We start from the raw sequence: 71,445 nt of genomic DNA on the forward strand, positions 1-71,445 counted from the left end.
ACCGGATTGCCAGTTCAGAATGGGTTCATGTTTCTGTAGCCAGGGTAGACCTAGCAAAAGGGAGTGAGAGAGTCCGGAGAGCACATGGAAGGAAATCCCCTCTGAGTGCAGCATTCCCACCTGCAGAGTTACGGGCTCTGTGACGATTAAGATGGTCACCGGAAGGAGTCTACCATCCACGGAAGCGACTGCCAATGGTTCAGCCCGAGGTTTGGTAGGAATCTGATACTTCTCTACAAGGGACTGGGATATGAGATTCCCAGCGGCTCCAGAATCCAGATGTGCTGTTTCAAAGAAGCGGTTCTCTCCACAGGAAATAGAGACAGATAAAGTCAAGAACAGAGAGGATTTACTTTTGCCTAGGACGACCTCTCCGAGCGGTCCTAGACACTGCAGTTTCCTGGCTTTACCGGGCAGGAACGAATCAGGTGCTCTTTACTGCCACAGTATTAACAGCTCGGCTCGGCGTGTCTCTTGGCGAGATTTGACCATCTTGGTCTGGTCGATCTGCATAGGTTCGGGCGAGCGTGCCGGGGAGTTGCAGGTTGGGAAGCGGGTCTCTGGAAAGCAGGAACAAGGCGAGGAAATCTTGTTTCCCGGGTAGTCTCCTTAGCACGTTCTAGGAAACGGATGTCAATCCAGGTTGCTAGTGACACCAGGTCATCCAGGGTGGTAGGAACGTCCCGGCTGGCTAACTCGTCCTTTATCCGACCGGAAAGGCCCTCCCAGAAGGTGGACACCAGGGCCTTGTCCCAGGCAAGCTCAGAAGCGAGGGTACTGAACCGTATGGCATACTGGGCCACAGTGAGACTCCCTTGGAGGAGAAGGAGCAATGAGGAGGCAGTAGAGGTCCTTCGTCCGGGTTCATCGAAGACCTTCCGGAAGGCAGTGAGGAAAGCCGGAAGATTAGACACCAGGGAATCCCCTCTTTCCCATAGAGGGTTAAGCCATGCCAGTGCTTCCCCGGTGAGGTGAGACATGATGAACGCCACCTTGGCCCGGTCAGAGGAAAACTGATGTGGCAGTAGTTCAAAGTGCAGCGTGCACTGGTTCAGAAAGCCCCGACATAGGACGGGGTTACCTCCAAAACGAGGAGGCGCAGAAAGCCGGGGTCCTAGGCTGGATGTCGTGGTATTGGTAGGCAGCGGTGCTGCCGGAGCGGGTGTTGCTCGACTTGGGGCTGACACAGGTGGAACAGATAGCGAGTCCAGCCGAGTGTTGATGGACCGCAGGTAGGTCAGGATGGTTTACTGTTGGGATCTCTGACGAGAAACCTCCTGGTACAGGTCAGCAAGCGAAGGGGCCTGGGGGCCACCGGGTTCCATAGCCCGTGCAAACTGTTACGGATCTGGGTGGTGGAACCTCTGTGCTGCGGTGCAAGGAGGGACCAGATGGGCATAACTAGGTATCAACTCGGACCGACCAAGGTCGTATGGCGGCTCAATCGACTCCGTGACCATGGAGGGACCGAGCAGAGGGACCAGGTGCTACTCTGGAGACCGACCTTGTATGAGAGCAGGTGACTCCCACGGGTCAGAAGGCAGGAACTGACCGGTACAGCAGATGAGCACGGCAGGCAGGCTGACGGGTGATCCGGGCAGACGGGCTGGCAGGCACGGCAGGTAACAGGCAGGAGCCTCCAGGTAGGCTGGCTGGTAGGCACGGCAGGTAACAGGCAGGTGCTTCTAGGTAAGCGAGCTGGCAGGCACGGCAGGTAACAGGCAGGAGCCTCCAGGTAAGGCTGGCTGGTAGGCATGGTAAGTATTAGGCAGGTGCTTCTAGGTAAGCGAGCTGGCAGGCACGGCAGGTATCAGGCAGGTGCTTCCAGGAAAGCAGGCGGACAGAGTCCCTAGACAGACAGGCGGACTGGACTGTAGACAGACTGTTGGGCTGGAGAGTAGACAAGCAGGCGGACTGGAGTTGTAGTCAGGCTGGCGGGCTGGACTAGTAGTCTGGCTGGCGGACTGGACTTGTAGTCAGGCTAGCAGCGGGACCTGAGGGCTGAAGCAGAGTATAACACACAAAGCTACAACCTTGCACGGGCACCTCCATATTGTAGGAGGTGCCTTTTATAGGGGAAGTCCTCCGGCCATTGGCCGGGGACTTTTTAGGACGGCGCGCGCGGCCCCTTTAAGAGGGAGGAAGAGCGCGCATGCGCGCCATAAGCACGGAACCAGGGAAGCTGTGTGCACCAGCAGCAGCAGCAGGGGGCCAGAAGACGCCGGAGCAGGACCACGGCGGTAGGGGGGACGGCCGGGCAAGAGGCAGAGAGGCCGATGCTACGCTAGTCTTTGCAAAAAAAATGCATCTTTTAGTGTGTGACAGCTGTCAATCATAAAAACCCGATATGAATCTGGCATCGCTGTAATTGCACCGGCCCGAAAAATAACATCGTTTAATCACTTATACCACATGAGGAACGGCGTAAAAAATAAACTTTAGGGTTAGGGTTGTGCTAGGGTTAGGGTTGTGCTAGGGTTGTGCTAGGGTTTGGGTTAATGTTGGACTAGGGTTAGGATTGGGCTAGGGTTGGGGTTAGGGTTGGGGTTAGGGTTGGGCTAGGGTTGGGGTTAGGGTTGGGATAGGGTTGGGCTAGGGTTAGGGTTGGGCTAGGGTTAGGGTTGGGCTAGGGTTAGGATTGGGCTAAGGTTAGGCTAAGGTTAGGTTTAGGCTAGGGTTAGGGTTGGGCTAAGGTTCGGGTTGGGGTTGGGATTTTTTCAGAAGTAAAGAAAAAAAAATGACGACGATATGGCGACTAGTGAGCTCAAGTACTCGCTACTTGAGTTTGCATCGGGTGCTTGGGTATACACCGAGTATAGTGGGTGCTCGAGTGAGATGCTTGATTCTCCTCCCCAAATGGTTTGCAGCTGTTATACAGCCAAAAAAAACCTTGCGGGGATTGCCTGCCATGCAGGAGCGATCTCCGCATATTTTTTTTTGGGTGTCTAATAAAAAAACATGCGGGGCAGGGACTCGAGCATGTCACTTGAGCACCCGCGATACTTGGTGCATACCCTAGTACCTGATGCAAACTCAAATAGCGAGCACTTGCACTCAAGACTAATGACAACTTATTCAATATGATGACCTAATGTTAGCAAATTCTGTGTCGTACCTCTGGGTTCAAAATGTTCACTATACCCCTTGATAAAAACCTGGAGGGGTGTAGCTTCCAAAAAGGAGTCACTGGGGGGAGGGTGGGGTGGTTTCCACTATTTAGGCACATCAGGGACTCCCCAAACGCAACCTGTTACCCTTGTGAAAATGCAAAATTGGGGGGCTGAAAAACATATTTGTTGAAAAAATGTGAAAATGTTATTTTCACGGTTCAATGCTATAAACTTCTGTGAAGCACCTGGGGGTTCAGAGTGCTCACCACAAATCTAGATAAGTTCCCTAAGGGGTCTAGTTTCCAAAATGGTGTCACTTGTGGGGGGTTTCCACTGTTTAGGCACATCAGGGGCTCCCCAAACATAACATGGCGTCCGCTAATTATTCAAGCAAATTTTACATTCAAAAAGTCAAATGGCGCTCCTTCCCTTCCGAACCCTGCCGTTCGCCCAAACAGTGGTTTTCCCCCACATATGGGGTATCAGCTTACTCAGGAGAAATTGCACAACAAATTGCATGGTGCAATTTCTCCTGTTACCCTTATGAAAATGCAAAATTGGGGGCTGAAAAACATTTTTGTTGAAAAAATGTGAAAATTTTATTTTTACGGCTCAATGTTATCAACTTCTGTGAAGCACCTGGGGGTTCAAGGTGCTCACCACACATTTAGATAAGTTCCCTAAGGGGTCTAGTTTCCTAAATGGGGTCACTTGTTGGGAGTTTGCACTGTTTAGGCACATCAGGGGCTCCCCAAACGCAACATGGTGTCCGCTAATTATTCAAGCAAATTTTACATTCAAAAAGTCAAATGGCGCTCTTTCCCTTCCAAACCCTGCCGTTCGCCCAAACAGTGGTTTTTCCTCACATATTGGTATCTGCGTGCTCAGGGGAAATTGCACAACTAATTTTTGTTTCCATTTTTTCCTGTTACCCCTGCTAAAATAAAAAACATTTGGGTCTAATTAACAATTTTGTGAAAAAAGTTAAATGTTCATTTTTTTCTTCCACATTCCAAAATTTCCTGTGAAGCATGTGAAGGGTTAATAAACTTCTTGAATGTGGTTTTGAGCACCTTGAGGGGTGAAGTTTTTAGAATGGTGTCACTTTTGGGTATTTCTGTCATAAAGGCCCCTCAAAGTCACGTAAAATGTGATGTGGGCTCTAAAAAAATGTTTTTGTAAATTTTGTTGTTAAAATGAGAAATCGCTGGTCAACTTTTAACCCTTATAGCTCCCTACTAAAAAAAAATGTTGTTCCAAAATTGTGCTGATGTAAAGTAGACATGTGGGAAATGTTATTTATTAACTATTTTGTGTGACATATCTCTTTGATTTAAGGGCATAAAAATTTAAATTTTGAAAATTGCAAAATTTTCAAAAATTTTGCCAAATTTCTGATTTTTTCACAAATAAACGAAAGGGATATCGAAGAAATTTTACCACTATCATGAAGTACAATATGTCATGAAAAAAGATTCTTAGAATCTGGGGAATCCATTGAAGCGTTCCAGAGTAATTACCTCATAAAGTGACAGTGGTCAGAATTGCAAAAATTGGCCTGGTCATTAACGCGCAAACCACCCTCTGGCGAAAAGGGGTTAACAAAGAAAAATCCAACTGCCACAGGCGACTTAGAAGGTCTAATGTGACCAGCAGCCAGGCTAGTCTGTATGTACTCCTCCAAGGCCTTTCTTTCAGGGATAGTCAGATTAAACAAGCGACTCTTGGGAAGAGTAGCTCCCGGAACAAACTAAATGGCGCAATCATAATCCCTATGAGGTAAAACTTGTGTCTCCTCCTCCTATAAAACCCTCCAAAAATCTTGAATAGGTACACGTAATTCCCCTTTTTCCACAGCCGCAATGCGACCATTACAACATTTATCATAGCACTTCGGACTCCAAGACTTTATCATATTTGTAGACCAGTCCAGCAAAGAATTGTGCAGTTTTAACCAAGGCAAAACCTAGAACGACCGGAGAGGGTAAATTATTTAATACAACCAAGTCCAAAATTTCTTGAAGAAGTCCATTGATAGTGAGAGGAAATGCAGCAACCTTGTGAGTAATACATTTCAAGGGAGTGTTATCAATAGCAATCACAGAAATAGGTGATGACAAAGGTTTGGATTTCAATTTAAGTTTTTCCAAAAACCCTTTATCAATCACATTAAGTGTTGAACCACAATGCACAATTACCTGAAATTCAATCAAATTTTCCTGCAAAGTAGTACTCCCTGAAAGAAATACTCCTGCATAGCGTAATCAAGCTATACGGGCGTACCTGACCTTTTTTTTTTCTTTACTTAAACGAAGCTCACAATACTGAATCAAATGGTCAGCTTTACCACAATAAAGACACAATCCCTCGGCGAACCTCCGGTCTCTTTCCTGAGAGGGGAGAGACTTTGCCCTAACCTCCATCGGTTCTCAGCCGTCTGAACAGATTTTCTGGGGGCTAGGACCTGGCATTATAGGAGTCTTTACCTCATTCTGCCTAAATCTCAGCCTCCTATCCACACAAACAGCTAATTGCATGGCATCCTGCAGAGTCTCAGGTGCGGGGAATGCAATGAGCAAATCCTTAACCCTTTCACTCAGACCAGCAAGAAATAGACATTTCAGAGCAGGATCATTCCATTTGACTTCTGAAGCCCATCTTCTAAAGTGTGTGCAATAATTTTCAACATCACCTGACCCCTGATTCAAACGCCTGAGTTCTACCTCAGCAGATGAGATTCGATCAGGATCGTCATATAATAGACCCATAGCAGAAAAAAATTATTCTACAGACCTTAAGCATGGATCATTAGGTTGGAGAGAAAAGGCCCACCCCTGTGGTTCATTGCGCAAAAGTGACATAATAAAACCAACACGCTGTGATTCATTCCCAGAGGACCTTGGTCTCAAACAAAAATATAACAAACAAGCATTTTTAAAGGAAAAAAAATCTTGCTGTTTACCATTAAAAACATCAGGCAGTTCTACCTTGGGTACCACTAAATGTGCTCCAGAACAGCTACTCACGTGTTGCTGGAGCTCGGCCACCTCCAGAGACAATCCCTGCAAGCGTTGAGCCAAAACTTGGACGGAAGCCATACTGATCCCCGAATTTCTTTCCTTTAGTTTCTTTGGGCTGAACTTACTGTTATGATCTGCAACAAGCACTAAGGAAAGAAAGGGGAAAGCTATCCCTACAGTAAGACTAAGCTGAATCCCTACGATGTAGCGGGCTGCCTGTTCTTTGTGAACAGACCCGCCTTAGTCCTCGGCTAGTCTGAACGAAGACCTATAGCATAAGGGGAGGGGTCCCTAAAAGAATTAAGGACTTGAACAAAAATGGGACACCTCCTAAACCGATAAGTTGTTGCAGAACACAAAAAGATAAACTGACCAAAGGTAATAGAGGTCCCAGAAGGACCAAGCGAACTGACAGAGAAAGGCACCGAAGCACCTCGCTAGCAAAACAGTCAAACAACACTGAAGCCCAGCACAGCCAAAAGGGCGGAGCTGGACTATAAAGGCAGATGGTCACGTGAACGCAAAACACAAGATGGAAAAAACAAACAGGAAGGATCTAACAAGTGATAAGCAAACATGCTCACCACTACTCGGTACTCGCCGAGCATCACTGTGCTCGACATGCTTGCGAGTATTTCCGGGTTGCTCGGGCTGGAGCTCGGGTCTCCTCCCTGCATGTTTGGCGCTATTTAGATGGTCAAACAACATGCAGGGATTGCTTGCCACACACTGTAATGCCGTAGCCATGTTGGTTGTGGCATTAAAGTGACTGACTGGCCGCATAGCATCATCGGGTCTATTTAAGGCCCGTTGACGCTATGCTTGTCACAGTTTACCCCGGAAACAGGCAGAGTAGGGAGAGCTGCTGCTTTCCCTACTCTGCCTACTCAGCAGTAGTTCTAATTGCCCCCCCCCCAAAAAAAAAAAAAAAGTAAATTATTGTCGAGGTCGCAGAAGAGCAGATCTCACAACTTTCCAGCCATTACGTAGTAATTTTTCTCCTGCTGAAGTCCTAGATTCCTCTTTCATTGCCCCATAAAGTGTGATGCCAACAAAAGTGCCCCCAAAAACAGTATGATACCCCCATGTGAATTCCTCCACATGCACAGTATAATGACGCTACTGTACCCACCTCAACTCCCAGGGTAAAGTATGCTGACCCCAAAACAGTTTGATCCCCCAACTTTGACCACCACACAGCCCTCCATCCAGTATAATGGGCCTATATACAGTATAATGGCGCCGCACAAACCTTCAGACTCCACAGAGTATAGTGCACTCGCCATGGTCCTCCACACAATATAATGCACTCCCCATGGTCCTCCACACAGTATAATGCACTCCCCATGGTCCTCCACACAGTATATTGCACTGCCCATGGTCCTGTATGCAGTAGAATGTAGCCCCCCATAGGGTAAAAATGCAGCCCCCACCATAGGATAAAATGCAGCCCCAGTCCTCCAGTATTATCAGTACTCACTGATCAAACAGTCCCTCACTACCTTCAAGTCCACACTCACTGTAGCAAAACACACATATTTCTCATCTCTCATATCCTCCCTGTCTCACAACCCCAAACAACTATTCAACACCTTCAAATCTCTCCCTCATCCCCCAGTGACTCCTCCCTCTCCTCTAATTTCAGCTGAAAACTTTGCCTCATTCTTCAAGCAGAAGATTAACACCATGAGAAAAAGCTTTTGCCTAATGTTCCCACAGCCAGAGCCAGGCTGGAGTACCTGGGACCCACCAGGAAAAAAAATCAATCTTGGGGCCCACCAGCACCATGCAGTTACCGTATATAAGAATAACATAAGTTCACAAACTCTTTCAAAATGAATCAACTTTATTAACCAATAAATAACCAATATAATGAATAAATAACACACTAAAGAAACACTCCTGGCAAAAGAGGAACACTGTTATCTTATTCACATCAGTGTGTGATAAAGTGCCATAACAGAACAATAGCAATAAATACTTTCAAGGTACATTCTCTTAAAATATGAGTGCCACAAATTGAACCGGCATCTATCTAGCAACCCAGCTGCCAGCATCATTGTAGCAGCACCAAACTTGGCCCACTAGGAAAACTTAAAGAATTCTGTAAGCATTTTGGAAGTTTGTATTGCACGTTTTCCTCTCCTCTATAATACAGTACCATTCAATTGTTAGTGAAAGGCCCAAAACAACAAATAAACACACACTAACAGTCATTCAGCAGCAAAATTACAAAAGTTTTTATTCAGAACAGAAGATGACATTGCATACGTATTAATAATGTATCATAGTCTAAGTTCCTTGAAATGTCATACTCAATGTTCAACAGAAGGAGTGACTCTAAAAGCTCCTGTGCAATCGAAGACCTCAGACGATTTTTTACTATTTTCAGCTTTGAGAACACTCTTTCACATGAAACCTGGGTGCAAGCAAGTGTAAGAAGTGTCTTGTAAACTGCAAAAATGTTTGTGTAAGCTAAGCAGCAGAATGTAAATTGCAGTCATATAAAAGTCTGTAGTAGCAGGAAAGACAGTTTTTTTGCGGGACGAGTTGTACTTTCAGATGCAATAATTTATTTTACCATATAGTGTACAGGGAAATGGGAACAAAAGTTCTAAGTGCAGTAAAATTGCAAAAAAAGTGCAATTACACGTTTTTTAGTCACCATGTTCACTATATGGTAAAACCAACGTGACAGTGTCATGCCTCGGGTCAGTATGTGTTCGTAGTTACCAAACATGTATACCTTTACTGGTATCTAAGTGGTGAAAACAAATTCACAAGTTTGAAAAAAAAAATCACACTTTTCGCGCAATGTTCTGCGCATCGTAGTGTTCTCATTTTTTTTGATCTGGGGCTGTGTGACAGCTTACTTTTTTGCGTCTTGAGCTGATGTGCATCTCTGCTGCTGTGTAGTTGTGGCGCCCCTGCGGGATCAGTCGCCACAGAGGTACTGCATCTCACCCAGAGGTGTGGTATCTCACTCTCAGGTAAGGATGGAGTACTGCCAGGGACCCTAACAGCTGCATCCAACACATTCCACTTCAGTGGGGGTAGGGCGAGATTGCTCCTAAGGGAGAGCACAGTCCCTGGTCCCTAGCTGAAAGGTGGAACTATGTAGTGGGTGTGGGTGGAGGACGTAGTTCAGGGGAGCACAGGAAAGGAAGTGATATAAAAGAGGGAACCATCTTGGGAAGTGAGTTCAGCCAGTCAGAGGAGGAAAGTAAGGGGAGCAGAGGCTCTGCAGGAGTTCTGCTCTGGAGGCGGGCCTAGTGAGAGGCCCAGGACTGAGAGAGGCGGGAGAGCAGGAGAAAGGCTCCAGGAACAGAAGGGATCCCAGGGGTGCGGGCAGTGCTGGAGGCCACCCGTACGCCCGAATCTGCCAGGCAGTGGAGGGATCGAGCCGCAGAGGGGACCGGCTCCTAAACTAGTGGAGAACTACAAGGCTCAGCTAGTAACCGGAGGCTGCTGTACTTGTAAGGTGCAGTGGCCATATCCGCAATTATACCACTGAGAAGGTGGCCACAGAGGGTCCAGGGGACTGCAGGTCGTCCGACAAGATCCGAGGCTACCTGATTGGGAAAATGATTGCGAGGCGCAGGGCAAGAGGGCGAAAGCCAGTGCAGGAAGGTGACTGAGGAAGGCACATAGAAAGGGGTCCTGTCAGGCACTCTTGAACCACCTGAGGGATTGCTGAACCCCTGCCTGGTGAACGCAGCACGACGTGGGAGGTTGTAGTCCGGAACCTGTAACCTGAGGAACATAATAACTGTGAGTAAACTCGGAAGACTGCACCCCACTGTCTCTGTGATTATTATCTGCGCCATCACCCCTGCACTACAGCACCCAGCACAACCTATAACATCTACACTGCCCTGGAGCTAAGCTCTACCTGTGGAGAGCCACACCAACTTTGCTGCACTAACATCAGCTCCAGAGGACCTGCTCCGCAGCGGCGGCTCCCTTTAGCCGCATACCACATGTGGCGTCACAAACTTTATATATAAACTTTAATCCCCTGTAAATAATATTCCCCTTTTTACTGACAGCCCTGGGTCACGGACCGGGTCGCCGCCACTGTGACATCTCCCCTAGCAACGACCGGCCCGGCACCGAGTACCCCACGGCCTAGCGGTGCGTCATAGTAGTCACAACACAGGGAGAGGCTAAACATCCAAGTATTTAATATGTTTTGCAAATAAAGAAAGTTCCCATTCTTAATATCCGAAAAAACAAATGACTGACAACAATCCACTATACCTAGAGAAATACCGCCACACCATGACCAAAACACATTCCACCACATAGTGATCAAATACTACCAAGTGCAAGGTATATATACTGCCACACCATGAGAAGACCACATATTACCACCACATACACCCTGTCCGAATAATACCACATACAAGGGACAAATACTGCCACGCCATGACCATGGCACATAATGGCACCAGTCCTGCCTCCAATAATATATACCTGACAGGAGCCCATACATTCTGCTGCCTCCAATAATATATACCTGACAGGAGCCCATACATTCTCCTGCCTCCAATAATATATACCTGACAGGAGCCCATACATTCTGCTGCCTCCAATAATATATACCTGACAGGAGCCCATACATTCTCCTGCCTCCAAAAATATTTACCTTGTAGTAGCCCATTGATTCAGCTGCCTCCAATAATATATACCTTACAGAAGCCCAACGATTCTGCTGGCTCCAAAAATATATACCTGACAGGAGCCAATACATTCTCCTGCCTCCAATAATATATACCTGACAGGAGCCCATAGATTCTGCTGGCTCCAATAATATATACCTGACAGGAGCCCATAGATTCTGCTGCCTCCAATAATATATACCTGACAGGAGCCCATAGATTCTGCTGCCTCCAATAATATATACCTGACAGGAGCCCATAGATTCTGCTGGCTCCAATAAAATATAACTGACAGGAGCCCATAGATTCTGCTGGCTCCAATAATATATACCTGACAGGAGCCCATAGATTCTGCTGCCTCCAATAATATATACCTGACAGGAGCCCACACATTCTCCTGCCTCCAATAATATATACCTGACTGGAGCCCATAGATTCTGCTGCCTCCAATAATATATACCTGACAGGAGCCCATAGATTCTGCTGCCTCCAATAATATACACTTGACAGGAGCCCATAGATTCTGCTGGCTCCAATAAAATATAACTGACAGGAGCCCATAGATTCTGCTGGCTCCAATAATATATACCTGACAGGAGCCCATAGATTCTGCTGCCTCCAGTAATATATACCGTATATTCCGGCGTATAAGACGACCTGGTGTATAAGACGACCCCCCTACTTTCCTGTTAAAATATAGAGTTTAGGATATATTCACCGTATAAGACTACCCCTTTTCCAACGCATACCAAACACCGGTAAAAATTAAAAAAAAACTGATTTGAATTTAACATGGTCCTTTTTTAATTTAAATTCTTATGACATGCAGGTATATAGCAGGAAAACTGTCACTTAAAATAGGGGGGACCCCACGTCATTTTTTGGGGGGGTCCCCCATTCTAATAGCTAGTAAAGGCTAGGTATTCAGCTGGGGGCTGATATTAGTAGCCTGGGAAGCTCCGTGGGTATTACCTCCTTCCCAGGCTTCAAACATCTGCCCCAGCCGTCTGCTTAACCTCCGCTAGAGACTATAATGATGGTGGATCCCACGCCAATTTTCTTTTTAAAAAATCCTTTATTTTAACACTAAATGACAATTGAGGGGTTAATAAAGATGCAGTCCCTAAATTATTATTAATTTTGTAATTAATTTTTCCCAAAAATGTTGACGTGGGCTTCGCCATATTTTTGTGTCCAGCCAGGTACAGCAGGCAGGAACGGGCTGCCCCCAACCACCAGCTGCCTATTTGTACCTGGCCGGACACAACAATATAGGGAAGCCCTTTTTTTTTTAATTATTTCATGAAATAATTTAAAAAAAAAAGACGTGGGGCTTTGCCCTATTTTTGTGTCCAGCCGGGTACAACTAGGCAGCTGGGGGCTGGAATCTGCAGCGCAGGGAGGCCCAAGCTTTCTGCCCCCCGCTGAAAATTGCAGTCCGCAGCCACCCCGGAAAATGGCGCGTTCATAGAAGCGCCATCTTCTGGCGCTGTACCCAACTCATCCAGGGCCCTGGTGCGGTGGCTCACTGGGTAATAAAGGGGTTAGGGCCAGCTTGGCATTATCAGCTGGCCCTAAGCCCGAAATTCATGGGGTCACGCCAATATTAGACATGACCGCCATGAATTTCTAGTAAAGTAATTAAAAAAAACACAAACACCCAGAATAAAGTCCTTTAATTGAAATAAAGACACAATTCTTTATTGTTCTAAATTAAACCATACTTACCATCACACCCATTCCAGCTGAAGCCAACGATCTCCTGCAATAAAAGTAAAATAATAAAGCAACCTCATCCTTACCTTTCCATGGTTCCCAGGACCGGTCCAGCTCTGCTACATTCACATGACAGGCTGCACCGCAGCAGAACGCTGCCGTTCAGCTTGCCATGCGGCAGACACTGAGAAGCGCAGGCATGCTTGTGCTCCTCAGTGTCTGACTGTGACGGCATCCAGATGAGCCGAGATCATGTCCTATGAACTCAGCTCACCTCATGCACGTCACTGACAGCGTGGGAAAATTCTCCTGCTCCCCGCATGCGCAGTAGAAGTTTCCCACGCTGTCAGTGACGGACGTCCAGGAGGTGAGCTGAGTTCATTGTCGGCTCATCTGGATGCCGTCACAGCGAGACACTGAGGAGCGCAAGCATGCCTGCGCTTCTCAGTGTCTGCGGGATGACAGGCTGGATGGCAGCGTTCTCCTGCGGTCCAGCCTGTCATCTCGATGTAGCAGAGCTGAAGCTGTCGTGGGAACCATGGAAAGGTAAGGATGAGGTTGCTTTATTATTTTACTTTTATTGCAGGAGATCGTTGGCTTCAGCTGGAATGGGCGTGATGGTAAGTATGGTTTAATTTAGAACAATAAAGAATTGTGTGTTTATTTCAATTAAAGGACTTTATTCTGGGTGTTTGTGTTTTTTTTAACTTTTACTATGGGGTTAGTAATGGGGGTGTCTTATAGACGCCTCTCCATTACTAACCTGGGCTTGATGTCAGCTGGCATTATAAGCTGACATCAACCCCAGCCCTATTACCCCCTGCCACCGCTACAGGGCAGTGGGAAGAGCGAGGCTAAGTGCCAGAATTGGCGCATCCTATGGATGCGCCATTTCTGGGGCGGCTGACGGCTGGTGTTTCTAGCCTGGGAGGGGGCCAATATTCATGGCTCCCTTCCTGGGCTATTAATATCAGCCTCCAGCTGTCTGCCTAGCCTTTGCTAGCTATTAAAATAGGGGGGACCCCACGTCATTTTTTTGGGATCCCCCATTTTAATAGCTAGTAAAGGCTAGGTATTCAGCTGGGGGCTGATATTAGTAGTCTGGGAAGCTCCGTGGGTATTACCCCCTTCCCAGGCTTCAAACATCTGCCCCAGCTGTCTGCTTAACCTCCGCTAGAGCCTAAAATTAAGGGGAACCCCACGCCAATTTTTTTAATAATAAATCCTTTATTTTAATACTAAATGACAAGTACAGTAACCAACACTGTCACTGTACTTCATATATATGTGACTGACATGTTTCTATCTATCTAATCTATGTGTGAAGCTCTATTCTTTTTGTTATAAATTGTCGGGTACAGATGCTGAATTGCCGGCCGGCTTTTTTAAAGAGATGGTGCACGAAAACACTAATATTTTTTTTAATAAATCCTTTACACTAAATGACAAGTACAGTAATCAACACTGTCACTGTACTTCATATATATGTGACTGACATGTTTCTATCTATCTAATCTATGTGTGATGCTCTATTCTTTCTATTCTAAATTGTCGAGTGCCGGCTTATGCCGCTGCTGAATTGCCGGCTTTTCATATATTGTCACAGAAGCGATGCGAACTTCCCTGCTCCGGACACAGCGCAGCGCTTCTGTGACAAGTGAAAGCTGTCGGCACAGAAGCCCTGCGCTGTGTCCGGAGCTGGGAATACGCAGCGATGTGTCAGTTTCAGCACAGAAGCGCTGACTGTCTGGACCTACCGCCGCCGTATTTTAACTCCCTCCACCTTATATTAACTCCGACATGGCAGGCATACGGCCACGGCAGCTTATTAACACCCCCAGAGTATCCCCGCATGTCAATTTCTGAAAGTTCAAAAGCATTACCGGCGTATAAGACGACCCCAGACTAGACAGAAGATTTTTCAGCCTTCAAAAGTCGTCTTATACGCCGGAATATACGGTACCTGACAGGGGCCCATACATTCTCCTTCCTCCAAAAATATTTACCTTGTAGTAGCCCATTGATTCAGCTGCCTCCAATAATATATACCTTACAGGAGCCCAATGATTCTGCTGGCTCCAAAAATATATACCTGACAGGATCCCATACATTCTCCTGCCTCCAATAATATATACCTGACAGGAGCCCATACATTCTCCTGCCTCCAATAATATATACCTGACAGGAGCCCATAGATTCTGCTGGCTCCAATAATATATACCTGACAGGAGCCCATAGATTCTGCTGCCTCCATTAATATATACCTGACAGGAGCCCATAGATTCTGCTGGCTCCAATAATATATCCCTTACAGGAGCCAATACATTCTGCTGCCTCCAATAATATATTCCTGGTAGGAGCCCATAGATTCTGCTGCCGCTGCCTCGGGCGACGCCGGTCTGACCTCCACAGTGCGCACAGGAAGCAGTCCCAGGGAGATGACGTCATCGCCCTGAGACTGACCTCCTGCGCACGGACCGGCAGTGTTGCACTGCGCATAGGAGGCAGAGGTTCACTGCGGCAGCAGGCAGAGCAGGGAGATCGCTCTCCCTGCTTTGCCGTTGCAGAGGGCCCATCACTAATCATATCGGCAGTGCTGCCGATATGATTAGCGAACCAGGGGGGCCATCTGTTCTCTTTACAAGGCCCAGGGGTTTAGGGTGTGGGGCTTGGGGGCGTGGCCATCGCGACCGGGGGCCCACCAGGTGTTTTCTTGATCCTCCGGTGGGCCAGTCCACCTCTGCCCTCAGCCTCTCCCCACATCTCCTCAATCATCCTCCTCCATAACCACGTTCTCTACCTTTACGGAAGATCAACTTTCCTATTTACTTTCCAAATCACACCTCACCACCTGTGAACTTGACCCAATCTCGTCCCACCTCATCCCAAACCTTACCACTATCTTCATCCCAACCTTAGCCTACCTTTTCAACTTGTCATCAACAACTGGCGTCTTTCCCTAATACTTCAAACATGCCTCGATCACACCCAAAATCAAAAAGCCCTCCCTTGACCTATCCTCTCTGACTAGCTATCGACCCATAACACTTGTCCCCTATGCCTCAAAACTACTGGAACAACACGTTCTTTCTGAACTGTCCTCCCACCTCTCCTCCTGCTCCCTCTTCGACCACCTACAATCTGGTTTCTGATCGCACAATTTTACTGAAACTGCACTGACTAAAGTCACCAATGTTGTGGTGACTCTTCTTTGTTATTAGGGAGAACGTTGGAGTAGACAGCAAAGGGTCTTCACATTGCCAGTGAGATTCAAATTAAAATACTTCATCGATGAAGGGAGAGAGACAAAATGCATGCAATATGCATTGTCAGCAGGTAGAGTCTTCTGTGTGGCAGCTAAGACTCACCACCTTTATTAGCTAGACAAAACGGAACTACAATTGTTGCATACAACAGAACAGGAAACCAAAATAGACAAGCAGTGATAACACACTTACCTTGGCCCAATGTAAGCCTTCTTGTCAGGGAATTCACAGGAAACCAATATCTTAGTCAGACATTCCATGATGCAAGTTTAAAGCAGAGGCTTCAGACATAGCAAAAATATAAATTGTTTTCCTAAATAAATAATGAAGCTAGATATAAAATATTAACCATAACACCAATGACCTACTAACAGCCAATTCAAGCTACACTACTTTGTCCTCCTCCTCCTGGACCTGTCATCTGCCTTTGACACAGTGGACCATTCCCTCTTACTCCAGACTCTCTCATCTCTCGGCATCACAGACTTGGCCCTATCCTGGATCTCCTCATACCTAACAGACAGGACATTCAGTGTCTCCCACTCACACGCCACTTCCTCATCTCACTCTTTATCTGTCGGTGTCCCCCAAGGTTCAGTTCTAGGACCTTTACTCTTCTCCATCTACACCTTAGGCCTGGGACAGTTTATAGAGTCTCACAACTTTCACCTCTATGCCGACGACACACACAAATCTACCTCTCTGGACACGATATCTCCTCCCTACTAACCAAAATCCAACAATGTCTGTCCGCTATTTCATCCTTATTCTCTGCTAGATTTCAAAAACTTAACATGGACAAAACAGAATTCATCATCTTACCCCATCTCAACCCCTCAACAAGCCTACAACCTGCAGTAACCCTCGCTCCACCATACCACTCCACTACCAGCCCTACCCTCACCTACTGTATCCTCACCCATCCCTTGTAGATTGTGAGCCCTCGTGGGCAGGGTCCTTGCTCCTCCTGTACCAGTCGCTGTCACGTTTTGTTCAAGATTATTGTAATTGTTTTTGCTATTTATTCCCATTTCTTCACATGTAATGCGCCATGGAATAAATGGCAATATAATAAATAATAATATTAATTTAAAATAAATAAAAAATAAATACATATATACCGCTCCTCATTCTCTGCTGCTTCCGTCTCTGCAGCACGTCTCTCTCATCACCTCAGCGGCTGCCAGCTCCACTCTCTGACACAGCGTGGTGCGTCATCATGCCGCTGTGTAAGACGTAGAGGAGGAATGATGGGAGAGGGAGTGTCACATGACTCAGAGAAAAATAGGTTTACAACACAGGACCCAGCCTGCCTCTTCATCCTTCATATATGCAGACATGTGCGCACACACACAGTACGCAGACATGCACACACACACACAGTACGCAGACATACACATACACACACAGTACGCAGATATGCAATCACACGGTAAGCATACATACACACACATGCACATGGTACACAGATATGTACACATACAATAAACATACATGTGCATACAGGCATACGTACATATTTGAACACATTCTTAAAAACACATAAAACAGACATAAATATTTATACACAGTCATACACACACACACACGTTAGAATTATTTTTATTATGGGGTTTGGGGAAGCCGGCAACTAACCTCACTCACCTGCCTCGGTCTGAGTCCTGTCCAGCAACTCCTCAGGCATGTCTCAGTGCAATGCTGCTGGCGTGTCACAGATATGACCCTGGACCATCAGGGGCGCCCACTCGCCATCTGGCCCAGACCGCTTCCACGGCATCTGTGTAGGACTACTGGCACTGCTTGATTGCCGGCAGTTCACCTGACATGGCCATGCGCAGTGCACTGTGCGGCTGTGTCTGGTAGTAATGATGTGGTGGGGTGATGCACAAGCACAATTATAGGCGCAGTGTCGCCCCTGCCGTGTCATTACTGGCAGACACAGCCGCACAGTGCACTGTGCATAGCCTTGTCAGGTGAAGTGCCGGTAATCAAGCAACGCCAGAGGTCCTGCACAGATTAAATGAGTCCTCTGCAGCAAATCATACAGTGGAGCAAGGATCGTGTACACAGATAGATCTATATACTGTCTGGTACACAGGTGTCAGCATACCCCAGTGTGGACCATCGCCTGCTATCTGCGGTGTGGGATCCTATGAGGAGGATGTGGTGGCTCTTAGAAGAGCCTTTGGTTGTTCTGACAGATGTGGAGGAGCGGCGCTCACTTGCTCTTGCGCGCCTTGCTACTCTCGGTCTTCTTGGGCAGCAGGATGGCCTGGATGTTGGGCAGGACGCCTCCCTGGGCAATGGTCACCCCACCCAGCAGCCTGTTGAGCTCCTCGTCATTGCGCACCACCAGCTGCAGGTGACGGGGGATGATGTCTTCTTGTTGTCCCGGTCAGCATTGCCGGCCAATTCCAGGATCTCAGCAGTCAGATACTCCAGCACAGAGGCCAGATAGACCAGAGCGCCGGCTCCGACTCTCTCGGCATAATTGCCCTTGCGGAGAAGCCTGTGCACACGGCCGACTGGGAACTGGAGTCCTGCCCGGGATGAGCGGGTCTTTGCCTTAGCAAGGACTTTGCCTCCTTGTTTGCCACGTCCAGACATCACTGTAAGTCTCCAAAAAGTCAAAATTAGAGGAAGAATTGAACGCTCCAATAATAATCCGCTGCTGCCCCGACCTCCTACCTTATCATTGGATGGATCGGAAGCCGCCAATGGAGAGTAGACTTGTGGAAACACCAATAAGACGCAGCGGGCTCAGCTTACAAAGGTCACATGACTTTCTTACCCAGTAGAAGAGGAGCAAACAGCATTGCTCATTTGCATGTGTGGCTATAAATACCGCTGCGCTGGAGGAGCAGGAACATTGTTCTCTCTTCTCCGAGTTGTGATCTCTGTATACTCACCATGCCTGATCCCTCCAAGTCTGTGCCAGCGCCCAAGAAAGGCTCCAAGAAAGCCGTCACTAAGACTCAGAAGAAGGACGGCAAGAAATGTAGGAAGAGCAGGAAGGAGAGCTACGCCATCTACGTGTACAAGGTGCGGAAGCAGGTCCACCCCGACACTGGCATCTCCTACAAGGCCATGGGCATCATGAACTCCTCTGTCAACGACATCTTCGAGCATATCGCATGGGGAATCCTCCCGCCTGGCTCACTACAACAAGCGCTCCACCATCACTTCCCGGGAGATCCAGACAGCCGTGCACCTGCTGCTGCCCGGAAAGCTGGCCAAGCACGCCGTGTCCGAGGACACCAAGGCCGTCACCAAATACACCAGCGCCAAGTGATCTGCTTCGTCTGCTGCTCCGCCATCACCACAAAGGCTTTTCTGAGAGCCACCACCCTGTCTACATCAGAGTTGTGGCTGCTTCTGTCTTCTCTCCCGTCTCCCCGAGGGGTCTGACCACATAGCCCGGGTCTCTGTCTAGTGACAGGGTAAATAGCAGGTGGCGCAAGTAGAAGTTAAGGCTAAGGGCTAACGAAGAAGATGACGAGAAAACTGGGGCTGCTTCTGGGTTCTCCTTCACAGCTCAGCACTTTCACCAATGCCCTTGTGATTTCAGATGGAAGTTAAGTGACTTATTTAAGCCCTTGCTCCTCAGATCTGACTCCTTTTCGTCTCATTTCTATTTTAGGAATTGATTCGGTTTAGTTTCTCTAAATAATGAAATTACTTCACTGTTTTATGAAAGGTGATGATTACATGAGATTGTGGTCGGTGGAGTTTATTAGTGATGAGCAGCATGCTCACCATTATTCGTTACGAGCTCGAGATGCTCGTTGCTGGCGAGTATTTTTTGAATGTTCTGGAGCTTGAATCGCTGCCCCGCATGTTTGGTGCATATTATACAGCCAATTACCATGCAGGGGTTGCGTGACAGTCAATGTCATGCCATAGCCAAGTTGGTTGTGGCATTACAGTGACTGGCTGGCCGCACAGCGTCATCAGGTTTATATCAGACCTGGCGCTGCCATGCTCGTCACAGTCACTACGGAATCAGACAGTGTAGGGAGAGCTGTTGCTGAGCTAGGGAGTAGTGATGAGTGAGCACTAAAATGCTCGAGTACTCGTTGCTCGGGTTGAGCAAATTGGAATACTCGGGTGCTTGACCCGAGCAATGAGCCCAATGTAATTCCATAGAAAACTCGAGCATTTTTCAGGCTGCTCCCCCCGGTGGTTTGCAGAGGGCCTAAAAATTGCCCAAATCGAACAGTGCTCAAATGACATGGGAACAGCATGGGGAAGACCCTTGGAAGCATTTCTGACTCCCAGGTCACTGCTGTCAACAACGTTTTCAGAGTATTACGCCACTTTTACGGATTCACAATAAAACATACAAAAGCAAAAGGAAAATGGATTTTCCTGGGAAATATATTAAGGAACATTCTTTCCAGGGTAATGACTTGTAAATAAGGCAAATTAAATAACCAAAACCAAAAATACTCCTCCACACCTTGGGCTATATTCAAACGTAGCATTTTTTATGCGTTTTTGCACTTTTGCATTGCTTTCAACAAAGACAAATGCATTCACTGGGAAATGTCATTTTAACATTTTACAACCTTATCTGGCCATGTGGTGTGTGACACATCATCAGACACATGCATACAGTGCTGAAAAGACATGGGAACAGCATGGGGAAGACCTTTGGAACCATTTCTGACTCCCAGGTCACTGCCTAAAAGTGTGCCCATCATAAGTGATAAGATGCCTCCCGCCATGCACCTGTCGTTGCAGACTTGCAACAATCACCGTCCATGTCCTTGTCCCAGTGCAGCGTTCAGTTTGTGTCACCCCAGGCCTGGATGCCACAAACTTGTAAGGCTATGTCTGAGAGCAGGAGGCAGGTTCTCTTGTCATGGACCATTTGCATGCAGCGCCTCCTGTCCCAGGCCAGTAGGGGGAGCAGGCTGCCCCTATAAAAACTGGTACTGAGGGCAGGGTTAGGGAGACCAGGACCCACTTCTGAAGCATCCAGAAGGGTTCCCCAGAAGAGAGGGACAGGTCAGCCGCAGCGGAGGAGTCCAGGAGGCAAAGGAGGAACAGAAAGCCAGGGACAGAGGCGATGAGAGCCGGTGCTGGCAGAGAGAGACTACACAACCGGACACTGGGGTCCGAGGCTGTCAGGGTTGCAAGCCCTGCAGCAGATAACCAACCCGCAAGGGATTTCAGGTCCCTTGGCCAAGAAGCCTGGAGGCTCCACCACACAGAGGCACCGGTACAGCACGGAGAAGCTACAGGTACCTAAGGCCCGAGTCGCAAGCCATACAGGCGTAGTACACGGCAAGCTCAGGGACGTGGGCTATCATACCACTAAAGGGGGAGATAGTCAGCAAGGGCAGAGAGAGAACGGTAGGCCTACCCACTCTCCCTGACCAGTGGAGCTCGCCCGAATGCCCTCAGACACCCAGGTCCATTCCTACACTGTACTCCTGGTGGGTCTGTGATTAGATCAGTAAAATACCCTGGACTGCATTATTGGACTCTGTGTGGTTACTGCTGCGCCTGCACCATCACCCCCAGGATCCTATTATACTGCCCTGAGGCTACACTCCTCCCGTGGGGAGTTGTACTATTCCCTGCTGCATCCCCAACACCAGCCTCAGCGGTCTGCCTTGCAGCGGCGGTCCTCCCTGACCTCAATCCACGGGTGGCGTAGTCGGACATTACCTAAAACATATAAAAGGACTGCCACTGGTCTGACCACCCTGAGCCACGGGACCGGGTCGCCACTACTACTCCCAGCATTGCCCTGAAGCCCGGTCCCGAGTGCCCCACGGCCCATTGGGAGAGTCAAGTTGTCCCTACCCCATTCCTTGGAATGCAAGCACAAGTATGCAGCCAGCCACCCACCCACCCACCTACAGGCTGCAATACTATACTGCCAAATTTTTGACAGCTGCTTGCACTTGAAATGTGGCCTTTTAGGCTCGTGGAGGCGGATGCTTTTCACAACCTCATGCCGGCGGCTGCTGGGTGTCCATGCTTGGTCCCCAGCCACCACTATTTCTCCCGGTATCGTCTCCGCCTTCCACAAGCACGGGTCCCACAACATTACCCGTGCCCTCCCCAGTGCACTTACTGGTAAGGACTGCCTACCGACAAACACGTGGACAGGTGAATGTGGTCAGGAACGGTACAGAGACAGTCCACATCTTTTTTTGTTGAGAATGGTATTTAGCTTGGTGAAAGTACTGGCATAGAGGGAATCCGTATCTACCCCGGCTGTCATTTCTCCGTCAACAGGTTCCGCCCATTGTCACACACGACCATGCCTGGCTGTATTTTCAGCGGTGAGAGCCACAGATCAGGCTGCTGTGTTACAGCTTTCAACAACTCTGCATCGCTGGGCGGTTTGTCAATTAAGCATTAAGCATGTTATCTTCAGCACAGCCTGTTGCCGCTTGGCCAAGGCAGTGCTGTCAGCTTGTGACTGATGTGGTCATTTCGGAGATGGAGGAAGAGGTGCAGGAGCTGAACATTGTGATTACATTGAGGTTAAATTGGTGATGCTGTTTTTTATACTAAAGAAAGATCCTATTGTTTTGTTTTTTTACGTTATTTTTTAAGACAAATGCATTCACCGAGAAATGTCATTTTAACATTTTACAACCTTATCTGGCAATGTGTTGTGTGACACATCATCAGAAACATACTGTTTTATTTATGATGGAGGGACTCCGAAAGTCATAAAGCCTATTTTTATAGGGAAATCAGACCACCCTTACTATTCTTAAAAGGCCAGCAGTTGGCCCTCGCTATTGTAAGAGAGCAGTCAGGTGGCTATGCGTTGTTGTTTCCATTATTACCAAGTGGGTCTCCTATACTGTTATTGCGTATCCAGTGACTGCAAGGGCTGCCAAAAATTTGGACGCAACCCAATACCCCTTTGAAGAGACATAGAGGAGGGTCTCAGTAAAAAAATGTTCCCATTATAAAGGAGCGGGTCTCCTATAGTGGTAATGCCCATGCTGTGACTGCAAGGGCTGCCAAAATTTGTGAAAAACCCCTCTAAGAATTTAAAGACACATAGAACAGGGCCACAGTAATGACACATTCCATTTAGAAAGGAGAGAGTCTGCTATACAGTTATAGGTTATTCAGTGAGTCCAATGGCTGACCAATTGTAGGATAAACCCCACTAAGAATTTAAAGACACATAGAGCAGGGCCACAGTAACAAGGTACAACATGTATCCATAAGAAAGGAGAGGGTGTGCTATACAGTTATAGGGTATGCAGTGAGTCCAACGGCTGACCAATTTTAAGAAAAAACCCACTAAGAATTTAAAGACACATAGAGCAGGGCCAAAGTAAAGACAAATTCTCATTAGAAAGAGAGAGTCTCCCATAGTGTTGGCCTATGCAGTGAATGCAAGGGCTGCCAAAAATTTGGAGGCACTTCAATGCCCCTTGGAAGAGACGTGGAGGGGGGCCTCATAAAAAAAATGTTCCCTTTAAAATGAAATGGGCCTCCTATACTTATAATGCCCATACACTAAGTGTATGAGCTGACAAACATTTACCCCTGGGGGGTACACATGAACATACTGTATACATTTTTTTTTTTTACGGGCATCATAAACACACTTTAAAAAAATTATGTGGGTGATGCATCACGGACCACGGTCACCCTGGTGATATGGTGGTGGAGGATGAGGATGAAGAGAAGGACAAGAGCAAATAGCCAAAATCAGGAAGCGTATACCAATGTGTGGGAAAAGGTGCATGGGAATACACCTCTCAAGAAAAGACACTGGATTTGAGTTTATGTTACGCTGCTATCATTCGTTGGTGTAGAGTAGTCTTGCCCAATCCATCCCTTGTTTATTTTTATAAGAGTCAACATGTCAGCATTTTCAGTTGACAGGCGAATGCACTTATCAGTTATAATTCCACCAGCGGCACTAAAAACCCACTCTGATAAAACGCTGGCGGCAAGGCAGGCCAGGACCTCCAAGGCATAGAGAGCCAGTTCATTCCACGTATCCAGCTTGGATACCCAATAATTATAATGCACAGCGGAATCATGGAGGACGTTGGTACGGTCGGCAAGGTACTCCCTCAGCATCTTGCCAAACTTTGCACTCCTTGTTAGAGTACTCTGCACCTCAGGGCCTGTGCGATGGGAGGGTCTGAGAAAACTCTCCGAGAATTTTGACAGTGTTCCCTGGCCTCTGCTGGATTGGAGTTGTGTCTCTCTCACCTGTACTCCTTCGTTGTCCAGCGAAATTTTTTTAATAGTTCCGCAACAAGTGCCTTCTGGTTCTGCCCCATTTTTGTAGTCCTGTCCGCCTCAGGAATAAGAGATATAAAGTTCTCCTTGTAGCGTGGGTCTAGAAGTGTCACCAACCAGTAATGACTGTCACCCAAAATTTTGAGAACGCGAGGGTCATGGGAAAGGCAGCATAACATAAACTCAGTCATGTGTGCCAGACTACTAACAGGCAAGACTTCCATGTCCTCACCAAGAGGATGACTGACCATGCTCTCCTCCTCCTCCTCCTCCTCCTCTCTGTCCTCTGGCCATCCACGCTGAACAGACGGTATTACAGCTGTGCAGGTAGTACCGTCAAGTGCATGAAACTAGCTCCTGTCCTTCCTACTCCTCCTCTTCCTCATTGTCACCCAATCCATGTTGGGATGAGATGAGGCTTGGCTGTGTGTAATCACCCTTTATGGTTCCTTGCTCCATCTCATCGTGCTCTGCCTGCAATGCATCCTCTTTGATTGTGAGCAGAGAGCGCTTCAGAAGACAGAGCAGCGGGATGGTGATGCCAATTATGGCGTCATCGCCGCTCACCATCTTGGTGGCGTCCTCAAAGTTTTGGAGAATTGTACATATGTCTGACATCCATGTCCACTCCTGAGGTCTTATGTGTGGAGTCTGTACTGAATAAAGACGGCCTTGTTGATGCTGGTACTCAACAACTGCACTCTTCTGCTCACAAATCCTTCCCAACATCTGCAGTGTAGAGTTACAACGCGTGGGGACATCACACACCAGTCTGTGAGCCGGAAGCTGCAAATCCTGCTGAAGCACGGCAAGGGCAGCGGAAGATGTAGCTGACTTTCTAAAATGGGAACACAGGCAGCATACTTTGACAAGGAGATCAGGTTGCTCAGGGTAGGATTTGAGAAACCGCTGAACCACGAGGTTAAGCACATGGGCCAGGCATGGTACGTGTGTGAGTTCGCCTCTCCTCAGATCCGCCACCAGGTTCTGCCAATCTTCACAAACGACCATGCCTGGGTGTAGGTGCAGCGATGTGAGCTGCAGAACTGCCTGCTCTTTCAGAGCTGTCCACAACTCTTCAGAATTGTGCGGTTTGTCACCTAAGCATATTAGCTTCAACACAGCCTGTTACCGCTTGGCCGAGGCAGTGCTGCAGTGCTTCCAGGTTGTGATTGTGACTGATGTGGTAATTTCGGAGATGGAGGCTGAGGTGCATTAGCTGTAGACTGTGGGGGCAACCCTGAATAATCTAGGACCCACGATCCTTGGCGTCGGGAGGACTTGTTCCGTCCCAAGGTCTGACTGGGTCCCGGCTTCCACTATGTAAACCCAGTGTGCTGTCAGCGAGATGTACCGTCCCTGCCCACATGCCCTTGTCCACGATTCCGTGGTTAGGTGGACTTTCCTGGTAACTGCGTTGTTGAGGGCACGGCTAATGTTTTGGGACACGTGCTTGTGTAATGCGGGGACGGCACACCAGGAGAAATAGTGGCGGATGGAGACCGAGTACCGAGGAACGGCCGCCACCATCAGGTTGAAGAATGCTTCCGTCTCAACCAGCCTAAAAGACAACATTTCTAGCTCAAGCAGTCGCGAAATGTGGGACATTACACAAGCACGTGTCCCAAAACATTAGCCGGGCCCTAAACAACGTAGTTACCGGGAAAGTCCACCTAACCACGGACACGTGGACAAGTGCTTGTGGGCAGGGACGGTACATCTCGCTGACGGCACACTGAGTTAACATAGTGGAAGTCGTGACCCAGTCGGACCTTCGAACAGAACACGTCCTTCCAACGCCAAGGATTGCGGGCCCTAAGTCAATCAGAGTTGCCCCCACAGTCTACAGCTCCTGCACCTCATCCTCCTCAGCCTCCTCCTCCTCTTCATCCTCCATCTTCGAAATGACCACATCAGACACAAGCTGGAAGCACTGCAGCACTGCCTCGGCCAAGCGGCAACAGGCTGTGCTGAAGCCAATATGCTTAGGTGATAAACCGCACAATGCTGAAGAGTTGCGGACAGCTCTGAAAAGCAGGCAGATCAGTGGCTCACACCGCTGAACCTACAGCCAGGCATGGTCGTGTATGAAATTGTCCGTAACCTAGTGACGGCTCACACACATATCCTGCCTGGCCCATGTGCTTAACCTCGTGGTTCAGCAGTTTCTCAAATCCTACCTGGAGCTGCCGGATCTGCTTGCTAAAGTATGCCACCTGTGTATCCATTTAAGAAAGTCACCTACAGCTTCCACCGCCCTTGCCGTGCTTCAGCAGTGTTTGCAACTTCTGGCTCACAGACTGGTGTGTGATGTGCCCACGCATTGTATCTCTACACTGCAGATGTTGGGAAGGATTTGTGAGCAGAAGAGGGCATTTTTTGAGTACCAGCATCATCAAGGCCGTCGGTATGAAGTTCAGACTCTCCACATAAGACCTCAGGAGTGGACACGGATGTCAGACATATGTACCGTCTTCCAAAACTTTTAGGACTCCACCAAGGTGGTGAGCGGCGATGACGCCATAATTATCGTCACCATCCCGCTTTCTGTCTTCTCTCACAATCAGAGAGGATGCATTGCAGGCGGAGCACGATGAGATGGATCAAGGAACCATATAGGGTTATTATACACAGCCCAGCCTCATCTCATCCCAACGTGGATTGGGTGACAATGAGGGAGAGGAGGAGGAGGAGGTAGAACTGGAGCTAGTTTTATGCACTATAGATGGTACTACCAACACAACTGTCATACCGTCTGTTCAGCGTGGATGGCCTGAGGACAGAGAGGAGGAGGAGGATAGCTTGGTCAGTTGTCGTCTTGGAGAGGACATGGAAGTCTTGCCTGTTATCAGTATGGCACACATGGCTGAGTTTATGTTACGCTGCCTTTCCCGTGACCCTCAGGTTCTCAAAATTTTGGGTGACAGTCATTACTGGTTGGTGACACTGCTAGACCCACGCTACAAGGAGAACTTTATATCTCTTATTCCTGACGCGGACAGGTCTACTAAAATGGGGCTGTACCAGAAGGCCCTTGTTGCGGAGCTATTTCAAAAATTCCCATCTGAAACCGCTGGCGGCAGAGGTCACAGTTTGTTGGACAACCAAGGAATACAGGCGAGAGAGACACAACTTCAATCCAGCAGAGGCCAGGGAACACTGTCAAAGTTCTGAGAGAATTTTCACAGCCCCTCTCATCGCACAGGCCCTGAGGCGTGGGGTACTCTCACGAGGAGTGCAAAGTTTGGCCAGATGCTGAGGGAGTACCTTGCCAACCGTACCAACGTCCTCCGTGATTCCTCTGTGCCTTATAATTATTGGGTATTCAAGCTGGATACGTGGAATGAACTGTCTCTCTATGCCTTGGAGGTCCTGGGCTACCTTGCCGCTAGCATTTTATCAGAGCGGGTTTTTAGTGCCGCTGGTGGAATTATAACTGATAAGTGCATCCGCCTGTTAACTTAAAATGCTGCTGCTTTGTCTCAGCGGGTTTTTAGTGCCGCCGGTGGAATTATAACCGAAACTGAAAATGTTGACATGCTGACTCTTATAGAAATGAACATGGGCTGGATTGGGCCCGACTTCTCAACAACACCAGATGATAGCAGCGTAACATAAACTCAAATCCAGTGTCTTTTTTGGGAATTGTATTCCCATGCACCTTTTCACACCCACACATGGGTATATGCTTCCTGATTTTGACTATTTGCTCTTGTCCTCCTCCTTCTCCTCATCCTCATCCTTCACCACCGTATCACCAGGGTGACCGTGGTCCGTTATGCAACTATTGCGCCCCTGAGGGTTCAGTCGCCACAGGGGTACTGCACCTCAGTAGAGGTGTGGCATCTCCTCTTCCAGGTAAGGATGGAGCACTTCTCAGGACCCTACTTCACCATTCAACACTACACCACTCCTGTCCTGAGGGGGGCTTTAAGGCACCAGGGTGCTGACCCAGCCGGGATAGAGGAGATGAGGGGTACCAAAGATAGGGGGAACCATGTAGTGGGTGAAGGTGGAGGACACACTTTTAGGATGCACTAATGGCATCATATATAATCTTCAGCCATCTTAAGTTCAAGGTCTTTGATTGTGATCTTCATCACTGAATGTGGCTTTCTGTTAGAACCTGCAGCTGATTGGAGATACACGGTCCTCATGCTCTGGCCTTGAGACGAGGAGCGGGCTAGAGTTAACCGCTGTCTCTACCCGGTCAATGTCCCTACTTAAGAAGGCCTGGAGGGGAGCGGAGGAGACAAGCTCCACAGGCAAAAGGATCCCAGGGGGATGTGGGCGGAGCGGCATACGCCACCTGCTACCTTCATTCTGGCCTAGTCAGAGGGACTCCTGCTGCAAGAGGGGTGACCGGCCCCCGATATCTGACTGTGTACTTCACGTCACTTTTGGAAATTCCTGGTTGCTTAGTGGATCCCGGAGGGGGACACAAGCGGGAGGAGTAGGAGAAAGTGAGGGAGAAGGAGAGGAACACACCAACGGGGTCTTGACAGGTGCTCTTGATCTATCTGGAAAGTGCTGGACCCCCTTCCTGGTGGCCGCAGCACGCCGCGAGGAGCAGAGGGAAGCTTTGCGGCTAAAGTTCATCTTAATGTGAGTAAAAACCCTGGATGACTTCACACCCCGCTTCAGCCTGTTATTTACTGCGCGTCACTACACCCACCATTCCTTCCTCACACTGCCCTGAGGCTCGCTCCGCCTGCGGGGAGCCGTCCCATCTTAGCTGTCTGTAACACCGGCCTCAGTGGACTGAAACAGCGCTGGTGTCCATCACCGGAAACCGTAGGTGGCGTAGTTTAAATACCACTCAACCCTGAAAGACCATTACATCTTTTATGTGACCGCCCTGGGCACGGAACGGGACTAGGCCACGACTGCATCCCCCCCAACATCTGACCCGGCTCCGAGTAATCCCACTTCCCAGGGTGAGGGCTGTGAGCGTCACAAAACACCCACATAATTTTTGTTAAAGGGTGTTTATGATGCCCGTAAATAGAAATTTATACAGTATGTTCATGTTTACCCCCCAGGGGTAAATGTTTGTCAGCCCATACACTTAGTTCATGGGCATTACAAGTATAAGAGACTAGCTCCTTTCTAATAGGAACATTTTTTTTTATGAGGCCCTTCTCCACGTCTCCTTCCAAGGGCATTGGAGTTCCTCCAAATTTTTGGAAACTCTTGCATTTACTGCATAGGCAAACACAATGGGAGACCCACTTCCTAATAATGGGAACATTGTTTTCAGGAGGCCCTCCTCTACATCTCTACCAAGGGGCATTGGAGTAGGTCCAAATTTTTGGCAGCCCTTGCTTTCACTGCATAGGCAAACAGTATGGGTGACCCACTTCCTAATAATGGGAATATTGTTTTCAGGAGGCCCTCCTCTAAGTCTCTTCAAAGGGGTATTGGGGTGCGTCCAAATTTTCAATGGGGTATTGGGGTGCGTCCACATTTTGGGCAGCCCTGCCACTCACTGCATATGCAATAACAGTTTAGGAGACCCACTCTTTAGAAATGGGAACAGCAAAGCATAGCCGGCTGATGGCTCTCTAAGAATAGTGAGGGCCGACTGCTGGCCCTTTAAGAATAGTAAAGGTCCACTGATGGCCCTATAAAAATAGGCTTTATGACTTTCAGAGTCCCCCTCCTTCATAAATGAAACAGGATGTGTCTGATCATGTCTCACACACCACATGGCCAGATAAGGTTGTAAAATGTTAAAATGACATTTCCCGATGAATGCATTTGTCATGGTTGAAAGCAATGCAAAAGTGCAAAAACGCATGAAAAACGCTACGTGTGATCATAGCCCAAGGTGTGGAGAAGTATTTTTGGTTTGGGTTATTTATTTTGCCTTGTATACAAGTCATTACCCTGGAAAGGATGTTCCTTAACATATTTCCCAGGAAAATCCATTTTGGTTTAGTTTTTGTATGTTTTATTGTGAGTCCGTAAAAGTTGCGTAATACCTCTGACAACGTTGTTGACAGCAGTGACCTGGGAGTCCGAAATGCTGTTCCCATACCATTTGAACACTGTTCCCATCGATGTGGGCAATTTTTAGGCCCTCTGTAGACTGCCGGGGGGAGCCGCCTGAAAAATGCTCGAGTTTCCCATAGACTTACATTGTGCTCGTTGCTCGGGTCGAGCACCCGAGTATTCCAATGTGCTCGACCCGAGCAGCAAGCAGCCGAGCATTTTAGTCCTACCCCATCAGTAGTGAGCTGTTATTAATAGGCTGGGAAGATCCATGGATAGTGACCCCATCCCGGCATAATAACACCAGACCCCAGCTGTCTGCTTTCCCTAAGCTGATTAAGAAAAATGAGGGGGACACCACGCCATTTTTTCTTTCTTTACTATGTAAATACATGTACAGTAAGCTACACACGTACTGCGCTAATTATATATCTCACTGACATCTTTCTATCTATTCTATGCATATATCTATTCTATCTATTCTATTCTGACGGGTCACACTGTGGATATACACTCATGGTCTGTGTGACGATTTTTTTCTCGCACCCATTGCTTTGCATTGCTGACTCTCGTCCGATATATGCGGCCACTCGCAGCAAGCAAGGATGAGCACATTATTGCAAGAAGGTGACCAGGATGGGGCATTACTACAAGAAGGTTGTACTATCCATTGCGGGCGCCCTCACATAGTTCCCCTGCACTCTTCATGAGGGACACTGACAAACTCACTACCCTGGTCATGGTAGCATCCTCACGCTCCTCTCCCCACTTCTCCTGAGCACACTACACTGCTCCCATGCTCTTAAAGGGGCAGTGTGCGAACCTGCAAAGATTCCCCCAGCCAACAGTTCAGAGGCATCTTGTATAAAAGGCACTCTCCCCAATAAGGAGGTGCCTGAGCAACCCCTACAGTTACTTTGTGTTTGTTGTGTTCAACTGTATGTTGACAGATATATACTGTACACATAGCTCCCAACCGTCCAGTTTTCGGCGGGACTGTCCCGCTTTGAGGGCTCAGTCCCGCATCCCGTCACGGCTCAGCTGTTCTCCCGGCTGTGGAGGGTGGTGTTTCGGTGGTGGAGCAGCGGGCACAGGTAGTAGACAGCAGCCACAACTACCACGTGTGCCCCCTGCTAAACATAATGAATATTCACTCTTCTCCATGCCCATGGGAGTGGAGAGGAGTGAATATTCATTCTCTTTAGTAGCGGTCACAGAGGATCGCGGAGTCGCAGCAGGAGCTGCGCTCGTGCTGAAAGTGCGCACTATTAAGGAGAGTGACTATTCACTCCTGTCCACGCCCATAGTCCCGTCGTGGAGAGGAGTGAATATCCCCGTAACTCACCTTGGCATCTAATAGAGCATGTCAGTGATGTCATGCGCTGCTCAGATACTGAGATCAGCTACTGACACACAGGACACAGCGCTGGAGCAGAGGGGAGGAAGGAAGGAGCGTAGAAGCGTTTATTTTTTTCATGTGTGCAGTGATGGGGGGCCATGCACACTAGGATTGTGGGGCCATACATACCAGGATAGGGGATTAGGGGGCCATGCACACCAGGATTGGGGATGAGGTGACCATGCATACCAGGAATGGGGATGAGGGTGCCATGTACACCAGAATTGGGGATGAGGGGGCCATGCATACCAGGATTGGGGATGAAGGGGGCATGCATACCAGGATTGAGGAAGAGGGGTCCACGCACACCAGGATTGGGGAGGAGGGGGTAATGCATACCAGGATTGGGGAGGAGGGGGCTATGCATACCAGGATGGGAAGGAGGGGACTATGCATACCAGGATTGGGGATAAGGGGGCCATGTATACCAGAATTGGGGAGGAGGGGGCCATGCATACAAGGATTGGGGAGGAGGGGGCCATGCATACCAGGATTGGGGAGGAGGGGGCCATGCATACAAGGATTGGGGAGGAGGGGGCCATGCAAACCAGGATTGGGAGGAGGGGGCCATGCATACCAGGATGGTTGTGATGGGGCCATGCATGCCATGAATGGGGATGAGTGGGCCATGCATACCAGGATGGGGATGAGTGGGCCAAGCATACCAGGATTGGGAGGAGGGGGCCATGCATACCAGGATTGGAGTGGAGGGGGCCATGTATACCAGGAATGGGGATCAGTGGGCCATCCATACCAGGAATGGGGATGAGGACCGTCTGCTGAATGCCCCTCATTACCAGCTCCCCTTTGACAACTCCTCCTGCCAGGGGAGAAAGAAATCGGTAAATGGGCGTGTATTGGTGTGTGGCCAAAATTTGCCTGCTCTTTATACTGTAACTGCTGCTCTATATACTGTATATACTGCTCTATATACTGTATATACTGCTCTATATACTGTACACACTGATCTATACACTGTATATACTGCTCTATATACTGTACACACTCTCTACATACTGTACACATTGCTCTATATACTGTCTGTACACACTGAACTATATACTGTAAAGACTGTTCTATATACTGTACATACTGCTCTATAGACTGTACAGACTTCTCTATATACTGTACACACTGCTCTATATACTGTATACACTGCTCTATACACTGTTCTATATACTGTACACACTGAACTATATACTGTACACACTGCTCTATATACTGTACACACTGCTCTATATATTGTACAGGCTGCTCTATATATTGTACACACTGAACTGCAGTATATACTGTACAGACTGCTCTATATACTGTACAGGCAGCTCTATATACTGTACAGACTGCTCTATATACTGTACACACTGCTCTATATACTGTACAGACTGCTCTATATACTGTACAGACTGCTGTTTATTCTGTACAGGCTGCTCTATATACTGTACACACTGATCTATATACTGTACACACTGCTCTATATACTGTACAGACTGTTCTATATACTGTACACATTGAACTATATACTGTACAGACTGCTCTATATATATTGTACACGTTGCTCTATTATCTGGGACATCTATAAGGCTGCTGATCTGGGCTGTACAGATGTTGTGTTGGGGGATGAGTCGCATTGTGAAGCTGGCGCCTTATCAGAGCTCTTCCCTCCATTACCAGCCGCAGCGTCACAGCTTCACACAGGGTCAGACACGATATTACACAGGTGATTACAATCAGCCCCCTATGTGGATCATCTACTGATGTGGATACGTGTTCACCCCCCAATACTCTGCACATTCGGGGTGTACTTATATTACAGGTCAGGGAGGTGGCAGTCAGCGGAGGCCATCGCCTGTGTTACCCTTCTGGGCTCTCAGCAGCTCCAGGTCGTCCCCACATCGTACAATCCGCTTCCTGTACGATGGATATTGTAGTAAAGATCCCTGTGATGGTGACAAGAGCCGGGAATAGGAGGAACGAGCTCCCGCAGCAGTTTTATCTCCCCGGATACACAGTGATGCGCAGATCGGGAGGACGGCGGCGATGATCCCGGGACCTCCTCTCGGCTCTTTGCCGGCATCTCTGCTGGTGACGGCTACAAACGGTCAGTGGAGATGATGGAGAAGAGGAAGCGACGGAGAAAGCGCGCTCTGCTGTCCGGTGTTAGACGGTAAAGGGCTTTTATCCCGGGCAGGGAAGCACAAGGGGAGAGCGGCGCTTCACTCGGGCTCAGCTGGGAGGAGGCGGGGCCTGTGTCAGTGTCAGCCAATAGATGCTCAGGACGATGCTGCTCAGCAGCCAATCAGTGCGCAGTAAGCCTGTACATATAACAGGCGCCTCCAGCTCCGGCCTCAGTGTTTTCCTATCAGGAGATATTTGTGTTCTAGTTCCGCAGCACACGATGGCAGAGACCGCACCAGCCGCCGCTCCCCCTCCCGCAGAACCGGCCGCCAAATCCAAGAAGCAGCCGAAGAAATCCGCCGCCGGGGACGCCAAGAAGAGCAAGAAACCCTCCGGTTCCAGCGTCGCCGATCTGATCGTGAAAGCCGTGTCAGCCTCTAAGGAGCGCAGTGGGGTGTCTCTGGCCGCCCTGAAGAAGGCTCTGTCTGCCGGAGGATACGATGTAGAGAAGAACAACAGCCGCCTGAAGCTGGCCGTCAAGGCTCTGGTCACCAAGGGCGCCCTCCTCCAGGTGAAGGGCAGCGGCGCCTCCGGGTCCTTCAAGCTGAACAAGAAGCAGCAGGAGACTAAGGACAAAGCGGCCAAGAAGAAGTCAGCAGCTGCGGCCAAGCCCAAGAAACCCGCTGCAGCCAAGAAAGCCGCCAAGTCTCCGAAGAAGCCCAAGAAGGCTCCGACCGCGGCCAAGAAGAGCCCGAAAAAGGCCAATAAGCCCCCAGCAGCTGCCAAGAAGGCGGCCAAGAGCCCCAAGAAGCCAAAGGCCGCTCCGAAGCCCAAGAAGGTGACGAAGAGTCCGGCTAAGAAAGCTGCTAAACCCAAAGCTGCTAAGAGTCTTGCTAAGAAGGCAGCTAAAGCCAAGAAGCCCGCGGCTAAGAAATAAGCCAAAGCTGCCCTGTTATTACACCACAAAGGCTCTTTTCAGAGCCACCACCTTGTCCCCTGCAGAGCTGTATGATCAGTGCCACCACTTTGTCCCCTGCAGAGCTGTATGATCAGTGCCACCACTTTGTCCCCTGCAGAGCTGTATGATCAGTGCCACCACCTTGTCCCCACCAGAGCTGTATAAGTGCCACCACCTTGTCCCCGGCAGACCTGTATGATCAGAGCCACCACCTTGTCCCCTGCAGAGCTGCATAATCAGTGCCATCATCTTGTCCCCGGCAGAACTGTATGATCAGTGCCACCACCTTGTCCCCGCCAGAGCTGTATAAGTGCCACCACCTTGTCCCCGGAAGAGCTGTATGATCAGAGCCACCTCCTTGTCCCCTGCAGAGCTGTATGATCAGTGCCACCACCTTGTCCCTGCCATAGCTGTATAAGTGCCACCACCTTGTCCCCGGCAGAGCTGTATGATCAGTGCCACCACCTTGTCCCCGCCAGAGCTGTATAAGTGCCACCACCTTGTCCCCGGAAGAGCTGTATGATCAGAGCCACCTCCTTGTCCCCTGCAGAGCTGTATGATCAGTGCCACCACCTTGTCCCTGCCATAGCTGTATAAGTGCCACCACCTTGTCCCCGGCAGAGCTGTATGATCAGAGCCACCTCCTTGTCCCCTGCAGAGCTGTATGATCAGTGCCACCACCTTGTCCCGTGCAGAGCTGTATAATCAGTGCCATCATCTTGTCCCCGGCAGAGCTGTATGATCAGTGCCACCACTTTGTCCCCTGCAGAGCTGTATGATCAGTGCCACCACTTTGTCCCCGGCAGAGCTGTATGATCAGTGCCACCACTTTGTCCCCGGCAGAGCTGTATGATCAGTGCCACCACTTTGTCCCCTGCAGAGCTGTATGATCAGAGCCACAACCTTGTCCCCTGCAGAGCTGTATGATCAGTGCCACCACCTTGTCCCCTGCAGAGCTGTATAATCAGTGCCATCATCTTGTCCCCGGCAGAGCTGTATGATCATTGCCACCACCTTGTCCCCGCCAGAGCTGTATAAGTGCCACCACCTTGTCCCCTGCAGAGCTGTATGATCAGTGCCACCACCTTGTCCCCTGCAGAGCTGTATAATCAGTGCCATCATCTTGTCCCCGGCAGAGCTGTATGATCAGTGCCACCACTTTGTCCCCTGCAGAGCTGTATGATCAGTGCCACCACCTTGTCCCCACCAGAGCTGTATAAGTGTCACCACCTTGTCCCCGGCAGACCTGTATGATCAGAGCCACCACCTTGTCCCCTGCAGAGCTGCATAATCAGTGCCATCATCTTGTCCCCGGCAGAACTGTATGATCAGTGCCACCACCTTGTCCCCGGAAGAGCTGTATGATCAGAGCCACCTCCTTGTCCCCTGCAGAGCTGTATGATCAGTGCCACCACCTTGTCCCTGCCATAGCTGTATAAGTGCCACCACCTTGTCCCCGGCAGAGCTGTATGATCAGAGCCACGTCCTTGTCCCCTGCAGAGCTGTATGATCAGTGCCACCACCTTGTCCCCGCCAGAGCTGTATAAGTGCCACCACCTTGTCCCCGGCAGAGCTGTATGATCAGAGCCACCTCCTTGTCCCCTGCAGAGCTGTATGATCAGTGCCACCACCTTGTCCCGTGCAGAGCTGTATAATCAGTGCCATCATCTTGTCCCCGGCAGAGCTGCATTATCAGTGCCACCACTTTGTCCCCTGCAGAGCTGTATGATCAGTGCCACCTCCTTGTCCCCTGCAGAGCTGTATGATCAGAGCCACAACCTTGTCCCCTGCAGAGCTGTATGACCAGTGCCATCACCTTGTCCCCTGCAGAGCTGTATAATCAGTGCCATCATCTTGTCCCCGGCAGAGCTGTATGATCATTGCCACCACCTTGTCCCCGCCAGAGCTGTATAAGTGCCACCACCTTGTCCCCGGCAGAGCTGTATGATCAGAGCCACCTTCTTGTCCCCTGCAGAGCTGTATGATCAGTGCCACCACCTTGTCCCGTGCAGAGCTGTATAATCAGTGCCATCATCTTGTCCCCGGCAGAGCTGTATGATCAGTGCCACCACTTTGTCCCCTGCAGAGCTGTATGATCAGTGCCACCACTTTGTCCCCGGCAGAGCTGTATGATCAGTGCCACCACTTTGTCCCCGGCAGAGCTGTATGATCAGTGCCACCACTTTATCCCCTGCAGAGCTGTATGATCAGAGCCACAACCTTGTCCCCTGCAGAGCTGTATGATCAGTGCCACCACCTTGTCCCCTACAGAGCTGTATAATCAGTGCCATCATCTTGTCCCCGGCAGAGCTGTATGATCATTGCCACCACCTTGTCCCCGCCAGAGCTGTATAAGTGCCACCACCTTGTCCCCTGCAGAGCTGTATGATCAGTGCCACCACCTTGTCCCCTGCAGAGCTGTATAATCAGTGCCATCATCTTGTCCCCGGCAGAGCTGTATGATCAGTGCCACCACTTTGTCCCCTGCAGAGCTGTATGATCAGTGCCACCACCTTGTCCCCACCAGAGCTGTATAAGTGCCACCACCTTGTCCCCGGCAGACCTGTATGATCAGAGCCACCACCTTGTCCCCTGCAGAGCTGCATAATCAGTGCCATCATCTTGTCCCCGGCAGAACTGTATGATCAGTGCCACCACCTTGTCCCCGCCAGAGCTGTATAAGTGCCACCACCTTGTCCCCGGAAGAGCTGTATGATCAGAGCCACCTCCTTGTCCCCTGCAGAGCTGTATGATCAGTGCCACCACCTTGTCCCTGCCATAGCTGTATAAGTGCCACCACCTTGTCCCCGGAAGAGCTGTATGATCAGAGCCACCACCTTGTCCCCGCCAGAGCTGTATAAGTGCCACCACCTTGTCCCCGGAAGAGCTGTATGATCAGAGCCACCTCCTTGTCCCCTGCAGAGCTGTATGATCAGTGCCACCACCTTGTCCCTGCCATAGCTGTATAAGTGCCACCACCTTGTCCCCGGCAGAACTGTATGATCAGAGCCACCTCCTTGTCCCCTGCAGAGCTGTATGATCAGTGCCACCACCTTGTCCCCGCCAGAGCTGTATAAGTGCCACCACCTTGTCCCCGGCAGAGCTGTATGATCAGAGCCACCTCCTTGTCCCCTGCAGAGCTGTATGATCAGTGCCACCACCTTGTCCCGTGCAGAGCTGTATAATCAGTGCCATCATCTTGTCCCCGGCAGAGCTGCATTATCAGTGCCACCACTTTGTCCCCTGCAGAGCTGTATGATCAGTGCCACCTCCTTGTCCCCTGCAGAGCTGTATGATCAGAGCCACAACCTTGTCCCCTGCAGAGCTGTATGATCAGTGCCATCACCTTGTCCCCTGCAGAGCTGTATAATCAGTGCCATCATCTTGTCCCCGGCAGAGCTGTATGATCATTGCCACCACCTTGTCCCCGCCAGAGCTGTATAAGTGCCACCACCTTGTCCCCTGCAGAGCTGTATGATCAGTGCCACCACCTTGTCCCCTGCAGAGCTGTATAATCAGTGCCATCATCTTGTCCCCGGCAGAGCTGCATTATCAGTGCCACCACTTTGTCCCTTGCAGAGCTGTATGATCAGTGCCACCACCTTGTCCCCACCAGAGCTGTATAAGTGCCAACACCTTGTCCCCGGCAGAGCTGTATGATCAGAGCCACCACCGTGTCCCCTGCAGAGCTGTATGATCAGTGCCACCACCTTTTCCCCGCCAGAGCTGTATAAGTGCCACCACCTTGTCCCCGGCAGAGCTGTATGATCAGAGCCACCACCTTGTCCCCGGCAGAGCTGTATGATCAGTGCCACCACCTTGTCCCCGGCAGAGCTGTATGATCAGTGCCACCACCTTGTCCCCTGCAGAGCTATATGATCAGTGCCACCACCTTGTCCCCGGCAGAGCTGTATGATCAGTGCCATCATCTTGTCCCCGGCAGAGCTGTATGATCAGTGCCCGTATATCCTGCCGTCTCTAGATTATAGTGTGTTCATGGAGCGGCTCCAGAGTTATAATGAATAAGCTTTTCCCCACATCTCCGCATAGAGCTTCGCTGTGTCCCGATCACACCAGTGCAGGTGACCGATCAGTGTAATCAATGGAGGGAAGGGGCCGATGTCCTACAGAAATCTAATTCTTACATCATTCTAATCAATCACCACTTGTAACCTGCGTCTTTATTAGTGAAAGGTTTAGTGTGCGGTTATTACTTCGATGTGAGAATTGGAGAATAGAGATGAGCGGTGTTCGACTAGAACTGTTCGCCAATCTCAAATTCAAGCTGTTTTGGGCGGTGTTCGAGTTGTTCGACGAACCCGAACGATTTGCAAAAAATTCGGCTGTTCGAGGTTATGTTCGATAACTGTTCGTGCACCAAAAGCGTGTCCTGCATGTCTGGCGCTATTTAGAGCACCAATCATGCAGGGATTGTCTGCCACTCACTGTAATGCCACAGCCATGGTGGTTGTGGCATTACAGTGATTGCCCAAATCGATGGGAACAGTGCCAACAGTGAAACATGAAAAGCCGGCAATACAGCAGCGGCATACACCGGTACCCGACAATTTAGAACCGAAAGAATAGAGCTTCACACATAGATTAGATAGATAGAAACATGTCAGCCACATATATATGAAGTACAGTGACACCCGTAGCCGGACCCTTTTTGGTGGATGCTGGTGGTTGTAGTCTCAGTGGCGACGACCCGGTTCCGTGGCTCAGGGCGGTCAAACCAGTGGCGGAACTATTTATGTGGTTTTGATGTTTAAATGTCCGACTACGCCACCCGTGGATTGCGGTCAGAGTGAACCGCCGCTCCAGGGCAGACCGCTGAGGCTGGTGTTGTGGGTGCAGCAGAGCGTAGCATAACTCCCCACGGGAGGAGTATAGCCTCAGGGCAGTGTATGCGGAGGATGGGGGTGATGGTGCAGGGCAGCAGCAGTAACGAAACGGAGTCAGTGATGCAGTCCAGGGCCTTTACTCACAGTTCTTATTATCCAGACCACGTCTGCAGTTAACGGCTGCCCACGTCGTACTGTGCTCACCAGGTGAGGGGCTCAGACAACTCCCAGATAACTTTGGAGCGCTTCACAGGACACCCTTTGTGTGTCCTTTGTCTGGCCTTTCTTACCAACCCTTCTGTCCGGCTGCCTCGGGCCTCCTCTTGGTAAACTTGGCGCCAGTTTCCCTGACCCTATGTGGTGCCTTCCTAGCGGGTGTAGCGAGGGGCTGCGCCACATAAAATGTCACAGCCTCCTGTTTCTAGCTGAGGGTCGTTTCCTGCCTCCACTAGTTTCGGGGACCGGTCTCCCCCTTTGGCCTGACCCCTCCACGCAGGTGGATTCGGGCGTGCGGTGGCGACTCGCCCGTCCGCGCCCCTGGTATCCCTTCGTTCCTCGTTCCTGGAGCCTTCTCCGCTCCTCTTCCTTCCTTCTCCCTCTTCCAGGCCTGGGCCTCTGTTACTAGGCCCGCCTCCGGAGCAGAGCTCATGCAGAGCCCCTGCTCCCTGCCACTTCTGCTCAGACTTCTCTGCACTGAACTAAGATGGTGCCCACCTTTTAGACTCCCTTCTCAATGCACCCAGGAACTGCTTCCTCCCTGCTCCTGCACTACAGGGTTCCCCTTCCTCAGTGTTCCCTCCCCCACCTCCAGCCAGGGACAGGGACTGTCGTGCCCATCTCAGGGGCATATTGGTCGCCCTGTCCAACGGCAATGTGGTGTAAGGCATGCAGGTGTCGGGTCCTGATCCACACTCCATCCTTACCTGAGAGTGAGATATCACACCTCTGGGTGAGGTGCAATACCTCTGTAGCAACCGAGCCCTCAGGGTAATACAGTTCCATTTGTCTTCAGCCTAGGTGACGTATTGCGATACAGGGCCGTGATTTTGGCTATAAAAGGTTCCCCTAGACCCCTACCCCAAGCTTTTTAAGAGAATCATATATGGCGTGCCAGGAGACTCTATGGAATGCTTTCTCAGCATCCAACGAGAGTATCTAATTACAAATTTTTAACTGCATCTAGCCCAGTCAATACTTTGTGCCTAGTAGCAGTGTCTGCTAGTCAGCGGATTATCCCGGCTGTTAAGCAAGCTACACCACCTGTAGTTTTGACACTTAATTTTTTCAAAGGAAATGCTTCGGGACCACGGGATACTCAGTGAAGAGCATCAGGAGGCACCCCAAGGCATAGGGGCTGGGACTGGCAGTAGGATGCCTTGCGGTGGACAGCCGAGCTCGATCCTTATAAAAGCTTTTTAACTGCAGCAGCTTTAGTGGACGCTACTGGAGCTGGAATTACGCGGCTGCTGGCATAAGATAAGATATACTTTATTTATCCCGGAGGAAATTGCGGTATCACAGCAGCAGAACACAGATCTCGAACATGACACATATGATAACATAACATTTGGAATGCTTTAGACATTGCTTTTCAGACATTTGTTAAACAACCCCATAGGTGTTGGAACAAACGATCTCCTGTATTTTTCCTTTTTACACCTTAGTTGTATTAGGCGATTGCTGAATGTGCTCTTCTGTTTCGCAAACAGTTCATAAAGCGGGTGTGTGTTGTTGCCCATTATAGCTCTGCACTTCTTCTTAATCCTATCCTCTACCACCTCTTCAAAAGTCCCAAGCTGTAGGCCCACTGTCGCGCTAGCCTTCTTTATAAGTTTGTTGAGCTTGTTGGCGTCAGCAACACGCACACTGTTACCCCAGCAAATTATTGCCGCAAAGGTGGCACTAGCCACAATGGATTGGTAGAACACCTCAAGCATTTTGCCACACACATTAAAAGACCTTAACTTCCTTAGGAAGTACAATCTACTCATCCCCTTCTTGTAGACCTTCTCCATGTGGCACTTCCAGTCTAGCTTGCTATCCAGGTAAACCCCCAAATATTTGAAACTGTCCACCATCTCCACATCCTGACCGTCAATGGTAACAGGTAGGCATACCTTCTTGCACCTTCCATAGCTCATCACCAACTCCCTGGTTTTCTTAACATTTAGTTCTAGATGGTTAGCCTGGCACCATACTACAAAGTCCGCAACCACCCTTCTATATTCCTCTTCATCCTGGTCCTTCCCAATACCGCCAACTATCACAGAGTCATCCGAGTACTTCTGGAGGTGACAACGGTCTGATTTATACTGAAAGTCAGCTGTGTACATTGTAAAGAGGAATGGCGACAGCACTGTTCCCTGCGGGGCTCCGACACTGCTCAGTACACTATTTGATGTAGCCGTCCCCCACCTAACAAACTGTGGCCTATCCGACAGGTAGTCAAATATCCAATTCACAAGTCCCTCATCCACCGCCATTTTAATCAACTTTCCACGCAGTAAGAGTGGCTGTAATGTGTTGAATGCACTAGAGAAATCAAAGAACAAAGCACGCACTGTGGTTCCATCATTGTCCAAAAAGGAATGTACTGTTTGTAGCAGAGACGCTACAGCATCGTCCACCCCCAGCCCCTGCCGGTACGCAAACTGAAGAGCATCAGTATGCGCCATCACCCTCGGACACAAGTGAGCAAGTACTATTCTCTCCAAGGACTTCATCGCATGCGATGTTAAGGCCACCGGTCTATAGTACCCCGGGGAAGCCGGGAAGGTAGTCTTGGGAACCGGCACCAGGCAGGAAGTCTTCCATAGCACTGGTACTCTCTTTGATTGTAAGCTCTGGTTAAAAAGATGCTGGAAGACAGTACACAACTCATTTGCACACACTCTGAGGACACGTGGACTGAGACCGTCAGGCCCTGCTGCTTTGCCAATGGCCAGCTTACTAAACTGGTCCCTCACGTCATTTTTGGAGACCGAGAAATGATCTATTTCACCCCCTGTTAATTTAGCTAGTTGTTCCCCGGCCTCCTCCCCCTTCCCTGCTGCTACCGCACCTTTATTGCTGAATCTATTGAAGAACTCATTCATTTCATTAGCCATTCTAAGTCCACCACCCCCCTGCTCCGACCTTGCCTTAAACCCAGTCACTAGTTTCATTCCAGCCCACACCTCTCTGGAGCTTTTTTGTGCAAATTGATTTTCTAATTTAACTCTGAATGCCTCACGGGCAATCTTAATTTTCCCCTTTAGGTCTCGCTGTATAATTTTCAATGCGTCCTTGTCCTTCCTTTTAAAAGCCAGTTTTTTCATGCTTAGTAAATGTTTCAACTCTTTTGTAATCCATGGTTTATTGTTTGCATAACACCGAATCTCTTGAACAGGTACTACAATGTCCATACAGAAGTTGATGTAATCAGTAACTCTGCCAGTAATCTCATTAACATCACAATTCTCTTTCATGGTACACAACACCTCCCAGTCTGTACAATCAAAGCAGTCTTGTAACGCCTCCTCTGCTGCTGGACACCACTTCCTTATCTTTTTAATTGTCACTGGTTGTTTGCGGACGTCTGGTTGGTAAGCAGGAGACAATAGTATGAGGTTGTGGTCAGATTTCCCCAGGGGGGGTAATGCAGCCGATGAATAAGCATTCTTAACATTAGCAAAGAGGAGATCCAGTGTGTTGTTGTCCCGTGTAGGACATTTGACATATTGATAGAACTTTGGTATTGCAGATGAGATCTTTACTCGATTGAAATCCCCAGAAATTACAGTTAGAGAGTTTGGGTGTTTAGTCTGAAGCCGGACCATCAGCCCTGACAACACATCCCCAGCAGCCTCTGGGTTCGCACATGGTGGTATATACATCACAACTACAATAACAAGAGTGAATTCTCTAGGCAGATAGTAAGGCCTGAGGCCCACTGCTAACAGTTCAATATTTGGACAGCAATGTTTCTCCTTAACAGCTACATGCCCCTGATTGCACCATCTGTTGTTAATGTAGAGTATCACTCCTCCACCTTTTTTCTTGCCGCATCTAACTCTCTCTCTATCAGCCGAACCATTTGAAAGCCTGGTACCGAGACACATGAATCTGGGACCTCCTCATGCAGCCAGGTTTCTGTAAAGCACATGAGACTGCATTCCCTAAACTCCTTCTGGGTCTTACTCAGAGCCAGCAGTTCATCCGACTTATTTCCCAGCGATCGTACGTTACCCATGATAATGGATGGGACCACTGGTTTAAACCTTCTCCTCCAGGACTTGATCTTCTTGCCTGCTCTGCAGCCTCTGAAAGGTCTCCTTATTTCCCGTGGAACATTCAGTATTGCCACTGCTGGAGAAGACTTTATCCTGCGCAGTTCCAGAAGACGATCCCTAGAATACACTGCTCGTTTAGCAACAGACCTAGGGTCCACCATCCCGTCATTGTTTCCACCCGTCACACCAGTCCTCTCCATGGCAAATCGTATGCAGTGACCTCCACCTCTCACATATGGCTGTATCCTTGTCACAGGCTGTGGGTAGCAGCATGCATCCTTCAGTAGCATTAGCTGAGATGGTCTGTATTGCGTGCCCCAGAGTGTCTGTACCTGCAGGAGACTTGTAAGTGGTGGAAGAAGATCCAGGTGCATATCTCGTGCTGTGTGCCCAGCAGCAGTTGATAGTGTGGGAAGTGTTGTATCTTCCATCCCCAATAGACGAGTATACAGGAACATTGCAATCCAGAGAAGGTAATAAAATAAAATAACTGTAACAAAACTGTAACTAAAATAAAGTAGAAGCTTCTGCTGCTGCAATGGGCTGCCAGTAGTCCGGCGCCGTATTGTCTCCACAATCTAGCAGAGAGGCAGACAGGCATGTCCACCCCCTCCGGAGTCAGAAAGTGAAGTGAAGAACAGTGAGACTTGCCCTCCAATAGATCCTTGTAAATGGATTTAAAGTGTATTCATTCAAATTAGAGAGACAATTTAAATTAAAAAGCTTAGAGCTGCCTCCACCACAGGGGGGCTCGCTCGACCCACCAGCGGACAGGCACCAGTATTGGGAGAGGGGGGCTGGCTGTCAGGGTTCACCGCGGCTCTGGCACAAACCCGGCGACAAGGAGGTGGCACGGGCAGGAGCGGACTGAGCGTGTCGGCTTCTCACTTTTTGGATTTTAGAAGGGCATGACATGCCTATATCTGTGTCTCCCCCTCCTTTTACTCCTCCACCTCTTTTCTTTTCGCATGACTATATGTACTTGTCACTTTTTCATGTGTTAGTTGTGTCTTCAGAGCAGTTTGTCAGCTTTTGGACACCTTTGGAGGTGTTTTCTATGTGATTCTATGTAATTTTGTTTGCCTGCCATTGGTTTTAACGGTGTTCGAAGGTGTTCGACGAACAGTTCGACGAACAGTTCGGCGAACACACGGGTGTTCGACGAACCGAACCGAACTCGAACACTACGGGGGTGGCTCAACACTAGAAGGAATTGAGGGTAAACTGATTAAATTTGCTGATGACACAAAGCTAGGAGGGATAGCTAATACTTGAGAAGAGAGAGAGAGGATTCAAAAAGACCTAAATAAACTGGAGCATTGGGCAGTAACTAACAGTATGGTTTTTAACAGGGAAAAATGCAAAGTACTACATCTGGGCAATAAAAAAGAAAAAAGCATATACAAAATGGGAGGAATAGAGCTAAGCAACAGTACATTTGAAAAAGACTTGGGTATACTAATAGATCATAGACTAAACATGAGTCAACAGTGTGATGCAGCAGCAAAAAAGTCAAATACAATTCTGGGATGTATTAACAGAAGCATACAGTCTAGATCACGTGAAGTCGTTATCGGACTTTACTTTTCTTTGGTCAGACCTCATCTGGAATACTGCGTCCAGTTTTGGGCACCACATTTTAAAAAAGACATCGACAAACTGGAGAAAGTTCAGAGAAGAGCGACCAGAAAGATGACCGGTCTGTAAACCATGTCCTATGAGGAATGGTTACAGGATTTGGGAATGTTTAGCTTGCAAAAAAGAAGACGGAGAGGAGACTTAATAACTGTCTACAAATATCTCAAGGGCTGTCACATTGTAGAAGGATCATCTTTATTCTCATTTGCACAAGGAAAGACTAGAAGCAATGGGATGAAACTGATTGGGAGGAGACACAGATTAGATATTCGAAAAAACTTTTTGACAGTGAGGGTGATCAATGAGTGGAACAGGCTGCCACGAGAGGTGGTGAGTTCCCCTTCAATGGACGTCTTCAAACAGAGGCTGGACAGATATCTGTCTGAGATGATTTAGCGAATCCTGCTTTGAGCAGGGGGATGGACCAGATGACCCAGGAGGTCCCCTCCAACTCTACTATTCTATGAATATATACCTGACAGGAGCCCATAGATTCTTCTGGCTCCAATAATATACACCTGACAGGAGCCCATAGATTCTGCTGGCTCCAATAATAAATACCTGACAGAAGCCCAAACATTCTGCAGGCTCCAATAATATATACCTGACAGGAGCCCATACATTCTCCTGTCTACAATAATATATACCTGACAGGAGCCCATAGATTCTCCTTCCTCCAATAATATATACTTGGTAGAAGCCCATACATTCTGCTGGCTCTAATAATATATACCTGACAGGAGCCCATAGATTCTGCTGCCTCCAATAATATATACCTGACAGGAGCCCATACATTCTGCTGCCTCCAATAATATATACCTGATAGGAGTCCATACATTCTCCTGCCTCCAATAATATATACCTGACAGGAGCCCATAGATTCTGCTGGCACCAATAATATATACCTGACAGGAGCCCATAGATTCTGCTGCCTCCAATAATATATACCTGACAGGAGCCCATACATTCTGCTGCCTCCAATAATATATACCTGACAGGAGACCACACATTCTCCTGCCTCCAATAATATATACCTGACAGGAGCCCATACATTCTGCTGCTTCCAATAATATATACCTGGCAGGAGCCCATACATTCTCCTGCCTTCAATAATATATACCTGAAAGGAGTCCATAGATTCTGCTGCCTCCAATAATATATACCTGACAAGAGCCCATACATTCTGCTGCCTCCAATAATATATACCTGGTAGGAGCCCATGCATTCTCCTGCCTCCAATAATATATACCTGACAGGAGCCCGAAGATTCTCCAGCCTCCAATAATATATACCTGAAAGGAGTCCATACATTCTACTGCCTCCAATAATATATACCTGACAGGAGCCCATACATTCTAGTGCCTCCAATAATATATACCTAATATATACCTGACAGGAGCCCATAGATTCTGATGCCTCCAATAATATATACCTGACAGGAGCTCATATACTCTGCTACCTCAAAAAATAAATACCTGACAGGAGCCTATAGATTCTGCTTCCTCCAATAATATATACCTGACAGGAGCCCAAACATTCTGCTGTCTCCAATAATATATACCTGACAGGAGCCCAAAGATTCTGCTGCCTCCAATAATATATAACTGACAGGAGCCCATACATTCTCCTGCCTCCAATATTATATACCTGGTAGGAGCCAATACATACTCCTGCCTCCAATAATATATACCTGACAATATACCGACAGGAGCCCATAGATTCTCCTGCCTCCAATAATATATACCTGGTAGGAGCCCATACATCTGCTGGCTACAATCATATCAACCTGATAGGAACCCATAGATTCTTCTGCCTCCAATAATATATACCTGACAGGAGCCCATACATTCTGCTGCATCTAATAATATATACCTGACAGGAGCCCATAGATTCTGCTGGCTCCAATAATATATACTTGACAGGAGCCCATCGATTCTGCTGCCTCCAATAATATATACCTGACAGGAGCCCATACACTCTGCTGCCTCCAATAATATATACCTGACAGGAGCCCATAAATTCTCCTGCCTCCAATAATTTATACCTGACAGGAGTCCATACATTCTCTTGCCTCCAATAATATATACCTGACAGGAGCCCATACATTCTCCTGCCTCCAATAATATATACCTGACAGGTGTCCATACATTCTGCTGCCTCCAATAATATATACCTGACAGGAGCCCATAAATTCTCCTGCCTCCAATAATTTATACCTGACAGGAGTCCATACATTCTCTTGCCTCCAATAATATATACCTGACAGGAGCTCATACATTCTCCTGCCTCCAATAATATATACCTGACAGGAGTCCATACATTCTGCTGCCTCCAATAATATATACCTGACAGGAGCCCATACATTCTGCTGCATCCAATAATATATACCTGACAGGAGCCCATAGATTCTGCTGGCTCCAATAATATATACTTGACAGGAGCCCATCGATTCTGCTGCCTCCAATAATATATACCTGACAGGAGCCCATAGATTCTGCTGGCTCCAATAATATATACTTGACAGGAGCCCATCGATTCTGCTGCCTCCAATAATATATACCTGACAGGAGCCCATAAATTCTCCTGCCTCCAATAATTTATACCTGACAGGAGTCCATACATTCTCTTGCCTCCAATAATATATACCTGACAGGAGCTCATACATTCTCCTGCCTCCAATAATATATACCTGACAGGAGTCCATACATTCTGCTGCCTCCAATAATATATACCTGACAGGAGCCCATACATTCTGCTGCCTGCAATAATATATACCTGACGGGAGACCATACATTCTGCTGCCTCCAATAATATATACCTGACAGGAGCCCATAGATTCTGCTGCCTCCAATAATATATACCTGACAGGACCCATACATTCTGCTGCCTCCAATAATATATACCTGACAGGACCCATACATTCTGCTGCCTCCAATAATATATATCTGACAGGATCCCATACATTCTACTGCCTCCAATAATATATACCTGACAAGTCTCATACATTCTTCTGCCTCCAATAATATATACGTGAGAGGATCCCATACATTCTGCTGCCTCCAATAATATATACCTGACAGGATCCCATACATTCTCTTGCCTCCAATAATATATACCTGAGAGAATCCAATACATTCTGCTGCCTCCAATAATATATATCTGACAGGATCCCATACATTCTACTGCCTCCAATAATATATACCTGACAGGAGCCCATAGAGTCTGCTGCCTCCAATAATATATACCTGACAGGAGCCCATAGATTCTGCTGCCTCCAATAATATATACCTGACAGGAGCCCATAGATTCTGCTGCCTCCAATAATATATACCTGACAGGAGCCCATACATTCTGCTGCCTCCAATAATATATACCTGACAGGAGCCCATACATTCTACTGCCTCCAATAATATATACCTGACAGGACCCATACATTTTGCTGCCTCCAATAATATTTACCTGACAGAAGCCCATAGATTCTTCTGCCTTCAATAATATATACCTGACAGGAGCCCATACATTCCCCTGCCTCCAATAATATATACCTGACAGGAGCCCATAGATTCTGCTGCCTCCAATAATATATGCCTGACAGGAGCCCATAGATTCTGCTGCCTCCAATAATATATACTTGATAGGAGCCCATAGATTCTGCTGGCTCCAATAATATATACCTGACAGGAGCCCATAAATTCTGCTGCCTCCAATAATATATACCTGACAGAAGCCCATAGATTCTACTGCCTTCAATAATATATACCTGACAGGAGCCCATACATTCCCCTGCCTCCAATAATATATACCTGACAGGAGCCCATAGATTCTGATGTCTCCAATAATATATACCTGGTAGGAGCCCATACATTCTCCTGCCTCCAATAATATATTCCTGGTAGGAGCCCATAGATTCTGCTGCCGCTGCTTCGGGCAACGCCGCGTCCGACCTCCACAGTGCGCACAGGAAGCAGTCCTAGGGAGATAACGTCATCGCCCTGAGACTGACCTCCTGCGCACGGACCGGCAGTGTTGCACTGCGCATAGGAGGCAGAGGGTCACTGCCGTAGCAGGCAGAGGAGGGAGATCGCTCTCCCTGCTTTGACCTTGCAGAGGGCCCATCACTAATCATATCGGCAGTGCTGCCGATATGATTAGCAAACCAGGGGGGCAGGGTGTGGGGCTTGGGGGCGTCGCCATCGGGACTCGGGGCCCACCCGGGGTTTTCCCGATCCTCCGGTGGGCCAGTCCACCCTGCCTACAGCCTCTCCCCACATCTACTCAATCATCCTCCTCCATAACCACGTTCTCTACCATTACGGAAGATCAACTTTCCTATTTACTTTCCAAATCACACCTCACCACCTGTGAACTTGACCCAATCTCGTCCCACCTCATCCCAAACCTTACCACTATCTTCATCCCAACCTTAGCCCACCTTTTCAACTTGTCATCAACAACTGGCGTCTTTCCCTCATACTTCAAACATGCCTCGATCACACCCAACCTCAAAAAGCCCTCCCTTGACCTATCCTCTCTGACTAGCTATCGACCCATATCACTTGTCCCCTATGCCTCAAAACTACTGGAACAACACGTTCATTCTGAACTGTCCTCCCACCTCTCCTCCTGCTCCCTCTTCGACCACCTACAATCTGGTTTCCAATCGCACAATTTTACTGAAACTGCACTGACTAAGGTCACCAATGTTGTGGTGACCCTTCTTTGTTATTAGGGAGAACTTTGGAATAGACAGCAAAGGGTCTTCACATTGCCAGTGAGATTCAAATTAAAATACTTCATCGATGAAGGGAGAGAGACAAAATCCATGCGATATGCATTGTCAGCAGGTAGAGTCTTCTGTGTGGCAGCTAAGACTCACCACCTTTATTAGCTAGACAAAACGGAACTACAATTGTTACATACAACTGAACAGGAAACCAAAATAGACAATCAGTGATAACACACTTACCTTGGCCCAACGTAAACCTTCTTGTCAGGGAATTCACAGGAAACCAGTATCTTAGTCAGAGATTCCATGATGCAAGTTTTAAGCAGAGGCTTCAGACTTAGCAAAAATATAAATTGTTTTCCTAAATAAATAATGAAGCTAGATATAAAATATTAACCATAACACCAATGGCCTACTAACAGACAATCCAAGCTACACTACTCTGTCCTCCTCCTCCTGGACCTGTCATCTGCCTTTGACACAGTGGACCATTCCCTCTTACTCCAGACTCTCTCATCTCTCGGCATCACAGACTTGGCCCTATCCTGGATCTCCTCATACCTAACAGACCGGACATTCAGTGTCTCCCACTCACACGCCACTTCCTCATCTCACCCTTTATCTGTCGGTGTCCCTCAAGGTTCAGTTCTAGGACCCTTACTCTTCTCCATCTACACCTTAGGCCTGGGACAGCTCATATAGTCTCACGGCTTTCAGTATCACCTCTATGCCGACGACACAGAAATCTACCTCTCTGGACCCGATATCTCCTCCATACTAACCAAAATCCCACAATGTCTGTCCGCTATTTCATCCTTATTCTCTGCTAGATTTCTAAAACTTAACATGGACAAAACAGAATTCATCATCTTTCCCCATCTCAACCCCCACCAACTGAACTATCTATCAATGTCAATGGCTGTTCACTCTCCCCAGTCCCTCAAGCTCACTGCCTTGGGGTAACCCTGGACTCTAATCTCTCCTTCAAACCACATATCCAAGTCAGTTACACTTCCTGCCGACTCCAACTTAAAAATATCTCTCAGATCCGCACATTCCTCAACCATGAATCTGCGAACACACTAGTGCATGCCCTCATCTCCTGCCTCGACTACTGCAACCTCCTGCTCTGTGGCCTCCCTTCCAACACTCTCGCACCCCTCCAATCTATCCTAAGCTCTGCTCCCCGACTAATCTACCTGTCCCCCTGCTATTCCACAGGCTCTCCTCTCTGTCAATCTCTTTACTGGCTCTCCATTGCTCAGAGACTCCAGTTCAAAACCCTAACCATGGCATACAAAGCCATCCACAGTCTGTCTCCTCCATATATCTCTGACCTAGTCTCCCGGTACATACCTGCACGCAACCTCCGATCCTCACAACATCTCCTTCTCTACTCCTCTCTTATCTCCTCCTGTCTCAATCGCATACAAGATTTCTCCTGTGCATCCAACCTACTCTGGAACTGTCTACCCCAACATATCAGACTCTCGCCTACCATGGAAACCTTCAAAAGGAACCTGAACCCACCTCTTCCGACAAGCCTACAACCTGCAGTAACCCTCGCTCCACCATACCACTCCACTACCAGCCCTACCCTCAACTACTGTATCCTCGCCAATCCCTTTTAGATTGTGAGCCCTCGTGGGCAGGGTCCTTGCTCCTCCTGTACCAGTCGCTGTCACGTTTTGTTCAAGATTATTGTAATTGTTTTTGCTATTTATTCCCCTTTTTTCACATGTAATGCGCCATGGAATAAATGGCGCTATAATAAATAATAATATTAATTTTAAAATAAATAAAAAAATAAATACATACTTACCGCTCCTCATTCTCCGCTGCTTCCGTCTCTGCAGCACGTCTCTCTCATCACTTCAGCCGCTGCCAGCTCCACTCTCTGACACAGCGTGGTGCGTCATCATGCCGCTGCGTCAGACTAGGGAGGAGGAATGATCGGAGAGGGAGTGTCACATGACGCAGAGAAAAATAGTTTTACAGCACAGGACCCAGCCTGCCTCTTCATCCTTCATATATGCAGACATGCCTGCACACACACAGTACGCAGATATGCACACACACACACAGTACGCAGACATGCACACACACACACTCACAGTACGCAGACATGCACATACACACACAGTACGCAGTTATGCAAGCACACGGTAAGCATACATACACACACGTGCACATGGTACACAGATATGTACACATATAATAAGCAGACACGTGCATACAGGCATACGTACATATTTGAACACATTCTTTAAAACACATAAAACAGACATAAATATGTATACACAGTCATACACACACACACGTTAAAATTATTTTTATCATGGGGTTTGGGGAAGCCGGCAACAAACCTCACTCACCTGCCTCGGTCTGTGTCCTGTCCAGCAACTCCTCAGGCATGAGTCAGTGCAGTGCTGCTGGCGTGTCACAGATATGACCCTGGACCATCAGAGGTCCAACTCGCCATCAGGCCCGGACCGCTTCCACGGCATCTGTGTAGGACTACTGGCGCTGCTTGATTGCCGTCACTTCCTCTGACATGGCCATGCACAGTGCACTGTGCGGCTGTGTCGGGTAGTAATGCTGTGGTGGGGCGATACACAAGCACAATTATAGGCGCAGTGTCGCCCCTGCCTTGTCATTACTAGCAGACACAGCCGCACAGTGCACTGCGCATAGCCTTGTCAGGTGAAGTGCCGGTAATCAAGCAGCGCCAGAGGTCCTGCACAGATTAAATGAGTCCTCTGCAGCAAATCATACAGTGGAGCAAGGATCGTGTACACAGATAGATCTATATACCGTCTGGTACACAGGTGTCAGCAGACCCTAGTGTGGACCATCGCCTGCTATCTGCGGTGCGGGCTCTTATGAGGAGGATGTGGTGGCTCTTAGAAGAGCCTTTAGTTGTTATGACAGATGTAGACGAGCGGCGCTCACTTGCTCGCCTTGCTGCTCTCGGTCTTCTTGGGCAGCAGCACGGCCTGGATCTTTGGAAGGACACCTCCCTGGGCAATGGTCACCCCACCCAGCAGCCTGTTGAGCTCCTCGTTATTGCACACCGCCAGCTGCAGGTGACAGGGGATGATGCGGGTCTTCTTGTTGTCCCGGGCATCATTGCCGGCCAATTCCAGGATCTCAGCAGTCAGATACTCCAGCACAGCTGCCAGATAGACCGTGTAACGGGTCTGGGAGGTGGAACCTCTGAGCTACTATACAAAGGTGCAGTCCTTGTAAGGAAGCGGGTGGCTCCCAGGGAAGGCGGGCAGGTAGTCACGGCAAGTGACAGGAACAGTCTCTGGGTAGAAGGGCAGGAGGTCACGGCAAGTGACGGGAACAGTTTCTTGACAGACGGGTGGTCACGGTAAGTGACAGCAGCGTAAGAGTCTCTAGACAGGCAGATGGTCACGGCAAGTGACAGCAAGGTAAGAGTCTCTAGACAGGCAGGTGGTCACGGCAAGTGACGGCAGAGCCTCCAGGTAGGCTAGCAGGAGCTTAGCAGGTGAGCGCTCCCAGGTGAGTGGGTAAGAGTCTCTCGGCTGGCTGGCAGGTGGTCACGGCAAGTGACGGCAGCACCTCCAGGTAGGCTAGCTGGCGGGTAGCAGGTGAGCGCTCCCAGGTGAGCGGGTAAGAGTCTCTCGGCTGGCTGTCAGGTGGTCTCAGGCAGGTATCAGGCAGGTGCTTCCTGATCCACCGGCGGACTGGTCCATAGACAGACTGGCGGATGCAGGTAGACAGACTGTTGGACCGCAGAAATGCTAGCAGGTAGACAGAGCTGGAAAGCAGACTGGCAATGGGACCTGAAGGCTGAAGCAGAGATGAAAGGCTTTGCAACAACTTTGCTCGGGCACCTCCATTTTGGAGGAGGTGCCTTATATATGGGAGCTCCACCGGCAATTGGCCGGGGATTCCTTAGGACGGCGCGCACGGCCCCTGTAAGAGAGAGGGAGCGCGCGCGCGCGCGCGCCCTAAGCACAGTGCCCGGGAAGCGACGAGCGCTGGCAGCAGCGCGGGAAGAGGACGCCGAGGACTGAGCAGGGAGGTGAGAGGAACGGCGTCTCTGCCTAGCAGGAGGCAGGGACGCCGACGATACAGACCGGAGCGCCGGCTCCGACTCTCTCGGCATAATGGCCCTTGCGGAGAAGCCTGTGCACACGGCCGACTGGGAACTGGAGTCCTGCCCGGGATGAGCGGGTCTTTGCCTTAGCACAGATTTTGCCTCCTTGTTTGCCGCGTCCAGACAACGCTGTAATAGTCTCCAAAAAGTCAAAATTAGAGGAAGAATTGAACTCTCCAATAATGCCGTTTCTGTCTCCTCAGTCGCTTTTTATCCGCTGCTGCCCCGACCTCCTGCCTTATCATTGGATGGATCTGAAGCCGCCAAAGGAGAGCAGACTTGTAGAAACACCAATAAGACGTAGCGGGCTCAGCTTACGAAGGTCACATGACTTTCTTACCCAGTAGAAGAGGAGCAAACAGCATTGCTCATTTGCATGTGTGGCTATAAATACCGCTGCGCTGGAGGAGCAGGAACATTGTTCTCTCTTCTCCGAGTTGTGATCTCTGTATACTCACCATGCCTGATCCCGCCAAGTCTGCGCCAGCGCCCAAGAAGGGCTCCAAGAAAGCCGTCACTAAGACTCAGAAGAAGGACGGCAAGAAACTTAGGAAGAGCAGGAAGGAGAGCTACGCCATCTACGTGTACAAGGTGCTGAAGCAGGTCCACCCTGACACCGGCATCTCCTCCAAGGCCATGGGCATCATGAACTACTCTGTCAACGACATCTTCGGGCTCATCGCATGGGGAATCCTCCCGCCTGGCTCACTACAACAAGCGCTTCACCATCACGTCCCGAGAGATCCAGACCGCCGTGCACCTGCTGCTGCCCGGAAAGCTGGCCAAGCACGCCGTGTACGAGGGCACCAAGGCCGTCACCAAATACATCAGCGCCAAGTGATCTGCTTCGTCTGCTGCTCCGCCATCACCCCAAAGGCTCTTCTGAGAGCCACCACCGCGTCTACATCAGAGCTGTGGCTGCTTCTGTGTTCTCTCCCGTCTCCCCGAGTTGTCTGGCCACATAGCCCGGGTCTCTGTCTAGTGACAGGGTAAATAGCAGGTGGCCCAAGTAGAAATGAAGGCTAAGGGCTAACGAAGAAGATGGCGAAAAAACTGGGGCTGCTTTTGGGTTCTCCTTCACAGCTCAGCACTTTCACCAATGCCCTTGTGATTTCAGATGGAAGTTCAGTAACTTATTTAAGCCCTTGCTCCTCAGATCTGACTCCTTTTGGTCTCATTCCTATTTTAGGAATTGATTCGGTTTAGTTTCTCTAAATAATGAAATTACTTCACTATTTTATGAAAGGTGATTACATGAGATTGTGGTCGGTGGAGTTTATTAGTGATGAGCAGCATGCTCACCACTATTCGTTACGAGCTCGAGATGCTCGTTGCTGGCGAGTATTTTTTGAATGTTCGGGAGCTTGAATCGCCGCCCCGCATGTTTGGCGCATATTATACAGCCAATTACCATGCAGGGGTTGCGTGACAGTCAATGTCATGTCATAGCCAATTTGGTTGTGGCATTACAGTGACTGGCTGGTCGCACAGCGTCATCAGGTCTATATCAGAGGTCTATATCAGACCTGGCGCCTCCATGCTTGTCACAGTCACTCCGGAATCAGACAGTGTAGGGAGAACTGCTGCTGAGCTAGGGAGTAGTGATGAGCGAGCACTAAAATGCTCGAGTGCTCGTTGTTCAGGTCGAGCAAATTGGAATACTCGGGTGCTTTACCCGAGCAATGAGCCCAATGTAATTCTATGGAAAACTCAAACATTTTTCACGTGGCTCCCCCCGGTGGTTTGCAGAGGGCCTAAAAATTGGCCAAATCGAACAGTGCTCAAATGACATGGGAACAGCATGGGGAAGACCCCTGGAAGCATTTCTGACTCCCAGGTCACTGCTGTCAACAACGTTGTCAGAGTATTACTCCACTTTTACGGATTCACAATAGAACATACAAAAACAAAATTAAAATGCATTTTCCTGGGAAATATATTAAGGAACATCCTTTCCAGGGTAATGACTTGTATATAAGGCAAAATAAATAACCAAAACCAAAAATACTCCTCCACACCTTGGGCTATATTCAAAAGTAACATTTTTTATGCGTTTTTGCACTTTTGCATTGCTTTCAACAAAGACAAATGCATTCACTGGGAAATGTCATTTTAACATTTTACAATCTTATCTGGCCATGTGGTGTGTGACACATCATCAGACACATGCATACAGTGCTGAAAAGACATGGGAACAGCATGGGGAAGACCTCTGGAACCATTTCTGACTCCCAGGTCACTGCCTAAAAGTGTGCCCATCATTAGTGATAAGATGCCTCCCGCCATGCGCCTGTCGTTGCAGACTTGCAACAATCACCGTCCATGTCCTTGTCCCAGTGCAGCGTTCAGTTGTCCCTACCCCATTCCTTGGAATGCAAGCACAAGTATGCAGCCAGCCACCCACCCACCTACAGGCTGCAATACTATACTGCCAAATTTTTGACAGCTGCTTGCACTTGAAATGTGGCCTTTTAGGGTCGTGGAGGCGGATGCTTTTCATAACCTCATGCCGGCGTCAGCTGGGTGCTCATGCTTGGTCCCCAGCCACCACTATTTCTCCCGGTATCGTCTCCGCCTTCCACAAGCACGGGTCCCACAACATTACCCGTGCCCTCCCCAGTGCACTTACTGGTAAAGACTGCCTACCCACAAACACGTGGACAGGTGAATGTGGCCAGGGACGGTACGGAGCCAGTCCACAGCTTTTTTTGCTGAGAGTTGTATTTAGCTCGGTGAAAGTACTGGCATAGAGGGAAACCGTATCTACCCCGGCTGTCATTTCTCCGCCACCAGGTTCCGCCCATTGTCACACACGACCATGCCTGGTTGTATTTTCAGCGGTGAGAGCCACAGATCAGGCTGCTGTGTTACAGCTTTCAACAACTCTGCAGCGCTGGGCGGTTTGTCAATTAAGCATTAAGCATGTTATCTTCAGCACAGCCTGTTGCCACTTGGCCAGGGCAGTGCTGCAGTGCTGTCAGCTTGTGACTGATGTAGTCATTTCGGAGATGGAGGAGGAGGTGCAGGAGCTGAGCAATGTGATTACATTGAGGTTAAATTAGTGACGCTGTTATTTATACTAAAGAAAGATCCTATTGTTTGGTTTTTTTACGTTATTTTTTAAGATAAATGCATTCACTGGGAAATGTCATTTTAACATTTTACAACATTATCTGGCAATGTGGTGTGTGACACATCATCAGAAACCTATTGTTTTATTTATGAAGGAGGGACTCTGAAAGTCATAAAGCCTATTTTTATCGGGACATCAGACGGCCCTTACTATTCTTAAAAGGCCAGCAGTTGGCCCTCGCTATTGTTAGAGAGCCATCAGGCGGCTATGCGTTCTTGTTCCCATTATTAACAAGTGGGTCTCCTATACTGTTATTGCGTATCCAGTGACTGCAAGGGCTGCCAAAAATTTGGACGCAATCCAATACCCCTTTGAAGAGACATAGAGGAGGGTCTCAGTAAAAAAATGTTTCCATTATAAAGGAGCGGGTCTCCTATAGTGGTAATGCCCATGCTGTGACTGCAAGAGCTGCCAAAATTTGTGAAAAACCCCTCTAAGAATTTAAAGACACGTAGAACAGGGCCACAGTAATGACACATTCCATTTAGAAAGGAGAGAGTCTGCTATACAGTTATAGGTTATCTAGTGAGTCCAATGGCTGACCAATTTTAGGAAAAACCCCACTAAGAATTTAAAGACACATAGAGCAGGGCCACAGTAACAAGGTACGACATGTACCCATTAGGAAGGAGAGGGTCTGCTATACAGTTATAGGGTATGCAGTGAGTCCAACGGCTGACCAATTTTAGGAAAAAACCCACTAAGAATTTAAAGACACATAGAGCAGGGCCACAGTAACGACAAATTCCCATTAGAAAGGAGAAAGTCTCCCATAGTGTTGGCCTATGCAGTGAATGCAAGGGCTGCCAAAAATTTGGAGGCACTTCAATACCCCTTGGAAGAGACATGGAGGATGGCCTCATAAAAAAATGTTCCCATTAAAAGGAGTGGGCCTCCTTTTATAATTTTTTGTATAATTTTTTTTTTATAGGCATCATAAACACCCTTTAAAAAAATTATGTGGGTGATGCATCATGGACCACGGTCACCCTGGTGATATGGTGGTGGAGGATGAGGATGAGGAGAAGGACAAGAGCAAATAGCCAAAATCAGGAAGCGTATACCAATGTGTGGGTGTGAAAAGGTGCATGGGAATACACCTCCCAAGAAAAGACACTGTATTTGAGTTTATGTTACACTGCTATCATTCGGTGGTGTAGAGAAGTCTTGCCCAATCCATCCCTTGTTTATTTTTATAAGAGTCAACATGTCAGCATTTTCAGTTGACAGGCAGAAGCGCTTATCAGTTATAATTCCACCAGCGGCACTAAAAACCTGCTCTGATAAAACGCTGGCGGCAAGGCAGGCCAGGACCTCCAAGGCATAGAGAGCCAGTTCATTCCACGTATCCTGCTTGGATACCCAATAATTATAAGGCACAGCGGAATCACAGAGGACGTTGGTACGGTCGGCAAGGTACTCCCTCAGCATCTTCCCAAACTTTGCACTCCTTGTGAGAGTACCCCGCACCTCAGGGCCTGTGCGATGGGAGGGTCTGAGAAAACGCTCCGAGAACTTTGACAGTGTTCCTGGCCTCAGCTGGATTGGAGTTGTGTCTCTCTCGCCTGTACTCCTTGGTTATCCAACGAAGTGTGCCCTCTGCTGCCAGCGTTTTCAGATGGGAATTTTTTTAATAGTTCCGCAACAAGGGCCTTCTGGTACTGCCCCATTTTTGTAGACCTGTCCGCCTCAGGAATAAGAAATATAAAGTTCTCCTTGTAGCGTGGGTCTAGAAGTATCACCAACCAGTAATGACTGTCACCCAAAATTTTGAGAACGCGAGGGTCATGGGAAAGGCAGCGTAACATAAACTCAGTCATGCGTGCCAGACTACTAACAGGCAAGACTTCCATGTCCTCACCAAGAGGATGACTGACCATGCTCTCCTCCTCCTCCTCTCTGTCCTCTGGCCATCCACGCTGAACAGACTGTATGACAGCTGAGCAGGTAGTACCGTCTATAGTGCATGAAACTAGCTCCTGTCCTTCCTCCTCCTCCTCTTCCTCATTGTCACCCAATCCATGTTGGGATGAGATGAGGCTTGGCTGTGTGTAATCACCCTTTATGGTTCCTTGCTCCATCTCTTCGTGCTCCGCCTGCAATGCATCCACTTTGATTGTGAGCAGAGAGAGTTTCAGAAGACAGAGAAACGGGATGGTGACGCTAATTATGGCGTCATCGCCGCTCACCATCTTGGTGGTGTCCTCAAAGTTTTGGAGAATGGTACATATGTCTGACATCCATGTCCACTCCTGAGGTCTTATGTGTGTTGTCTGAACTGAATACCGATGGCCTTGTTGATGCTGGTACTCAACAGCTGCCCTTTTCTGCTCACAAATCCTTCCCAACATCTGCAATATAGAGTTCCAATGCGTGGGGACATCACACACCAGTCAGTGAGCCGGAAGCTGCAAATGCTGCTGAAGCATGATAAGGGCGGCAGAAGCTGTAGGTGACTTTCTAAAATGGGAACACAGGCAGCATACTTTGACAAGCAGATCAGGCAGCTCTGGGTAGGATTTGAGAAATCGCTGAACCAGGAGGTTCAGCACATGGGCCAGGCATGCTACGTGTGTGAGTTCGCCTCACCTCAGAGCAGCAACCAGGTACCGGCCCATGTCACACACGACCATGCCTGGCTGTAGGTTTAGCGGTGTGAGCCACAGAACTGCCTGCTCTTTCAGAGCTGTCCACAACTCTTCAGAATTGTGCGATTTTTCACCTAAACATATTAGCTTCTACACAGCCTGTTACCGCTTGGCCGAGGCAGTGCTGCAGTGCTTCCAGGTTGTGATTGTGACTGATGTGGTAATTTCGGAGATGGAGGCTGAGGTGCATTAGCTGTAGACTGTGGGGGCAACCCTGATTAATCTAGGACCCGCGATCCTTGGCGTCGGGAGGACTTGTTCCGTCCCAAGGTCCGACTGGGTCCCGGCTTCCACTATGTAAACTCAGTGTGCTGTCAGCGAGATGTACCATCCCTGCCCACAAGCACGTGTCCATGTGTCCGTGGTTAGGTGGACTTTCCTGGTAACTGCGTTGTTGAGGGCACGGCTAATGTTTTGGGATACGTGCTTGTCTAATGCGGGGACGGCACACCAGGAGAAATAGTGGCAGCTGGGGACCGAGTACCGAGGAACGGTCGCCGCCATCAGGTTGAGGAATGCTTCCGTCTCAGCGAGCCTAAAAGACAACATTTCTAGCGCAAGCAGTCGCGAAATGTGGGACAATACACAAGCACGTGTCCCAAAACATTAGCCGTGCCCTAAACAACGTAGTTACCGGAAGAGTCCACATAACCACGGACACGTGGACAAGTGCTTGTGGGCAGGGACGGTACATCTCGCTGACGGCACACTGAGTTAACATAGTGGAAGTCGGGAGCCAGTCGGACATTCGGACAGAAGACGTCCTCCCAACACCAAGGATTGCGGGCCCTAAGTCAATCAGAGTTGCCTCCACAGTCTACAGCTCCTGCACCTCATCCTCCTCCTCCATCTTAGAAATGACCACATCAGTCACAAGCTGGAAGCACTGCAGCATTGCCTCGGCCAAGCGGCAACAGGCTGTGCTAAAGCTAATATGCTTAGGTGACAAACCGCACAATGCTGAAGAGTTGCGGACAGCTCTGAAAGAGCAGGCCGATCAGTGGCTCACACCGTTGAACCTACAGCCAAGCATGGTCGTGAATGAAAATGGCCGGAACCTAGTGGCGGCTCACACACATATCATGCCTGGCCCATGTGCTTAACCTCGTGATTCAGCAGTTTCTCAAATCCTACCTGGAGCTGTCGAATCTGCTTGTTAAAATATGCCACCTGTGTATCCATTTTAGAAAGTCACCTACAGCTTCCACCGCCCTTGCCGTGCTTCAGCAGTGTTTGCAGCTTCTGGTTCCCAGATTGGTGTGTGATGTCCCCACGCATTGGAACTCTACACTGCAGATGTTGGGAAGGATTTGTGAGTAGAAGAGGGCAGTTGTTGAGTACCAGTATCATCAAGGCCGTCGGTATGAAGTTCAGACTCCACACATAAGACCTCAGGAGTGGACATGGATGTCAGACATATGTACCATCCTCCAAAACTTTGAGGACTCCACCAAGATGGTGAGCGCCGATGATGCCATAATTAATGTCACCATCCCGCTTCTCTGTCTTCTCTCACAATCAGAGAGGATGCATTGCAGGCGGAGCACGATGAGATGGATCAAGGAACCATGTAGGGTGATTATACACAGCCCAGCCTCATCTTATCCCAATGTGGACTGGGTGACAATAAGGGAGAGGAGGAGGAAGAAGAACAGGAGCTAGTTTTATGAGCTATAGATGGTACTACCAACACAACTGTCATACCGTCTGTTCAGCGTGGATGGCCTGAGGACAGAGAGGAGGAGGAGGATAGCATGGTCAGTTGTCGTCTTGGAGAGGACACGGAAGTCTTGCCTGTTATCCGTATGGCACACATGGCTGAGTTTATGTTACGCTGCCTTTCCCGTGACCCTCAGGTTCTCAAAATTTTAGGTGAAAGTCATTACTGGTTGGTGACACTTCTAGACCCACGCTACAAGGAGAACTTTATATCTCTTATTCCTGAGGCGGACAGGTCTACAAAAATGGGGCAGTACCAGAAGAATAGTAAAGGTCGCCTGATGGCCCTATAAAAATAGGCTTTGCGACTTTCAGAGTCCCTCCTTCATAAATTAAACAGGATGTGTCTGATCATGTCTCACACACCACATGGCCACATATGGTTGTAAAATGTTAAAATGACATTTCCCAATGAATGCATTTGTCATGTTTGAAAGCAATGCAAAAGTGCAATAACGCATGAAAAACGCTACGTGTGATCATAGCCCAAGGTGTGGAGGAGTATTTTTGGTTTTGGTTATTTATTTTGCCTTATATACAAGTCATTACCCTGGAAAGGATGTTCCTTAACATATTTGACAGGAAAATGCATTTTGGTTTAGTTTTTGTATGTTTTATTGTGAGTCCGTAAAAGTGGCGTAATACCTCTGACAACGTTGTTGACACCAGTGACCTGGGAGTCCGAAATGCTGTTCCCATAACATTTGAACACTGTTTCCATCGATGTGGGCAATTTTTAGGCCCTCTGCAGACTTGCGGGGGGAGCCACCTGAAAAATGCTCGAGTTTCCCATAGACTTACATTGTGCTCGTTGCTCGGGTCGAGCACCCAAGTATTCCAATGTGCTCGACCCGAACAACGAGCTGCCGAGCATTTTAGTGCTCGCCCATCACTAGTGAGCTGTTATTAATAGGCTGGGAAGATTCATGGATAGTGAGCCCTTCCCGGCATAATAACACCAGACCCCAGCTGTCTGCTTTCCCTAAGCTGATTAAGAAAAATGAGGAGGACACCACGCCATTTTTTCTTTCTTTACTAGTTAAATACATGTACAGTAAGCTACACACGCACTGCGCTAATTATATATCTCACTGATTTCTTTCTATCTATTCTATGCATATATCTAGTCTATCTATTCTATTCTGACGGGTCACACTGTGCATATACACTCATGGTCTGTGTGCCGATTTTTTTCTCGCACCCACTGCTTTGCATTGCTGAGTCTCGTCCGATATATGCGGCCACTCGCAGCATGCTGAGATTTTTTCTCCGTCCAATTCGAGCTGAGAAAAAAATCACAGATGAACACAATCATTCAATAACATTAGTCAGAGTGCAATCCAATTTTTTATTGAATTACACTCGTCCGATTTAAATGCAGATGACTATGAGCCCTTTGGGTTCGCTCACATCTATGTGTAAATCCGGCGATTCCAATGTGAGAAAAAAAAATTGCATTACACTTGCACCAACGTGATTCAATAAGGCAGTGTTCATCTGTGAGATTTTTTCGTCAGGGGGAAATGGGTTGAGTAAAAAAATTGCAGCATGCGAACGCCTGAGACTCACCAATGCAAGTCAATGGGTGCGAAAAAAAAAACGGACGGCACACGGACCATGAGTACTCCGTCCTTTTTTTCTCGCACACATCTCAGTAAAGACAGGAAATGTCATCAGCCAAGTACAATAAATCCACAGCAAAACCCTTAGAATAGATAGATAGATATCCTGTAGATATTTAATGTCACAAGCCCCCTACATATAATAAAGTAGCACTCTTTAGTGCCCTTCATATGATACTAAAGGGTGTCTAGGCTTATTTAACCTATTTAATAAAAAATAGTCTAAAAAAAATGACGTGGGGCCTCCCTATTTTTAATAACCAGCCAAAAGACAGCAGACAGCTGTTGGTAAGGAGACAATTTCCATGCACCTTTCCAGCCTATTAATATCAGCCCCCAGCTGTCTTCTTTGCCTCTGCTGGTTGTTAAAAATGGGGTAAACCTAAAAAAATGACGTGGGGACTCCCTATTTTTAATAACCAGCCAAGTGACAGCAGACAGCTGTTGGTAAGGGGACAATTTCCATGCACCTTTCCAGCCTATTAATATCATGGATATTGTAGTAAAGATCCCTGTGATGGTGACAAGAGCCGGGAATAGGAGGAACGAGCTCCCGCAGCAGTTTTATCTCCCCGGATACACAGTGATGCGCAGATCGGGAGGACGGGGGTGATGATCCCGGGACCTCCTCTCGGCTCTTTCCCGGCATCTCTGCTGGTGACGGCTACAAACGGTCAGTGGAGATGATGGAGAAGAGGAAGCGACGGAGAAAGCGCGCTCTGCTGTCCGGTGTTAGCCGGTAAAGGGCTTTTATCCCGGGCAGGGAAGCACAAGGGGAGAGCGGAGCTTCACTCGGGCTCAGCTGGGAGGAGGCGGGGCCTGTGCTCAGTGTCAGCCAATAGATGCTCAGGACGATGCTGCTCATCAGCCAATCAGTGCGCAGTAAGCCTGTACATATAACAGGCGCCTCCAGCTCCGGCCTCAGTGTTTTCCTATCAGGAGATATTTGTGTTCTAGTTCCGCAGCACACGATGGCCGAGACCGCACCAGCCGCCGCTCCCCCTCCCGCAGAACCGGCCGCCAAATCCAAGAAGCAGCCGAAGAAGTCCCCCGCCGGGGGCGCCAAGAAAAGCAAGAAACCCTCCGGTCCCAGCGTCGCCGATCTGATCGTGAAAGCCGTGTCCGCCTCTAAGGAGCGCAGTGGGGTGTCTCTGGCCGCCCTGAAGAAGGCTCTGTCTGCCGGAGGATACGATGTAGAGAAGAACAACAGCCGCCTGAAGCTGGCCGTCAAGTCTCTGGTCACCAAGGGCGCCCTCCTCCAGGTGAAGGGCAGCGGCGCCTCCGGGTCCTTCAAGCTGAACAAGAAGCAGCAGGAGACTAAGGACAAAGCGGCCAAGAAGAAGTCAGCAGCTGCGGCCAAGCCCAAGAAACCCGCTGTAGCCAAGAAAGCCGCCAAGTCTCCGAAAAAACCCAAGAAGGCTCCGACCGCGGCCAAGAAGAGCCCGAAAAAGGCCAAGAAGCCCGCAGCAGCGGCCAAGAGCCCCAAGAAGCCAAAGGCCGCTCCGAAGCCCAAGAAGGTGATGAAGAGTCCGGCTAAGAAAGCTGCTAAACCCAAAGCTGCCAAGAGTCCTGCTAAGAAGGCAGCTAAAGCCAAGAAGCCCGCAGCTAAGAAATAAGCCAAAACCGCCCTGTTATTACCCCACAAAGGCTCTTTTCAGAGCCACCACCTTGTCCCCTTCCGAGTTGTATGATCAGTGCCACCACCTTGTCCCCTGCAGAGCTGTATGATCAGTGCCACCACCTTGTTCCCTGCAGAGCTGTATGATAAGATCCACCACCTTGTCCCCTGCAGAGCTGTATGATCAGTGCAACCACCTTGTACCCGGCAGCGCTGTATGATCAGTGCCACCACCTTGTCGCCGGCAGAGCTGTATGATCAGTGCCATCACCTTGTCCCCGGCTGAGCTGTATGATCAGTGCCATCATCTTGTCCCCGGCAGACCTGTATTATAAGTGCCACCACCTTGTCCCCGGCAGAGCTGTATGATCAGTGCCACCACCTTGTCCCCTGCAGAACTGTATGATCAGTGCCATCATCTTGTCCCCGGCAGAGCTGTATGATCAGTGCCACCACCTTGTCCCCGGCACAGCTGTATGATCAGAGCCACCACCTTGTCCCCGGCATAGCTGTATGATCAGAGACACCACCTTGTCCCCGGCATAGCTGTATGATCAGAGCCACCACCTTGTCCCCTGCAGAGCTGTATGATCAGAGCCACCACCTTGTCCCCTGCAGAGCTGTATGATCAGTGCCATCACCTTGTCGCCGGCAGAGCTGTATGATCAGTGCCACCACCTTGTCCCCTGCAGAGCTGTATGATCAGTGCTACCACCTTGTCCCCGGCAGAGCTGTATGATCAGTGCCATCACCTTGTCCCCGGCTGAGCTGTATGATCAGTGCCCGTATATCCTGCCGCTTCTAGATTATAGTGTTTTCATGGAGCGGCTCCAGTGTTATAATGAATAAGCTTTTCCCCACATCTCCGCATAGAGCTGCGCTGTGTCCCGATCACACCAGTGCAGGTGACCGATCAGTGTAATCAATGGAGGGAAGGGGCCGATGTCCTACAGAAATCTACATCATCCTAATCAATCACCACTTGTAACCTGCGTCTTTATTAGTGAAAGGATTAGTGTGCGGTTATTACTTCGATGTGAGAATTGGAGAACCAGTGATTTGACTGATGATAGAGTAGACCCTGTACAGCTCAGTGACATCGGCGGCTCCTGCTGTAGAAGCCGCATGTAGACATGGTGTGACCCTGTGCCAGTATCCGCAGCCAGAAAAGAGAGAACAGAGACCCTGCCCCTCTTTTTGAGGGCGGGATTAATGGGCGTTGGGATGATTTTGTGAATAATGATTGGTCGCGGATATCACTCCTGTTTTGGCGGCTCATGTTAATTTTTATTACCAATGCAGTGCAGGGGGCGTGTTCACATGACGCGGTAACAGGAGCAGAGGAATATAAATATCCCGCTCTCTCCGCTCCTCTCATCACTTCTGTTCTCCTCTATACAGAGCTATGGCCAGAACTAAGCAGACCGCTCGTAAATCCACCGGAGGGAAAGCTCCCCGCAAGCAGCTGGCCACTAAGGCCGCCAGGAAAAGCGCTCCCGCCACTGGCGGAGTGAAGAAGCCTCACCGCTACCGGCCAGGGACAGTCGCTCTCCGTGAGATCCGCCGTTACCAGAAGTCCACCGAGCTGCTGATCCGTAAGCTTCCCTTCCAGCGCCTGGTGAGAGAAATCGCCCAGGACTTCAAGACCGATCTCCGCTTCCAGAGCTCGGCCGTCATGGCCCTGCAGGAGGCCAGCGAGGCTTATCTGGTGGGGCTGTTTGAGGACACAAATCTGTGCGCGATCCACGCTAAGAGGGTCACCATCATGCCCAAAGACATCCAGCTGGCCCGCCGGATCCGTGGGGAGAGAGCTTAGATCCGTCCTACACGTCTGACTATAACACAAAGGCTCTTTTCAGAGCCACCAAATCCTCCATAATAACGAGCTGATCCCTCACATCTGCTTCATATTCTGCTGAGTATTCACTTGTGCTCAGTAACATCAGGGGCGCTCAGTTCTCTTCTCAGTCTGCAGTTGGTATCTGGGGGGATTATTCCCTCCAATGCAGTTATAAGGGTGTGTAGAAATGATCTGATGACTACACGAAGTACATTCTACTCATTCAACCACTTAATATTCGTATCCCCACTAGTTTTCGCACCGATCCTGCCGCACATCCAATAATATCAGCTTTATATAATGTATTAGGAGTCTGGACTGTGTTTTGAAGGAATAAATGCGCAGATTTCTTGGTGTATATGATGCGATCATTATAGGACGTCCATTATCCAGCGCTATCTCCTGTGAACACTCGCTGACTCCTATCAGCCGCACGGGTCTGATCCTGGAAACGTATCAGGGTTAAGAGACTAATATCCTCTGCAGCTCTGTAGTAGGTTTATCTAGATAATATTAACCTACATTTTATAAAATCCCCGCCTCCTTCTTTCAAAGTTCTCTGTAAACTGCAGTATCTCGTTTCTTTATATTCCCGGCACTCGGAATATTGCTGGTGTGATGGAGTCACCATTGTTAGAATCAGTTCTGCACTTTGTGTTATAGAAAGCGGATACTTTTCCCTCGATCCTGGAAATGATAGAAATTCCTGTATGGAACCAAGAGACCATTGATCGCTCAACACAAGCAAATTTCCTGATATCCGACCGTCCTGAAACCACGTGATCCAGAAGGACAAAGAACAGAAAAAGCCATCAGCCCCTGAGCGGGAACTTCCTATTCGGTAACTATTAACATTAGCTCCTCCCCTTCCTCTGCTGATTGGCTGAACACAGGACGTTAGGGAGTTTGAATTTCCCGCTCCTTGTAGTTTCCGCAGCTTCTACATGTAATTGTGTTACTACTTCTGCTGTGAAGAGAAGTGTCCGGTCTATAGATAAACTCCACTGAGCACATTCATGTAATCACCTTCCAGATCACAGTGTATTCTCCATTGGATATGGGACCACTGGAATGAGAATCAATCAGCTGCTCAGTGATTATGTTATTTATACGGTTCCTTTTTTATTTGCCCAATCTGAGCTGTTGTCATTATCTTCTACAGGAAGATAACAAATGTTCTCTAAGTGCAAATCCTCAAATGAAGAAACAAGTGATATCTGAGTTTTATGATCTCTGTCAATTACAATACAAGTGTTATTAGGAGAAAGTAAATATTGTCATTTCTGATGAGCGGAAAATCCCAGTGGTGGCAAAATATTAAGAGTATCTGAGCAGTGCTGCTGACCGCGGCTTCCTCCCTGCACTGTCCTTAGAAGAGGCAATAATCCTGGCTGCCACAATCCTCCTCTGATCGTGTCCAGGCATGGTCACATGCTGCTGCTCCTGGCAAATCACCGCACCCCAAGAGCAATTCTATCAGAAGTGACAAGCCCGTTTTGGAAACGTCACAGAGCTCAGTCAGGATCCTATAGATTAGTCACCGGGAGCAGCCAGAATGTCACATGTATTAATACATGTAGATTGTACAGAATGAAGCCATGGCAAGGGATGATGAGGGGAGTAGTAAGATGCGGAAATGACCATGGAGATGTGAATAGCATGTTAGGAATATGCTGGTATGATGGAAGTGGGGGTTAATCACTGTCAGTGCCGCTATCTGTATATTCAGCAGTGATCTGATGCTTCTACTCAGCTTCATCTCACTTGCAGGAGGTTGGTGTCGTGTCTGCCCTTTTATTTATGGACTGTATCTGACACATTTCTCATCACAGGGAAAAGATATATATTAGACGCTGCGGAAACTGCACAATGAGCGGGAAATTCAAACTCCCCAACAGTTCTGTGTTCAGCCAATCAGCAGAGGAAGGAGGAGCTAATGTAGATTCTGTAAGACCCGCCCGGGAACGCGTCATCTCTGCAGTCCTCTCTCTGGTCCACCTATACGCTATATAAAGGAGGAATCAGTGAAGTTTCACCATTGATTTCTGCTCTCCAAGGGAAGATGTCTGGTCGCGGTAAAGGAGGGAAAGGTCTCGGGAAGGGCGGTGCCAAGCGGCACAGGAAGGTGCTCCGTGATAACATCCAGGGCATCACCAAGCCTGCCATCCGCCGTCTCGCTCGCAGAGGAGGCGTCAAGCGCATCTCCGGCCTCATCTATGAAGAGACTCGCGGTGTCCTGAAAGTCTTCCTGGAGAACGTGATCCGTGACGCCGTCACCTACACCGAGCACGCCAAGAGGAAGACCGTCACCGCTATGGACGTGGTGTACGCGCTCAAGCGCCAGGGCCGCACTCTCTACGGCTTCGGAGGTTAATTGTATTCTCTGCTCCATCCTGACAACCCAAAGGCTCTTTTCAGAGCCACCACATCTTCTAAGTGAGAGGCTACAATCTCCTGTTGCTGTGCCGGGAGCTGATCTCTACTGTGCACTGGTGATCTCTGTATTCTGGCTGGTGGATCGCTCAGGTGTCCGGTTCTCATCAGTGTAAGTTTTGTTCTTCCCATATTGTGGAGAACGGCGGACAGTGATTCTATCACTAGTGAGATAACACTGATCCGCGGTTACTACAGAACATTGGATCCAGGTCCTGCAGTGAGAAGAGTGTGACTACTACATATTTCCACATCAGATTATTATTATAGCGCCATTTATTCCATGGCACTTTACATGTGAAGAAGGGGTATACATTAAGAGCAATTACAATAATCTTGAACTCCATGTGACTGCGACTGGTACAGGAGGAGCGAGGACCCTGCCTGCGATGGCTCAGTCTACAAGGGATGGGTGAGGATACAGTAGGTGAGGGTAGAGCTGGTCGTACAGCATTATTTGTGGAGTGGTGGTTACTGCAGGTTGTAGGCTTGTCGTAAGAGTGGGTCTTCACGCTCTTTTTGAAGGTTTCCACGGTGGACGAGAGCCTGATGTGTTGGGGTAGAGAGTTCCAGAGTAGGGGAGACGCACGGGAGAAATCTTGTATGTGATTGTGGGAAGGGGCGATAAGAGGGGAGCAGAGAAGGAGATCTTGTGAGGATCAGAGGTTGCGTGCGGGTATGTTGCGGTAGAGTAGGCAAGATATATGTGGAGGAGACAGGTTGTGAATGGCTTTGTGTGTCATGGTTAGGGATTTTAACTGGAGTCTCTGGGCAATGGGGAGCCAGTGAAGAGATTGACAGAGAGGAGAGGCTGGGGGAAAAGTGGATTAGTCAATGGGCAGCCATTGACGTTGATAGGTCAGTTGGGGGGGTTGAATGAGATGGCGGAAAGATGATGAATTCTGTTTTGTCCATGTTAAGTTTTAGAAATCTAGCAGAGAAGAAGGATGAAATAGCAGACAGACATTGTGGGATTTTGGTTAGTAAGGAGGTGATATCAGGTCCAGAGAGGCAGATCTGTGTGTCGTCAGCATAGAGGTGATAATGAAAGCCATGAGACTCTATGAGCTGTCCCAGGCCTAAGGTGTAGATGGAGATGAGCAGGGGTCCTAGAACTGAACCTTTGGGAACACGGACAGATAGGGGGTGAGATGAGGAGATGGTCTGTGAGTGAGAGACACTGAATGTCCTGTCTGTTAGATATGAGGAGATCCAGGATAGGGCCCAGTTTGTGATCCCGAGAGATGAGAGTTTTTAGTAAGAGGGAATGGTCCACTGTGTCAAAGGCAGATGACAGGTCTAAGAGGAGGAGGACAGAATAGTGTCGCTTATATTTGGCGGTTAGTAGGTCGTTGGTAACTTTGGTCAGTGCAGTTTCAGTAGAATGGTGCGGTCGGAAACCAGATTGTAGGTGGTCGAAGAGGGAGCAGGAGGAGAGGTGGGAGGACAGCTCAGAATGGACGTGTTGTTCCAGTAGTTTTGAGCCATAGGGGAGAAGTGATATGGGGCGATAGCTAGACAGAGGATGGGTCAAGGGAGGGCTTTTTGAGGATGGGTGTGATTGAGGCATGTTTGAAGCATGAGGGTAAGACACCAGTTGTTAGTGACAAGTTGAAGAGGAGGGATAGCGCTGGGATGAAGATAGTGGTAAGGTTTGGGATGAGGTGGGACGGGATTGGGTCAAGTTTACAGGTGGTGAGGTGTGATTTGGAAAGCAAAGAGGAAAGTTGATCTTCCGTAATGGTGGAGAGTGTGGTTTTGAAGGAGGAAGGTTGAGTAGGTGTGGGGAGGGGCTGTGGGGGCTTTAGGCAAAAGCTTTGTCTGATGGTGTCAATCTTCTGTTTGAAGAATGAGGCAAAGTCTTCGGCTGAAATAAGAGGAGAGGAAGGAGGCACTGGGGGACGGAGGAGAGAATTGAAGGTGTTGAATAGTTGTTTGGGGTTATGAGAGATGTGAAGTATGTTTGCTTTGCTGCAGTGAGTGTGGACTTGAAGGTAGTGAGAGACTGTTTGAATGCGATGAAGTGCTCATTGGAGTGGGACCTTTTCCATCTACGATCAGCAACCCTGGAGGCTCTTCGCAGTTCTTTAGTTAGGCTGGTGTGCAAGGGTTGTCTGTTTATTGTGCGGACTTTGGTATGTGTGAGGGGGTCGACCGAATCGAGAGCTGCAGCTGTTGTGGTGTTGTATAAAGTGGCTGCAACATCTGCATCATGTAAGGAACTAATGTCTGTAAGAAGGAGAAGGGATTCAGAGAGTGAGTGTAGGTCAAGGTGTTTGAGATTTCGGCGAGGGTATGCAAGTTTGTGAAGTGGGGATTGTTGCCCTGGAGAGGAGAGGGTAGA

At 48.8% G+C, this 71,445-nt stretch overlaps 5 protein-coding genes and 3 pseudogenes across 5 annotated transcripts; 6 read left to right on the forward strand and 2 right to left on the reverse strand.

Moving 5' to 3' along the window:
* Positions 1–17,991: 17,991 nt before the first annotated feature.
* Positions 17,992–18,380, reverse strand: LOC141161074 (histone H2A type 1-like; annotated as a pseudogene).
* A 303-nt stretch (positions 18,381–18,683) lies between these two features.
* LOC141161075 (histone H2B 1.1-like) lies at positions 18,684–19,065 on the forward strand (annotated as a pseudogene).
* A 14,695-nt stretch (positions 19,066–33,760) lies between these two features.
* LOC141161076 (histone H1B-like) lies at positions 33,761–34,459 on the forward strand. Its single transcript, XM_073645856.1, has one exon. The coding sequence runs from the start codon at positions 33,803–33,805 to the stop codon at positions 34,457–34,459; it is 657 nt and encodes a 218-aa protein (XP_073501957.1). The 5' UTR covers positions 33,761–33,802.
* Positions 34,460–52,907: 18,448 nt separating this feature from the next.
* LOC141161365 (histone H2A type 1-like) lies at positions 52,908–54,453 on the reverse strand. The gene is made up of 3 exons (XM_073646172.1): positions 54,429–54,453; positions 54,069–54,217; positions 52,908–53,159 (listed from the first exon to the last, which is right to left on the reverse strand). Exons 1-3 carry the CDS (start codon positions 54,451–54,453, stop codon positions 52,908–52,910), a joined length of 426 nt encoding a protein of 141 aa, XP_073502273.1.
* A 94-nt stretch (positions 54,454–54,547) lies between these two features.
* Positions 54,548–54,929, forward strand: LOC141161077 (histone H2B 1.1-like; annotated as a pseudogene).
* A 9,252-nt stretch (positions 54,930–64,181) lies between these two features.
* Positions 64,182–64,826, forward strand: LOC141161078 (histone H1B-like). Its single transcript, XM_073645857.1, has one exon. The coding sequence runs from the start codon at positions 64,182–64,184 to the stop codon at positions 64,824–64,826; it is 645 nt and encodes a 214-aa protein (XP_073501958.1).
* A 1,401-nt stretch (positions 64,827–66,227) lies between these two features.
* Positions 66,228–66,660, forward strand: LOC141161079 (histone H3). Its single transcript, XM_073645858.1, has one exon. It carries the CDS (start codon positions 66,234–66,236, stop codon positions 66,642–66,644), a length of 411 nt encoding a protein of 136 aa, XP_073501959.1. The 5' UTR covers positions 66,228–66,233; the 3' UTR covers positions 66,645–66,660.
* A 2,070-nt stretch (positions 66,661–68,730) lies between these two features.
* LOC141161366 (histone H4) lies at positions 68,731–69,042 on the forward strand. Its single transcript, XM_073646173.1, has one exon. It carries the CDS (start codon positions 68,731–68,733, stop codon positions 69,040–69,042), a length of 312 nt encoding a protein of 103 aa, XP_073502274.1.
* The last annotated feature ends 2,403 nt before the right edge of the window (positions 69,043–71,445 follow it).

Source organism: Phyllobates terribilis, unplaced genomic scaffold, assembly GCF_046119375.1.
Source record: "Phyllobates terribilis strain yellow unplaced genomic scaffold, ASM4611937v1 Scaffold_9__5_contigs__length_417890890, whole genome shotgun sequence".
In the NCBI taxonomy this organism is placed as follows: domain Eukaryota; kingdom Metazoa; phylum Chordata; class Amphibia; order Anura; family Dendrobatidae; genus Phyllobates; species Phyllobates terribilis.

Excerpts from the sequence above, each read along its gene's own strand:
- LOC141161078 (XM_073645857.1), top strand. The coding sequence starts at position 64,182 with ATGGCCGAGACCGCACCAGCCGCCGCTCCCCCTCCCGCAGAACCGGCC.
- LOC141161365 (XM_073646172.1), bottom strand. The coding sequence starts at position 54,453 with ATGCTGTTTGCTCCTCTTCTACTGG. Across the intron at positions 54,218-54,428 it reads GTTTGCTCCTCTTCTACTGG|CGTTGTCTGGACGCGGCAAA; the intron begins GTAAGAAAGTCA and ends AGACTATTACAG. Across the intron at positions 53,160-54,068 it reads GAGTCGGAGCCGGCGCTCCG|ACCCGTTACACGGTCTATCT; the intron begins GTCTGTATCGTC and ends TCCACCTCCCAG.
- LOC141161076 (XM_073645856.1), top strand. The coding sequence starts at position 33,803 with ATGGCAGAGACCGCACCAGCCGCCGCTCCCCCTCCCGCAGAACCGGCC.
- LOC141161366 (XM_073646173.1), top strand. The coding sequence starts at position 68,731 with ATGTCTGGTCGCGGTAAAGGAGGGAAAGGTCTCGGGAAGGGCGGTGCC.
- LOC141161079 (XM_073645858.1), top strand. The coding sequence starts at position 66,234 with ATGGCCAGAACTAAGCAGACCGCTCGTAAATCCACCGGAGGGAAAGCT.